Here is a 72,089-nt window from a genome sequence, read left to right as displayed (position 1 = left end):
TGACAAGATTGTTTCTAAGGTAGAAACATCCACCCAAAGTGTTTTTTCGATCATCCAAACTTCTTGCCCAATCTGTATCACTATATCCAACCAAGCAATTGTTAGAATCAAATGAGTACCACAGACCAAAATCACATGTACTTGAAACATATTTCATGATTCTTTTCACTACATTCAAGTGCAACTCAGAAGGGGTAGCTTGAAACTTAGCACAAATACCAACACTAAAACAAATATCAGGTCGGCTTGCAGTCAAGTAAAGAAGGCTTCCTATCATGTTTTGGTACATCTTATTGTCAATCTTTTTACCATGTTCATCTTTAGACAGTTTAAGGGTAGCACTCATAGGGGTTCTAGCATGCTTTGCATTCTCTAGGCCAAATCTTTTCAACATGTTTCTAGCATACTTTGATTAGGAAACAAACATGCAATTTTCCATTTCCTTAATTTGAAGACCAAGAAACATATTCAACTCCCCTACCATACTCATCTCAAACTCATTTTTCATCAAACTAATGAATTCAAGTGCATGTAGGGGTGTTCAAAAAAATGCAAAAACCCAACCAAAAAACCGGTTAACCAAAAAAACAGTTCGGTTACGGTTCGAAAAATTCAAAAAACCAAATTTCTGGTTCAGGAAAAAATAAAAAGCGGTTAACCAAAACCGGTTTTTTGAACCAGTTTTACAAATATATATATTATATATTAAATAAAATAAAAATAATATATTATATATTAAATAAAATAATAATTATATTATATATTAAATAAAATAATAATAATATTTTTAATGTATTGTTAGTAGTGGTCAATGGATATGTATTATTTATAGTAACAATTTAATTTAGGAAAAAATAAAAAATAAGTTTTATAAAAAAAAAAAAAAAAGGAAAAACCGGTTAATTGCTTTTTTTAAAGCGGTTAACTGGTTCGGTCCAAAAAAGCGGTTAACCGCTTTTGAACACCCCTAAGTGCATGTGAGTGAGATGTAGAACCAAACACAAAATCATCAACATAAATTTGTGTACACAAGATTTCGTTGTTAGCATGCTTAATAAAGAGGGTTTTGTTGGCATTACCTCGTTCATAGCCATGCTTAAGAAGGAAAGTTATCAACCTTTCAGACCAGGCCTATGGGGCTTGTTTCAATTTGTAAAGTGCTTTCTTCAATCTAAACACATGATCAGGTTTGTGGGGGTCTTGAAAACTAATCAATTGTTCAACATACACTTTTTCGGTGAGCATCCCATTCAAGAAGGTGCTTTTGACATCCATTTGGAATAATTTTATCTTGAAGCAGTAGGCAACAACAAGCGAATTGACTCAAGTTGAGCAACAGGGGCGAAAGTTTCATCAAAGTTGATTCCCTCCACTTGACTATACCCTTAGGCAACAAGCCTTGCTTTATTCCTGACAACATTATCAAATTCATCATTTTTATTTTTAAAAATCCATTTGGTCCCTATTATGTTGATTCCTTCAAAGTCTCGGCACAAGTGTCCACACATCATTTCTTTCAAATTGTTCTAATTCTTCATGCATGGCCTCAATCCAATTTTCATCTTTCAAAGCTTGCTTGGTATTCTTTGATTTTGCAAGAGATACATAACAAAGATGGTTAATTTCATTTTGTCTTCTTCTTCTTGTAATCATTACCTCCTTTGGATCTCCAATCATGGTTGAAGGAGGATAAGATTTTTGTATCCACGTTGGTGGATCTTTTCTTCTTTGATTTCTCTTTTGAATACTCTCTTCAAAGAGATCAACAACCAGCTCAATCCCTTCATTTTGCAATGATGAATCTTTGCATGGAGTAGATCCAGTTGCTATAGCACTGGAAGTGGGTGAAAACACACTTGAAGAAGGCTTAGGTTTAGGAGATACAGTTGTGTTCACATCGTCTTGTGTGGGCACACGAGGAGCAGACATGTCTTTAATTTCACATTCTTATGAATATTCTGAAAAATCTTATGCATTACTAAACACAACATTAATGGATTCTAAAACTTTTTCAGAATGCATATTATAGATCCTGAATGTATGGCTATTGGAAGAATATCCAATAAAAACTCCATCACTCCTGGACTCTATCATTCAAACTATAGCATTTGCATCCAAATACATGAAAGTAAGAGAGCTCAGGTTTCTTACCTTTTCACAGCTCATAGGGAGTTTGAAGGGTACCTTTTCTAAGATAAGCTCTGTTGGAAATATGGCAAGCCGTGTTAATAACTTCAGCCCAAAGTCTTGTTGGAAACTTTTTGGTACTAAGCATCACCCTAGCCATTTCTTGCAACACTCGGTTTTTCCTCTCCACTACACTATTTTGTTGAGGTGTTTTTGGTGTTGAAAATTCATGGAATATTCCCTACAATTCACAAAATTAGCAAAATCAACATTCTCAAATTTCTTACCATGGTCACTCCTAATTCTCACAATCTTTGTAGCCTTGGAACTCTTTTCAACAAGCAACCTTCTAGCTAATTTTTGAAATGCATTGAAAGAATCAGATTTCTCATGCAAGAAGTCAACCCAAGCATACCTTGAAAAATCATCAATACAAACAAACGCATATCTCTTATGTCCCAAACTCTTGGTTTGCATAGGACCATTAGATCCATATGGAGCAATTCCAAAACACATGAGGTATTGAAATTAGATAAAGCTTTATGAGATATCCTAGCTTGCTTACCTTGTTGACATAGACCACACACATTACCTTTTAGAGATTCAAGTTTCGGCAGCCCTTTAACCAATTCCTTTTTTGAGAGTCTTATCAAGTCTTTGAAATTCATGTGACCAAGTTTCTCATGCCACAAGTTTGTGGAATTTTTTTTTGAACTGAAACATGACACATGGTTAGAAAGCAAGTAACAATTGTCATTTGACATTTTTCTCTCAAGTAAAGAAACACCTTTACCATTCAAAATTTGACACTTGTCCTTTGAGAATTGAACCACAAAGTTTTTGTCACAAATTTGACTAATACTAATCAAATTAGCTTTCAAACCATCAACAAGTAAGACATCTTTTCAAAATAGGAAAATCAGGAAGCACAATTGTTTTTTTACCAAGAATTTTACCTTTCTTTCCATCTGTGTAAGTGACATGCCCACTATCAACTGATTCAAGTTCATTCAATAGAGATTTATTACCTGTCATATGCCTTGAACAACCACTGTCTAGATACCAAATCTCATTTTGAAATGCAAGCAAAGAGGTATGAGACACAAAACAATTCACATTAGCCTTAGATTTCCAAATTCTTTTGGAAGAAAAACCATAGTTAGCATTATGGTTTACATTAGCAACAAAATTATGATTTTTAAGAACTTTCTTCAAATAAGCAATAAACCGGAAGCATTTAGGTTTGATGTGACCTTTCCTATTACAAAAATGGCAAATAAGAATGAATTTTGATACCTTCATAGCTTATCTCATAGCGGTATCTTTAGCAAGAGTTTCGGTGGCCTTCACAAACGTGCTTGCACTAACTTTTGATGTGCTAGCACCAGGACTGAAGCCCAAACCATACCGATCTTCGAAGGATTATCCTTGACCAAGGACTTCATCAAGCTTAAGAGAACCTGCATTCAACTTATCAATGATGGCCTTAGCCTTAGTTAGTTTAGAAGTAAGAACAACAATCTTTTCAGACAAGGCTTTCTTTTGCTTCAACAAAGAAATCTGTTCATACGCCTTTACCATTCTCAATACCAAGAGATTGCCACTTTTTCACACCCTTTAGCCATTGGTCATACATTTTATCATATGCCTCTTGTTGCTCAGCATAAATATCAACAATGTCATCTGAACATTCACTCTTACCATCTTCTTGGTTCACAGTGAAGGCTAGAACATTTTCATCATCACCCGAATCATCATCATCACTCTCATCATGCTTCTCTCAGTCAAAGTGGCAACCATGACCCTACCTTTCTTCTTTTTTAGTATGTTAGCACACTCAGATTGTATATGCCTAGAGCCCTCACATTCAAAACACTTGATACCTTTATTTTTCTTGTCTTTATCTTTCGAAAATCGTTTTGTAAAGTTACTAGGGGTTTGATTATCATAAGACTTTTTCACAAAAGGTTTTCGGCCATAATCACTATCATGAGGCTTTTTCATGTTTTTCTTAAGAAACTTAGCAAAATTCTTTGTAAGTAAAACACAATTTTCATCATCCAATGAACTGAAATCATAATCATCAAAAGGATTAGAATCAACCTCATGTTTGAGAACCACTCCTTTGCTCAGATTCTGTTTATCCCAACGTTTCAGATTCAGTTCATAGGTTTGGAGAGAGCCAATGAGTTCATCAATGTCTATGGCATCCACATCTCAATATTCTTCAATGGTGGTGACCTTTGACATAAACCTTCGGGGTAAAAGGCAAAGCACTTTCCCGACAAGTTCAACATTAGAATATGTCCTACCCAAAGCAAAACATTCATTAGAGATATCACAAACTCTACCATAAAAGTCAGTTATAGTCTCATCATCATCCATGTTCAGATTTTCAAAATTAGTGGTAAGTCTTCTAAGCCTATTTCTTTTAACGTCACTAGTTCCTTCATTCTTGACTTAAAGCTTATCCCACGCATCCTTGGCAAGCTCATAATTAGCTATGACTTTCATTTGGTTCACATTAACAGCATTGAAAAGAGCATGAATGGCTTTAGAGTTATAATTTGCAAGAGTTAACTCATCAGCAGTCCCATTAGTCACCGGTTTTGGTCTAGACACTTCATTTTCAACAATAATCAATGATGTCTAACCATTCACAATCGTGGACTAAACGTTTTCATCAATAGACTTAAGAAAAGCACGCATCCTAGGTCTCCATGTGTAATAGTTAGGTCCTTCTAACAGGGTGGTTACAGACCCTTCTTCAGTAAAGAAACTCATGACAAAAAATAATCAGACAGATGCTAACATAGCAAATGGCAGTGCACAGACAGACACACAGTAGATCTAAAAAAAGGCAACACAGAACAGATTTCGTCCAAACACAAGACCAAACAGATGCACACAAAAACAAGCAAAATGGGTAAGGATCAACCGAAGCAACTTATCAGAACAAGCTCTGATACCACTTATTGGGAGTCTGTTAACTCACTTTTGGTGTATGGTTATCCATTTTAAGTGCAGCGGAAGTATTACCAAGTTGATTAAGAGATTTCCAATTTAACCACATCAAACACAAGTGCGGAAAGTAAAGAACGCAACCATATGCATGGTTCTGCTAAAATCCACTTTTAGCCTACATCCATGGGACCTTATCCAGATTGAGGCAATCCACTAAGTTAAAAACATATTACAAGATATAGTTCAAAGTTGATCTAAGATACAGTAAAAAGAACTCCCTGTTCAACTTTACACTTAACACCACACTTTGAATCCTTAACGTGTAGCAACTCCTTGGACCTTCTTCACGCCGGGAACACACCCGAAAACGGTTTGTGTACCACCAAGCTTCAAGCACTGATGCCACGCACCAACATCATCAAAGGAACCATGTTCCAAGAGCCATCAAGTCAATGAATGATATGGTGAGATTTTGGCATACAATGGAAATGAACCTATGAACCTTAAGAGAAAGAATACTCTAAGAAACTTCAGAGTACAACGAAATAAAAGATCAAAAGGTTAGATTCAAAATACGCAAGAAAGGATGTTATATAGTGTAGGGTTTCTTGCTCAACACATATTTTCCACGTTAGCTAACAAGGGGCTGACCCATGTTTGTCCAACTAAGAAAAGTATCCCTTCTTTTGGTTTAGATCACAAAACAAATTGGGAAAAAACAACTTTACTCCCTAGGACTACTTAAGGATAATATGACACATGTAAAAGGTCCTAAAAAGGTAGCCAACAAGAAAAAAACAAATCACGTGGCTACTTTATCAGACATGTAACTTGTGCTAGGTTAGAAATACTTGAAGCAAGAGTGTAAGTGCAAACTGTTGTGACACACATCGAGATGAGACAGGCCAAGACATAAGTCTGGCAACTAGTATGCACACAGAACTGTTGTGCACACACAAGATAAAACAAACAAGCCAAATCATAAGATTGACAACTAGTGTGCACACATAACTGTTGTGCACATGCAACTCATAAGTTTGACAAATATGAGTATTCCACAAAATCAAATCATATAGCTATTTTTGAATCTTCCTACAAATATAAAATTTGTCCATTTTGCATTAGTTGGCTCAATCCATCGTTTGAGTATATGAAATAGACTACTTAATGTAATATCTCACCATGCATTAATCATTTTTATCATGTCAATTCAGAGAACCATAAAAGCCTCCAATGTCAATTAATTTTGATGTTACTTCTTTAACAATTATACATAGTTGGTAGTACATCAATAATCAGTGTATAATACATAGCTTTAACAGTAGAGTAATATTTGTCATATTCCATGTCAGTAATGAACGAAGAGCCTCGATTAATTTAACTTGATAGACACACTTTCAGTGAATTATGATTGTGTGAAGCTCAAAAGCAAATTCGTACAAATTAGACCCCAGCTAAATGGATAATATTTATTTTTGTAACACCTAGATTGATACTTGAGATATTTCAAATGAAGAGATATTCAAAGATCAACCTCTTTTCACATCGAGAATTCTTTACAGATTAAGAGAAGAGATGTTAAAGGGTTTTTATTAGTCTTTGTGTTTTCACATTGAGAACTCTTGATGAAGAGATGTTAAAGGGGTATTTTGGTCTTTATTTTCACACCGATAATTCTTTTATAGGTGAAGAGATGTTAAAGGGGGGTTTTTTAGTCTCTTTGTTTCCACACAGAATTCTTTTTGCAAATTTTTCATATTGGAATGAGATCGTAATCCACTGGTACATTGTTCATAGTGTGAAGTTTTATAGAATATTATTCTCATTAAGCTTAAGCCTAACTAAAATAATAAATCAAGTGTTCGTACAAATTTCTCCTTTCACATAAGTTGAGTAAAAGGGCACAAGATAAGGAATTTGAGTCACCAATTTGAATTTTTCTCCCATTTATCTATCATAGAATAGAGGCGATATTTTTCATAATGTGTGGAGTTTGTCCCACCCATCCCACACGCCAAACAAATGTGAAATAAAATTTATCGATTAATTAGCAAAATTTATAATTTTAGCTCATATCCATTTGTGGAGCTTAGAATTTTAAGTAAGGATTGTGGATTAATTAGAAAAATTAATAATTTAAGCTAAAGTGGTCCATATATGACATATATACAATAGGTTAAAATTTTAAATGGATTTATGCTTGGGTGGTCCATGAATACATGTGATAAAACGTTTTCATATTACAAAGCCAAGTCCTTCAACCAAATTACAAATTTCTTAAATTTCGATTTTGTGAAATTGAAAATTTGAAGTATGGCGTTTTTGTCGGTATTTGGGAAAAAGATTTTAAGAAAACGTTTTCAAAAAAACATTTTGTTTTCAATTTGATTGTTCAAACAATATACAAAATAATTCATATTGTTTTTGGAATTATTTTTCAAACTTAGATAACATTTTGAATTTTTTTTATTAATTTGTAAAACTAAGGCTGATAAATTTAAAAATCGATAAATAAAATGAGACTCATCCATGGGTAGTTCAGATTGTTAGGACGAATTGAGAACAGTGTGGATAGGCACACAATTTCAGTTTTGAATTCCCATCTGAGCATCCGTGATAGAAGTGTGGGGAGTCGTTACTTTGGATTGTTACGCTAGTCTCTTTAAATATTAATTTATGTACGTATAAGCTGGTCCGGACACTTTGGTTATAAAATAAAATAAAATAAGAGCTGCCCATACTATAAACATTTCTGTCCAATAATTGTGTTGAACTAACTGATATCATTATTTTAATTATTTATAAATTATGTAAAAGGTTATTAATTAATAATTGGAGTCAAAACGTACCTTAAGCTTAAGGGACAATATTAATACCAAAAAATTCTAAAATTTGGGCGATATTAAGACATTATTTATCTATACATTGGAAAATAGGTTATTTACATAATATTAATAAAGATTAACGATTTTAACATGCATTCAGGACCACAAATCCACCATTTTGACATATTTAGGAATTATTTAACCTTTTGACTTAACACTCTCCAAATTCTTTTAAAATTGTCTTCAGATATTGACTTTTCCACTATCCTTAATTATGTCTTTTAGTCCTTTAAATTATTTATTTTATTCATTCATCATAGCTTAATTTAAAGTGTATATATATATTACAAAATATTAAAATGTATAATAAAGACTAATTATAATATAATTAAGATTAATCCATAACGATGTTAATATGTAACCCCCACCCATTTTTCATAACTTGGTTTAATTAATCTAATTAAGATATCTAACGGGTTTACACGAAAAATCCAAAATTATTTTGTTTTTTAAAGTACAACCAGCCAATACTTGTTGTGGGTCTGTAATAACTTCTTTCTACTAGTATTCTTTATAACATATACAATAAAACATACATACTTAGTATATAAAAAGAGTAATATTAGCCTTACAAAGATGTATATAAAGAGACAAATTCAGCCCTTGAAAGAAGGGAAAAAGAGAGAGAGAAAGAGGCAATCATGAATTTCAAGAGCTGGATTTGACTCTTTGTATGACTCTTTGTATGCCTCTTTGTAAGGCTAGTATTACTCATATGAAAATAGTTGGGCCTAAATTTTTCTTTACTTACAAAACATAATTCTTTACATATATCAAAATAACCAGTACAAAAACTTAGCAACGGTGGACAGTAATGCCAATCCTCTCCATTTGTCGACGTCCCTCCGACCGCTGCTCACCTATGTCCTGCAAAAACATAGAAAAACAACGGGGTGAGCGTAAAAATGCTCTGTAAGTAAATCCCTTAACTCTTCTCCTTCTTTGGTTCTTTCCTTACTTAATTCTTTCTCTTTTCTTTCACTGTTTCTTCCTCTGTTTCTTACTCTCACTGTTCTTTTCTTTCTTTCTATTTCTCTCTGTTCTTTCTTTCTTATTCTTTCTATTCTTCCTAACCATGATGAAATTCATAGCAATATGCATGAATAAAGTGCATATGCAATAATGCATAAAATGCTTTTTCTTTCTTATTTCCATTTTCTTGTTCTATTTCTTTCTATTCTTTTCTTTTCTTTTCTTCTCTTGTTTCTCTTTTCTTTTCTTTTCTTGGCTTGTTCAAGCCTTCTCATTCTTTCTTATTCTTATTCTTTCTCATTCTTTCTTTTCTCATTCTTATTCTTTCTTATTCTTATTCTCTCTTATTCTTTCTTTTTCTCTCTTATTCTTTCTTTTCTTATTCTTTGCCGATCGGTCGGTTGATGTATGGATTTGGAGCCTTGGCCGTGTGAGTGAGTACAGTCCTCATATCTACATGCACTCTTGCGGACCATACAAATTCTTCTTTCTTCTTAGGCCACTCAGTTAAAGTGGCGTGCATGTAGGAAATTCTTCTTGGTACAACCCTCATCCACATACACTCTTACGAGTCGTATAGTTCTTCTTCTTTTTATGCCACTCAATTAAGGTGACGGGTATGTGGAATTTCTTCTTAGTACTCACGGTTCCCCATCACAACAACCTATTCTTTTCTCTTCTTTACCACTCCTTAATTCTTTAATGCTTATTCTTCCCTTCTCTTTATTCTTAGATTGTTTTATTCTTTCTTGCTTTATTCTTTATTCTTTATGTCTTTATTCTTTATTCTTTCTCAAATTTCTACACATACATAATTATATGCATATGGATGGCTCATGCTTGAAATTCTTACTTGGATGCACTCATGAAATGCAAATATGCAATGTTGCATAAAATTAAGGTTTCTACTAAAACTTATACTTCTCTTAGGCATTTCATCAAACATTACTTGTGCATAAACAAACCCTAATTTAATTATCATTCAATTTGTTTCTCATTCATCTAAAAATTAGAGAAAATCTCTCTTGTAGCATCACCATACCTACACGGCAAACACACTCCTAAAACTTCCTCCAAATCTTCCAATTTCAACCCATCATCAAACCATCACATACACTTCTCATATTTAAATATATCCAACAACAAGCATAATTCATCATCAATCTCATCTCAATTTCTCAATAACCATAACATATGCATACTTAAAAGAAATCTCTACTCACTTGAATTCTTAAACTTTAACTTGAGTTGGATTTTGAGTGGAATTTACTTACCTTATGCTTGAGTCTTCTCTACTAAGCTCTCTACTCTTGTTGGATTCAAAACTTCTTCTAACCCTAAGCATAAACTTCATAAGAACTCAACTTTTACACAAATAAATTATAGATAAAGAGCATGAATTCTTACCTTTTGAAGTCTTGAATCAAAACCCTATTAAAAATCACTCAAAAGCCCTCAAAATCCTTGGAGGATTGAATGAAAATTTGAGAGAAAATGGGGGAGTAGTGTGGTGGGGGAATGAAGGAAATAAGGGTTACAAACCCTTATCATCTTATTTTATAAACTCACTTTCCCATTTTGCCCTTACACTTTTGTGAAAATTCCATCCTTGTCCCTTAGTCAATTACCATAATTCCCTTATTTTTATTGTATTCTTTATGAAATTCTACCTCTTTTCACTCTCCACTTTTTCAACTGATATTGAGTGAAAAGACCATTTTACCCTTAATGCAAGTTTAATACATTTTCTTCATATTCTCTTAAAATAACTTTAATAAAAATTAACTAAGGGCTATAAAACATAATTTAAATCATGTACCTCCATGTTGGGCATTACAGGTCAATATAATTAATTACTATATTGAAAAAAGGAAGACCAAATGTTTGGGATTGTATTATTTTACTACAATAATAGATAAGCTTTAAATTTAGTACAAAATTAAATACATTAATTTATAGCGTTCTAGATCTCTTGTAATGAGAGATGGATGAGAATAATTTTGCATTTGTAGGGCAACATTCATTCATCCTGAAGAATTATTGTGTCGGATCAACGAGTTGAGCATATTCAAAGAAAAAATTCTATAGATTTGATCATATTCTTCTGAATATATGTGGTTGAGATTGTTCCCTATTTATCAATTTATCTATCTAGATATTGGTTTAATAAAATGTCATAATTAATGAACAATTTTATTAAATAAAATGTTTTTTTTTACAAATTTTTTGGGTAAAATAATAATAATATGATATATTCAATTTTTCAGTTTAAACTATAAATAAAACTGTCCCACATAAATATTTATTGTTCGCAACAACTTTTATGGTTGGGATAATAATTCTCGTGTTAATTAATTTCCTTGAAGGTTTTGAACACTGTTATTCATGCTGAGAAACAGCTGTTATGAGTTGGATTTAGAGAGATAAGTTTTCCTTTTTGCAAAAACATTTAATGAAAATGTTGGGTTGTTTCATGTTAGGTTTAGAGCAAAAACAGAGAAGAAAAAACGATAAAGAAAAGTACAGAAGAGTAAACTGAACATACTTTGTATTTAGTATAAGTTTCTCTAAAGAATACATTTTACAGTGTAGCTTTTATATGCTACAGCCAGCTTAGTAAAACAGCTGAAATATAACTGTATTTACCGGTAGTAACAACCTTTTAACAACCTAAACAGGGCAGTTTAATAACTACTGTAAACAAACTTAACAACTGCTATAAACAAACTTAACAACTTACTAACAACTTAACAGATTCTTAACTTCCTAACTGATATCTTCCCTTAAACTAAACTGAGTAAGATTCTTCCAATTGCTAATACTAATATCTTCCCTCAAATTAGACTGGGAGGTTTTGACATTCTTCTTATGACAGACACTCTTCTTGTAATTCTTCATAATCTTCATAAGAGTAGAGGACTGCTTGCTCAGAACACACATCATCATTGCCTCAAAGGAAAACCAACGAAGAAGGACTCACAAGAGCATCTTCAAAGGAGCAACAACCAAACTTCCTCACAAGGGCATCTTCACAAGATCAAACAACCAACTTCTGTATCAAAACATTACTAAACTAACTTCACTAGTCACAAGAAAATTCTTCACAAGCACAACAACCACACTTCTCTTAAGGACAAACAAACAACTTCTGTACTAGAGCAAATAACACCAGAATATTGCTGAACAAGTTTCACCGGTCTCAATCATACTCACAGGTCTGTTAGAACAGATTGCAGTACCATAGCCAGAAATCAACATTTTCACTAGTCATCAGAGACAACCAATATAAGTTAGCTAGAGATTTTCACTAGTCATCAGAAAACAACCAATATAAGAGCAGAAGTTAAAAACACAACCATAACCTTTTAATTGCCAATTTCAGTAGTTGAAAGAGAAGATTCTGATGCACCAGTGTTCTCAAGACAAGCTCCAGCTGTAAGTTTGGTTCTGAAATGTTCAAATTTAGTAGTGGACAAAGACTTGGTAAACACATCAGCTTTTTAGTAATCAGTGGGAACATAGAGTACTTTAAGATGTTGAGCAGCAACCTGTTCCTTGACATAGTGGACATCCAGTTCAATGTGCTTTGTTCTAGCATGAAAACCTGGATTGGAAGCTAGGGACCCTACACTTTGATTATCACACCAAATAATAGGTATCTCATTGAGTGTTAGACCAATTTCAGAAAACAAACTGCGAAACCAAGCTATTTCAGTCACCTCTTGGGCAAGTGCTTTGTATTTAACTTCTGTAGAAGATAGAGACACTACCTTTTGCTTCCTAGAGCTCCATTGTAATAGATTAGGACCAAGAAACAAACAGCAACCACTTGTGGACCTTCTATCTTGAATAGAGTCTGCCCAATCAGCATCAATGAAGCATTCCAAACGAAACCTGTTGACTTTAGTAAACTGAAGACTAAAATTTGTAGTGCCTTTAAGATCTTAGAAGTCTTTTGCATGCTTGCCAATGAAGTTGAGTGGGAGCTTTGAGAAATTGGCTTAACTTGTTGACTGAATAAGCAATATCAGATCTGGAAAATATTAAATACTGTAAGGCCCCAATTGTGCTTCTATATAGAGCTGGGTTGTCAAATGTATCAATGTCTGTGCAGGTTAATTTGTTGCCTACAACCATGGGAGTAGAGCAAGGTTTTGAATCTAACATACCAGTCCTAGAAAGCAGGTCTCTAGCATATTTTTCTTGGCTCATGTAGATGTGTGAATCTGTTTTGTGGACTTCAAAACCTAAGAAATACTTAAGAGAACCTAAAGTCTTAAGAGCAAACTTAGTGTTTAACTTCTGAACAATATTCTGTACTCACTCAGCATCATTTTCAGTTAACAAAATGTCATCCACACAGACAATTACATATAAGACCTGAGCATTCTGCCTAAAAATAAATAAGCTAGAATCTGCTATAGAAGAGACAAAACCCCATTTGAGAAAGCTAGTCTTAAGTTTTTCAAACCAGGCTCTTGGGGCCTGTTTTAGGCCATACAATGCTTTAGTTAGTTGACAAACATGAAGTGGATTCTGAGTATCAACAAAACCAGTGGATTGAGTCATGTAAACTGTCTCACTGAATTCTCTATTCAAAAATGCATTATTAATGTCCACTTGTTGAATATCCCATCCATAGTTAATAGCTAGACTTAACACTACTCTAATTGTGGAAGATTTGATAACCGGACTAAAAGTTTCAAGGTAATCAACACCAGGGGTCTACTGAAACCCTTTAGCTACTAATCTAGCTTCGTATCTTTGAATAGAACCATCAGGATTATGCTTAAGTCGAAAGACCCACTTACACCCAATAACATTCATGTTTGACTTAACAGGAACAAGTTTCCAGGTATTATTAGAGAGCAAAGCATTGAACTCACTCTACATGGCAACTTTCCAGGAGGGATGAGAGAGTGCTTCAGCAATATTGGTTGGTTCAGTTGTGTCAAGAGTGGAAGAGTGATTTGTGGAGGAAACAGTTAAAGAACTATGCTGTTTGGCTTTGCTTCTAGTAACCATGGGATGAGTAGGTAAGGGCTTAGGCTCAAAAGGCAACTCAACTGTAAGGTGAATGCAATCAGGTAGGTTGGTTGAAGTAGAAGGTTGTGGAAGAGAAGGTAGATCATCAATAAGTGAAGAAAAAATAGGTATGCGTGCAAGGGACTATGAGGTTTGTGTGGGAGATGTAGGTGATGCAAACTGGACAGGAGGCTGTGTAGAAGAATTTGTAGATGAATTTGAGGTGCTTTCAGGAGAGTTTGGTGAGGCAGACTCAGTAGACTGAACAGACAGTGTGCGCGAAGGGGTGGGAGTAGATGCACTAGGGTTTTGAGCAGGTAAAGTATTACTAGGAGACTCTAATGTTGGTGAGTTTTGCTGATCAGTGATAGATAAGTCTGAAGAACCAGGAGATTGATAATCATATTTTACACTATGATTTTGCATTGAATTTTGATAGGATTTATGATACTTTTCATACAATTTGGGCCATAATTGCTACCTAATTCTATTAATTTGTCTTTGCAGGCCTAAACGATGATTTTGAGCATAAATGACAGTTTTGAGCGTAAATTGTGTAACTTGAGCTTGGAAACTCGGAATGACCTGAATTAAGAAGCTTTGGAAAGCTAAGAAGAAGAGCTACAACTTTCATGTTTTGGGTTTTTCCTAATTCTGGCTGGACAATGGTGAAAACTTGGCTTGAAGTCGTGAAAAGTATGCTGGGAACTGAAGAAAAAGTCTTTGGACATGCTTCCGTATTTTTACCATAACTTGAGATGTAGACCTCGGATTGTGCTGATTCCTGAACTACCATAAAGATAATTTAAAGGGATACAATTCATATGTTTAAAACTTTTCCAGATTCAGAATATATCATGCTCATATTTAGCCTGAAAGTCTTCACCACGGCAAAACCTGCGTCAGATTTAAAAATAAAACGACGCGTTTTGGCTTGCTAGGGCTTGATCCTTAAGTGAGAGAGGTATAAATTAGAGCGAAAAGGAAGAGAAAGGAGTCTTGGTTCGTCATTTGGGAGGCAGCTTATGGAAGGAGAAGATTATTGAAGATTTGGGCTTCAAATTAGAGAAGATTTCTCCATCTTTTGTTTGCTTTTCAATGATGCATCTTGATTCAGTTTGTTTTTGTTGTTTTATTTCGTTTTTGAGTATGAACTGAGTTGTTTAGCTAGGGTTTGATGTAATCTTGATACAATGATTCAAATTTATATGGATTGATTTACTTTGAGTTTTAATTTCATGATTGAGTGTTTATCTCTTTGCTTAATGTCTTTTGGATGTTTGATCACCATTCAAATGTGTGTTGTTCACAATGAGACTGAGAAGTGATTTGTGAGTGTGCCTCTTGGGATAAATACCTTAGATTAGCAAACGCTAGAGATAGGTTTAGCGATCTATGAAATCTAGATAGAATTCCATAAAGTTTAAAATTCTTTGAACTATTAATCTTCATTTTGTTGGGTGTGGAAGCTTTATAGGGATAAGTAGTTAAATTTAGCTTGAGAATGTATGTTTTACAACTTTTTGAATTCGATTTTCAATCAAGGAATTAGAACTTGGGTAATAGATTCTATGATTTGAGTTAGCGTATCTAGGTGAAATCAACACCCTAGCATTTTTTAGCATTGTTTAATTAGTTAAGTTGTTGGGTTTTGCATTTGTTTTTAGTTTGTTAATTTTCCATCAATCCAATTTATTAGTGCTTTAATTAAGACTTAAACTAGGAAAATCGGTACTTAGTAACACTATCCTCGTGGGAACGATACTCACTCATCACTTTATTACTTTTTGCGACTAGTGCACTTTCTATATTGCATGTTGTAGTAAACACGCATCAGAGAGACACCAGAAGATGAACAAGACAAGTTGGGAAGGCAAAAAGATGGAATAATATGAGTGTGATCATAAGAGAAGGAAGGAATAGAGGTACTGTCCCCCGAAACAGATTAGGTTGAAGCAAAGGGAAAATGAGACTCATCAAATTTGACACTTTGACAAACATAAATCTTTCCATTTGAATCCATACATTTGTATCCTTTATGATGCATACTGTAACCAACAAAAGTGCATTGTTTGGTGTGAAAATCAAACTTATGAGAGTTATATGGTCTGATAAAAGGGTACATAGCACAGCCAAAAACTTTAAAAATAGAGTAGTCACGACTTTTCTTAAACAGAACTTGAAATGGGAAAGAATTAGATAGAACTGGTGTAGGTAATCTGTTGGTGAGAAAAATAGCAGTTTGAAAAGCATGCCACCAATATTTTAAGGGCATGTTAGCTTGGGCTAACAAGGTTAAGCCTTGTTCAACTATTTGCCGATGTTTCCTCTCTACTCTTCCATTTTGTTGGTGAGTGTGGGGACATGGATGCCTAAAGACAATACCTTGGTTAGCAAAGTAAGGAACTAGACTCCTATATTTACCTCCCCAATTGGTTTGGACACATTTCAAGGGTTTGTTAAATTGTCTTTCAGCTAATATGTGGAACTGTTGGAAGACTAATTATGTTTCAGACTTAGCTTTCAATGGAAAAATCCAGGTGAACCTACTATAGTCATCTAGAAACTGTATGTAATATTTAAATCCTTCAGGAGATGGAATAGGGGATGGTCCCCACAAATCTGAATAGACTAATTCTAATGGATCTGAAGCTCTAGACTTAGACTGAGGAAAAACTGATTGGTGAAGCTTACCAAACTGACATGCTGGACAGAATTCAATTGTGTTTTTGACAGAACAGTTAGATTGTAAAACATGCAGAATTTTAGTAAGAACAATTGCATTGGGGTGTCCTAACCTCTTGTGCCACAGGATGCTATTAGTTTTTTCTACTGGAAAAGATTGAATTATGCTTTTTTATTAGCATTAGTAGCATTATTACAATTGGATACAAATGTAGGAAACTTGGAAATATCAAAACTAGACATATTATTTTCAACAACAGAATCAGAGAAAGCATTAGAGCTATCAAGTGCTTTATGGGTATACAATGTACTAACATCAGGACTAGACATATTATTGACAACAGTAGAATCAGACAAGGCAGTAGTAATATCAAGTGCTTTAGGAGCATACAATGCACTGGTATTATTAGGACATGATTTAGAAGACTATGAAGCTTTAGATTGAGTGAATTGTAGTGAGTTAGAGAACTGAGCAGATGAATGATCAACATGCAGATTGGACTGTGGAGAAGTGACATCAGGTGTTTGAAGTTGATAAAGGCTAGCTTTAAGCTTTCCTTGAAGAAGAATAGCTTTGGAGTGTTTGTCCTTAACCACACAATGATTAGCAAAGAACGCAACAATAGTGATCTAGAATGACATGGAAATGAAGTAAAACCAATGTGAGAAATGGGAAGCAACTCACCATTGCCAACCTGAAGCTACTCATTGCCATTGTAGCTAGAGTTCATTGTTAGCTAAGACAGATCTGAAGTGACATGATTTGTGGCTCCATTGTCCATGTACTAGGATGCATCCTGAATAGTTGATGGTGAGGCAGTACAATGAGCTGAAGAATTATAACCATTTTGGAATTGTGTTTGTGATAAGAATGCTTGATTGTGAGAATTGGAGGCAGACGATTGAGAACCAGGGTACACTTGAGGTGGTCCTGAATTTGAGTGTGGTGCAGTTGAGAAACTGGTAGAAGTGGATTGTTGTTGGTGTATGAAGATGGTGGAAAACCAGGTTGTGCATTTTGTTCACTCATATTGGGACTGAAGTTGGAATTATGAGGAGACTGAGGTGAGTAGTAACCATAGAATTGTGACTGTTGAAAGGGTTGCCTGGGATAATTCTGAACAAAACTCCTTCTGCCTAAGACATTGTTTCGTCCAGTGAAATTGGTGTCAAACTTGTGATAGCAATTTAGTGCAAGATGTCCAGTCTTGCCACATACTTGACATATCAATCTATTCCTTCCAGCTCTTCTGCCTTTTCCTCTGCCACCACTAAATTGAGAGGCATAATACTGACTATTTGAAGCTACAAAGTAATTAGGATCAGGGATAGGTTGTTGAGAGATGTGATTGTGAGGTACGAAATTAGGACCTTGGTACTGAGTTTGTCCAAGGTTAGGCTGTACATTGCTGATTTGGGACTGAGGTTCATTGTGATACTTTCTTTCAATTGTAGCAAGATAAGCTGAGCCTCCATGAAACTCAGTGCTGACTACTGAATTCATAGCAAAATTTGCTTTTTCTAACCTAAGTTCATACTTTTGCAGGATAATTTGTGCCTCTTGGACAGTGAGGGGATCTATTCTAGATTCTAATCTAGTAGTAATGTTCACCACAGCAGCATCATATTCAGTATTCAGACCATCTAGTATGTAATTCAGTAACTCTTCATCAGTAACCACTATTCCACTATTTGACAGAATCTCTGCAAATCCTTTCATTTTGACAAAGTATTCATGAATGGTAAGATTATCTTTCTTTGTATTTTGCAACAAATTTTTTACATTCAACGTTTTGGTTCTTGACTCAGTAAGAAATTATTTTTCTAATGTAACCCACATATTAGCAGAGAACTGACACTTTGAGACAACTATGAACATGGATTCAGAGATAGAGCTAAGAAGCCAGTTTACTAGGAGTTTGTCAGTCTTCTTCCACTGACTATATTCTGGGTTTGGCTTCTTCTCAGTAACACCATCAAAGCTATCTGCTGGAATCTTGACGAACTGAGCTGGACACGATACTAGCCCGGTGAGATGTTCCTTTAGATCAAGAGATCCGACAGCAAATAAGATCTGTGACTTCCAAAAGTTGTAATTATTCCTAGTCAACTTAGGGGAAATGATAGGAAGAGTTGATGAAGACATTGAGGTGGAGCTTGACAAATTGACTGGATCAGTGTTTGATTTGTGAGCTGAACTTGTTGGATTAGAAGAGAATTGAGTGAGATCGACCATTCTTGACGCGAGTCAGCAGCTCTGATACCATGTTAGGTTTAGAACAAAAACAGAGAAGAAAAAACGATAAAGAAAAGTAAAGGAGAGTAAACTGAATATACTTTGTATTTAGTATAAGTTTCTCTAAAGAATACATTTTACAGTGTAGCTTTTATATGCTACAATCAGCTTAGTAAAACAGCTGAAATATAACTGTATTTACCGGCAGTAACAACCTCTTAACAACCTAAACAGGGCAGTTTAATAACTGCTGTAAACAAACTTAACAACTTACTAACAACTTAACAAATTCTTGACTTCCTAACTGATAAGACTCGAAAGAGGGGACGTAATTCTCCCTCAAATTAACTCTAAAATCCTAAACTTTTAATAAAGTAAAATATATCTAGTACCATAAGGGGCAGGGTTATCTCTCGTTATTAGGATAATATCATCTTATATTACTTATATTACTACGTTTGGTTGTCAAATAATATAATATTTCAGTAATTTTCTAAAATCAATAGTAATTACTGTTAATTATATATGTAGTAATCTGATTACCTCTATTTTCTTAGATATTTTAATATTACTTGGTAATGTTATTTTTGTTACAACTTTACCTCTTATTAAAAAAAATTTGGACAATAATACCCTTATTTTGAAATTAATTTACATGAACCAGTCATTACAATTTTACCCCTAATTAATTAAGTTTTTGGGTTCTAATGTCCTTATATTTAAAACAAATTGCAGGCCACCTAAAACCACCATCGCCCACCAGCAACCACCGTCAGTCACCAGCTAACGTGGCCGATTCGGTCAGTTGTGTGCTGGACGACCAAAGATCTGGTTGTTTTTGGTCAAATCCACAATGGATTTGACCGGAAACAACCATATCGGTGCACGACCGACCAAATCCAACCGGTTTTTGCGTCGTTCCAACAATTGTCGGCTACCGTCTGATGGTGGTGGCCGGCTGTCCTTTTGGATGGTTGGGGTGCTTTAGTTAATTTTTAAACTTTTATTATCGGGGTGTTTCACTAAATTAACAAATATAGCGGGTTAAAAGAAATGATTCAAAAAATAATATCATATTCTATTAAAAAATGAGGGTAATTTGGTAATCTATATAAAATACCCACCAATTTATTTCAACCTAACGAAACACATTTCCCTAAACATTCTCAATAATCTTCAAAATAATATATTTTCCCATTAATATAACATTTACAGCAATACAACATTCCATAAATCAAACGCACCTTAAATATATTATTGATTTACAAATTTTAAGAAAAAAATATACGAGATATTCTTATTGACTCGCTTGCTAATATGGTGAGACCGTTTAGTAAAATAATTTTCTTTTTCATCAAACTTTGATCATAATTCATCGATAATCCTCTACCATTCATCAAACAGACCAGAAGAAGGATGATCATAAGTGGTTTTCTGAACTAAAGTCACAATACATGTCATTTGTTTTATGAAATAGTCTAGAACATACAACAATATCACGTCATACATACCACAACCTGAATTATTTATGTCAACTCTAATTTTTTTTTCCTCTCCTCTCTTTGTACAACTAATGTGCTTGATGATTACTAAATTGAAAAGTTATGTGTCGTATATCTATTGGCTTGTAATTGTTGGTTACTAAATTGAAAGTTTAGAATCATAAACTTTCCTTATTTTAATTAAACAGTCTTATCACATCAGTAGAACGAGATAGTGAAGTCTTGTACCCACTAAATATTTCATAAATAGGGTTCTCTTTGATCTAATTAATTTAATATTTCTCATAAATAGAGCTTTTTTCTAAACTAATTAATTCAGTATCTATTCTTGAACTGTACATTAACATCAGCCATCCCTGCACAGTTCTATTCATGCACAAAATTTTCAATTTAAAATTTTTCATATGACAAAATTACAGTACCAAACAAAACAGTACATTTGTTCTTTTCAAATAATCTAGCACTTCCCATTTTCCATGTGCCACAGTTCACATAATTTCACCCAAAAAAAAATAAAAAATAAATAAATAAATAAAAACTCTATCTACTGCCATAATAATTTAGAATTTTTAAATTTTAATTATAATAAAACCCAATTATGAAGTTTTGTGATTAAAAATAAAGAAGAAATACAGTAATAAGATTGAAATTGTGAAGAAGCAGCAGCAGAATGTGGGTAGCCAATGAAATTACAGAAATTGACTTAAATAATAGAGTGGGTCACGGACTCACGTGAAGCCTTTCAAATATGCATTCATCAATTACAATCACATTGATTCATTAAAGTATTTTCACAATAAATAAATAAATAAAAATGATGGGGTGATTTAAGTGAATACTACAATAATGTCAAATATTATATCACTTTAATACAAAGTTTAAATTTACCTTGTAAATTTATCATTATTCTTGTTCACTTGACAAGATGCATGTACATTTCATGACCTATCTATTTAGTCCTCATTCATTTAATATCACATAATTTCACTACTGCCGTATGAAACTCATGCTCTTTCCCTCTCTCTCAATCCAATTTCTATATAAACACTCCATGCCTCAACAAAATTTCCCACAAACCAAAATCAAACTCTCTCCATTTCTCTCAAATATCTCTCTTAATTAATCCCTAGGCCAAATGTTGAAGCCTCAACTTCACCAATCTCAATCTTCCAAATCCCTCTTCCCACTGGCCAACAAGCCATTTCTCCATGGAAATGGCGCCTCCGCCAATGCTTTTCTTCCACTTCATTCACGACTCTCCCTCAAGAAATCTCCCAAAATCCGAGTTGGGTTCGTCCCCTCCAACATCAAAGCCTCAGTAGCTGATTTAACCGAACGAAAAACCACCGCTGTTAAGGCTGTTGTCACTGTGATTCCAACCGTCAGTAGTTTGCTTTCTAGCATTTCTATTGACAGCAGTTTGGATACTTTACAAGATGCCCTCGGCAAATCTCTCCTCTTGGAGCTCGTCAGCGCCGAGCTCGACCCCAGTAAGTTTCAAACACAGTCGTATGGATACTGTGTTTCAAGTTTTTGACAGTTTCTGAACTGTTCATCTTTTCTAATTAAATGGTTTGAGACGCGTGTTAGCCTAAAAGTAACTAAAAACTAAGTCAAATACCTTAACCCTTTAAATCGATGAACAGATATTATTTTGTTTTTACTATTTCTTCATTCTTAGCCAATACTTCCACTAATTTGCTCCAAGAATCAATATATATGATTAATTTGCTCCAAGGCCTGTCCTTGAGGTAGGATGGTTAGTTTTTTTATGACCTTTCTGTATTTTCTATTTATAGTACTTGCTTAAAAAGAAAAAAAAGAATCAATACTACAAACTAGTTTTCAACACGTCAAGATACTGTAATTTAAATTTTTGACACAGTTTTTGAACTGCTCATCTTTTTTAATAATTTAATGGCGTTGAGAGTTGTGACTTAACATAAAAAGTAACTAAAAGTTAAGATCTCAACCTTTAAAGTCGATGAATAGATACTTTAACCGTTTGAAGATGAGTTTTTCTTAATATAACAAAACTGTAGCTCTTCGAGCACACATTAAGACGTTTAACTGGTGGATTCAGAGACTGGATTGGAGAAGCCAACCATTAAGGCGTTTGCACACAAAGGGAAGGAGGTGAAAGGAGAGGCAACATACGAGGCTGAGTTCAAGATTCCGACGGATTTCCGAGAAGTTGGAGCGGTGTTTGTGGAGAATGAGCACCACAAGGAGATGTTCTTAAAGGATATTGTTCTTGATGGATTCGATACCGGTAAGGTGAAGATAATATGTGGCTCATGGGTTCAGCCTAAGACCGATAAGACGCAGAAGAAGAGAGTCTTCTTTACAGCTAAGGTCAGTGTCACGTTTTTTTGTTTATTTCTGATTCCTATGTCCTATGATTAAGTTTACTATCTGCTAAGGTTTTAAAACCCGACCCGGAGATGACCCGTTTAGGCGACCGGGTCATGGGTTAACCGGTTAAATCGGTGGTTCAAATCAATGGTTTGATTGGTTTAGAATTTAGCAAACATACTCATGATAAATACCATCATGCCCTATAGGTTTGAAATCTAGTAAATACAACTCTTGGCCAAATGCAAATCAATGATTGACTAGAAGAGCGGCGGCGACACACCAGGGAGGGTAGATCGGGTATTGGTGAGGACGACTTGACAGCTGGCAAGTTGAGATATCACCGAAAAATGGCATGACTGGATCTTCGTGAACGACGACAAGGGAGCTTGTGATAAGGTAGATCGGTGGCTGAGGAGGCCTATCGATGTCGGAGAAAGCCAATCGACGCCAGGAAATCGAAGAAAAATTGTTGGATGACGAAACATCGCGCGACGGTGGGAGATGAAGCGTCACAACCCCGGAGAAAGTCAGAAGGTGGTTTCCGACAGCAAGGGAAGGTGGAAAGTTGTCAGAAAAGGGGAGATCATCACCGATTTGCATTTGGCTAGACGGTGTGTTTGCTGGATTTGAAACCTTTAAGGACTGTTGTGTATTAATTAGGGGTGTGTTTGCTAGATTTTAAACTTAAAACAGTTGAAAGTAACCCGACCCGGAGAAGGCCTCGGGTCTTGGTCCAACCGATTAAACTGGCCGGGCCAGTCCGGGTTTTAAAATCATGCTATCTACTTATACCTATGTTTTTTTCTTTATTATTATTATTTGTTATTTTCTTTATATTTTATTTGCATATAACATCAGAAAGCTCGCAGGGCATATGGTCCGTCAGCTGAAGTAAAAAATAAAGGGAGAAATATCTCATTGCTCAATGATTTTGCTTTAAAGTTGAGATGATCATAATTAACGAATTAAACCAACAATGTTTTTTTTTTCTTTCATAAATTTCTTGGAAAAAAAAATTAAAGGATAATTTTACAAACAAGTATTAAGGTTTACCTTAAATTAAGAAGGATAAAAGTTTTTTTTTCTTTTTTCTTTCATAAATTTCTTGGAAAAAAAATTAAAGTATGATTTTTCCACATGAATCCTTTCCGTTATCTGCCTAACTTTATCTTCCAATATTTAGAAAATACATTACAAATAATTAAGTACTAGCATATGATGAGCTGTTCTTGTAATATTAACCATTTGATAAAATCTAATAAATATATATAACTAGAATATTTATATTGTACTTATATAATAAATCATGATGATATTTACATGTATAGGAGAAAGAATTTCCAACAGATAATAATAACATGAAATACTTTTATTCAATCCTACAACAACAATTACAAGAGAGACAGAATCCATCAAGAAAAATATCCTTTAACTTTATTTTATTTATTTATTTTTTTGGCAAATTTTTAATTTTCTAAATCAAATTATACCCTCAACAGTGGTCCTTGACCGGCCATTTATGAAAATTCGTCATACATATTACAATAGTGGTCCTTGATTACTGAACATAATATATTTGGTCTCCATGAAGATAATCTTTTCACTCGAATTTAATTAATTCGATTTCATCATTGACTTATTGAGCTCTTGGTTTTGTGAGATCAGTCATACTTGCCATCAAACACACCGAATGGACTGATGAAGCTGAGAGCCGAAGAGCTTGTCAATCTACGAGGCAACGGACAAGGAGAGCGCAAGAACACCGAGAGAATTTACGACTATGATGTGTACAATGATCTTGGAAACCTTGATAAGAGCGAAGATTTGGCTCGACCGGTGCTCAGTGGGAAGCAACACCCTTACCCTCGCCGCTGCAGAACAGGACGGCGTCGGTGTGACAAAGGTAAGGAGCTAGCATTGGCATCATGAAGTCATTTTTCTTTTAAGGTAAAATTAGGGTTGTGATGATAGATAGTCACTTTTTAGGGATAGTGAAAACTTAAAATCAAAATATTGGAGCATTAATTAATCCTTACGTTAATTTTTTCATTTTTAAAATCAGGACCAGTTTCTTAATGTAGGAAGTTACGGAAAGCCCAAGTTAAAGAGAAATTTCTTGTGTGAAGACTCTAAAATGTTTTGTATTCCAGTGGATTTTAATGATTTAATTCAGATTTAAAAAAAAAAAAAAAGGACATGGAGAGATTGATTTCCCAAAATAAAAAAAATAATAATTATTTTTTATGACTTTGCAGATCCATATTCTGAGAAATTAGCCACCAGCACAATCTACGTACCCAGAGATGAAGCCTTCTCAGACATAAAAGAGCTAACATTTTCAGCCAAAACTCTCTACTGCGCCCTGCATGCTTTAATCCCGACGATCCAAACTTCGATCGTCGACTCCGATCTAGGGTTTCCATACTTCACAGCCATAGACTCCCTCTTCAACGTAGGAATCAACTTGCCCCCACTCACTAAACAAGGGTTCTGGAAAACACTCATCCCCAGATTGGTGAAGGCCATTGAGGATAGCAGTGAAGATGTGCTGCGTTTCGAGACCCCTGAAGCCATGACCAGTGAGAAATTTGCTCATTCTCTTTTTCTTATAAGGCATTCAAAAATCTCAAGTTCTCATGCATAATTTTTGTGTTTTTTGTTTCCCATTCGCAGGAGATAGGTTTTTTTGGTTTAGGGATGAGGAGTCTGCTCGGCAAACTCTGGCTGGTCTCAACCCATTATGCATAAAATTGGTCACGGTATGTTATATATCTGTATACAAAATTACGTCTAAACTTCTATTTATTTACCCAAGTAAATAGTAAAAGTAGAATTTTGTTGTTTTTGATATGAAAAATTTGATTGAATTTTTGGTTTTTAGTGTTCACTAATATTAGTAAACTATTCACTACTGATTCTATTTAATGAAGTTGGTATTAACTATCATTGAGTAACCGATTGATCAACTAGGACTCTTGGATGTATTATTCAAGAGATCCTAAGTTTGATTCACCTCCATCCCTGAGTTATTGGAACCCTTTTTCTAGTTTGTAGTTTTAAGATTTCGGAGGATTAGTTGAGGTGTACGCTATCTGGTTCAACACCCTGATCATAAAAAAAAAAAAAAAAAAAAAATTATTATTAACTATCAATTAAATCTTTATAAAGCATGTTTAAAATCATGCTAACAGAGAATTAAGCTTAAAAAATCGCCTTAAAAATTGTGCAGGAGTGGCCATTGAAAAGCACACTCGAACCTGCAGTTTATGGTCCACCACAATCAAAAATCACCACAGAGATCCTCGAGAAGGAAATCAAAGGCTTCATGACTGTCGATGAGGTACAACAAACAAACAAAACTCAGTAAATTTCCATTTCTTCTACATGAAAAATTGCACAAGATTAATTAACCCTATCAATTAAAACTAATTGTTGTTAATTAATTTTTCCACAGGCCATCAAACAAAAGAAGCTGTTCATTCTAGATTACCATGACTTGATGCTACCATATGTTCAGAAAGTGAGAACGTTAAAGAACACAACGCTTTATGGATCTCGCACGGTGTTTTTCCTAACCCCAGATGGCACGTTGAGGCCTCTGGCCATCGAGCTCGTTCGACCTCCGATGGACGGCAAACCCCAGTGGAAAGAAGTGTACACTCCCAGTTGGAACTCCACAGATTGCTGGCTATGGAGGTTGGCTAAAGCTCAAGTCCTCGCCATTGATGCTGGCTATCACCAACTTATTAGCCATTGGTACGTGCCATCTCTCTCGATTTTCCTCTTGAAAGTTTGTTAAAAAGATAAAATTATCAAACGCCACCTAATTATTGTAAGTAAATTGTGCTTAATTCAATCAATCATTTGATAACCAGAGTCGTTTTGTAACGACATTAACTTCTGTATGCAGGTTAAGAACTCATTGTTGTACAGAACCTTACATAATTGCCACCAACCGGCAACTCAGTGTGATGCACCCAATCTATAGACTATTGCACCCACATTTCCGGTACACAATGGAGATCAATGCCCTAGCTCGAGAAAAGCTAATCAATGCTGGTGGGATCATCGAAAGCACTTTCTCACCTGGCAAGTTCTCCATGGAGCTCAGCTCTGCTGTATACGACGTGGTGTGGCGTTTTGACCACGAGGCACTGCCCCAAGACCTAATCAACAGGTAAACTTTTTGCATCGAGAACTGTAAAATTTTGTTGTTTAATGTTCTTTTGTCCGCGTCGAATATTTCCCTAATTTTTTTCTCCTCTTGTGGCTAACCAGGGGGATGGCTGCTGAAGATCCAAATTCTTCTCATGGCCTAAAGCTCACAATTGAAGATTACCCCTACGCCAATGATGGACTTGTTCTCTGGGACGCATTGAAACAATGGGTGACTGATTATGTGAACCACTATTACCCTGATCCAAAACTTGTCGCCTCCGATCAAGAGCTCCGAGCATGGTGGAAAGAGATAAAAACCGTCGGACATGGAGATAAAAAGGATGCGCCATGGTGGCCTGAGCTCAAAACCCCGAAAGATTTAATCGAAATCGTCACAACCATCGCATGGGTGGCCTCCGGTCACCACGCAGCCGTAAACTTCGGGCAGTATCCATACGCAGGTTATTTCCCAAACAGGCCAACCATTGCAAGAATCAACATGCCCACAGAGGACAACTCCGAAGAGGGCTGGAAATTCTTATTGGAGAAGCCGGAAGTTGTGCTTTTGAGATGCTTTCCGTCACAGGTTCAAGCGGCGACGGTGATGACGGTGCTGGATGTGCTCTCGAATCACTCTCCGGACGAGGAGTATTTGGGGCAGCTGGCGGAGCCGGCTTGGGAGGAGGATCCGCTCGTGAAAAGTGCTTTTGAGAAGTTTAATGGGAAGTTGACGGAGTTTGAGGGAGTTGTGGATGCGAGGAATGCGAATAAGGAGTTGAAGAACAGAAATGGAGCTGGGATTACGCCGTATGAGTTGTTGAAGCCGTTTTCCGATTCTGGTGTCACCGGAAAAGGAGTTCCTTATAGCATTTCCATCTAGGGTTGAGATCTAGTAACAATGAGAAACTAAGAGGAGTAATAAATGTGTGCATGAGAAAGCATGAAAATGTTTCACCGAGAAAATTCTCTTTCCTTTCATTGACTAGATTTAGTTTAGTGATGGTTTATTTGAGGGTTAAGTACCCTGACCCCCTTAAACTCAAGAAACTGACAGTTTACTCCCGCTAACTTAAAAAATAACCACTTACACATTTTGTCATCTGTTTAAAATCGATGGAGTAAAGGATATGATAAACATTTTAAATTAGACTTACCATTAATTAAACAACTAATGCTATGTAATAAACAACTATGTTTTATAATATTATATTGGTATAAAGTGGACACACTCAGGACTTGGAGTTATTCTCTTATATCGGTCTTTGTTTATTGTTAAATCTAACAAATGTAAATTACAAGGACGTAAGTGCCAAGTGAATACATTAGAAATAGGCACATTTGCTCTGGTCTTCTAGACCTCTTCTGGGGATATGTTTCTACTTTTCTGTATAATTTTTTTTATTAAATTTACCTATAAAAAAAAGAAAAAAAGAAAAAAAAAAGGTACCAGTTTCAAAAACTTATGGGTCTAATATATTCACTGAAGCAAAGGGTGTCAATAAAAAATCCTCTTCTTAAATAGATCAAAAGTTCCTAGACTTTGACGAATAATCAGTGTTAGATATCTAAAGTAGATAAAGAGGAAAGGGATATAAAAAACAATGCACAAAAACAAGATCAAACTTATTAACTATATATAAATAAGATGATAAGATGGAAATTAAGATCATTGGGCAGGTACTAAATTAGCATAATATATTGCAGCACAGTTTTAATTATTGTGTATTTTCCCTTACAAATGTACAAATTAATGTTAAATAACACTCAATAATTTAGTCTATCCGTAGAAAGTATAACATATATTTTATTAATTTGAGGAACTCTTGGGACAGTCCAATATCAATTCGGTATAAATATCATGCATAAAAAGTAATATTACACTTATAAATAAATTTTACAAAAATCTCCATACAAAGTAATGTGATAAAAAATGAATGAAAGAGTGAATGTAATGAGTTTAACATTTTGTTTCACTTTTCCATTCATATTTTGCCACCTTACTTTGTATGAAAATCTTTGTAAGATTTCTTTGTAAATATAGTATTATTGCATATATAAAAAACATATAATATATCAAATTATATCCTCTCTATTTTTTGAGGAAATTCTTGAACGAACGAGCTGAGAGTTTGGGTATCTAGTAATCCTTTTTTATAATCCACGTAATTGATGCCAAAAGGAACCGTATAACCTGAAAACCACTCAAAATTGTCCAACAATGACCAAGCAAAATATCCCTTCACGTTCACTCCATCCCTGCCACAATAAATAAAAAACAATTAAAGAAGAAAAAGAAGTCACTAAATTATTTAATTATTCACTAATATTGTGATTAGAGAGTCACTTACTTAATGGCTCTCTGAAGAAAAGAGAGATGCTGATAATAGTAATCAATTCTCATGTTGTCAACAAGGGCTTCCTCTAGTGATAATGTGGCATTGTTTGCTTCATCAATTCCTGCAATTAATTAAGCAAATAAGAGCAATAATAGTTAGAATTAAATGGCTGTTTAAATTCAATTTTTATTTTTTATTACGTTAACGTGAAGAAGAATTATTATCATGATAAGTGAATTTACCATTTTCTGTTAGATGAATGAGGGGATTATTGTATATTTTTCTTGGTATAAAGTAAGAGATCCCGAATCCCCCGTGGATAGATATAAAGCCAATCGGATGCAGCCTGCATTGATCAAATCCAATAACGTCAAAGATTAAGGATATGTGAATATATATTTTTATCCTCAACAGAGAGAAATACATATAGTTAAAATCTAATGCAACCCTCTATATTTTTTAAAAACCCGACAATTATGTTTAATAGCTTTGGCTAACAGTTTACTATCATTAGTAATACTAAAAAACAAAATTTTTAATCGAAAACTGTAAAAAAATTGTCACTGAATACCTAATGACACCCAAAAAAAAAAAAAAAAAAGATCCAATTGGTCGTGCACCATTCTGACGATTATCAGCCACTGTCCGATGGTGGTGGTTGGCTGCCAGCAATTAGTTGGGTGGATGAGGATGTTTTTGCTAATTTATAAACTTTTATTGTAAAGGTGTTTAGCTAAATTAACAAATGTAAAGGGTTAAAAGTAAACTAAATATTTTCAGAAAATGTTTTTTAATAATATACCAAACACATTATCAGAATCATATCTTATCCTATTTAGAATAAGATTTTAGAAATCCTATTAGAAAAAGTGTACCAAACGGGCCCAAATTCATTTATATATATAAAGAAAATAAAATTTATTTGAAGAGAAAACATTCAGTAGCATTGAATATCTATTAAAAAAAAAAAAAAGAAACTAGTAAGTTCTCTCAAAGAAAAGTGTGAATTAATGTTGATTAACTTGAAGAAAAGGAAGTGTACCTTTGGCCCGATTGGGATTCCGTTACGTGAAGCTACAAAAAGCAATCAATCCAAGTATCGTTAATTAGAAATTAAGGAGTTAATTAATTAGGGAAATTAAATTAATTAAGATGTAAAAAGTTGAATCTAATTGTGCTAATTACTTGATTGATTAACACGAGGATCAGTCGAGTAGCTTTTGTTTCCAGAGTTAAGCAGAGGAGCATAGGCTGCATAGAGAGCAGTATAATAGTTTAAACCGAGAAAATCAAATGATCCTTTAAGCAATTTGGATTCCTCTTCAGAGAATTTTGGCAATCTGTTTCCAACAAGAGAATGCATGCTGTGCGGATAATCTCCATTTATTATTGGGTCCATAAACCTGGAAAAAAATAAAAAAAAAGTTTGGGATTGTAGGTTAGTTCAAGTTAACTTTGCAAATTCGAGAGAACTTGTTGAAAGAAAAATAGAAATCTAAAGAGTAAGCTTTCCAATTTTTCTGATTGAATGAATGAAATTACAAAGTGTTTGAAACCCTTAAAAGAGAAAGAAACAGAGCTGCTACAAAAGATACAAATTCTTACACATTTAAGTGATAATTAAAACGACGTCACTTTGGTAGAATGTCAACCAAACCCTTGGTTCTTTGTTATCTGACATTTTGATTCACAGTTCATGTACCGTCAACTAAAACAGGAAATAAACAAACACAACAAAAAATTATAAGGCGAGGATATTCAAAATTTTAAACCTAAGTTCTCGTTTAGTAATGGTGGTAAATACTAAAAAGACGAAATTTTACTGTTTTCAATATAAAAATTTGATTGAATATTTGTCTTTCAATGTTTACCAAATATTTAACGAGGTTGATATATAAAATAAATCGATTTATAAATAAAGATCCAATTCTCGTGATAAAGGTCACATTACAAAACAATTCTATAGACACCTCTCTTAATTAAAATAAACAAAATTTTAGACTTTAAGTCAATTTCGAAATTAATAAGGTAAGTGCTTACTTTCTATATTTAAAAAGCTTATCTAATGTAGGCCATTAAAAAAGATAAAATTCTTCTCCTTTTAAATTTCTTTTTTTCCTTTTTCTAGTAACACATATTTCTGGAACTGGATTGCGATTGCCATATAAAAAGAAGAAATTCTATTATTACTTTAAGATATATTATTTGTCAAGATCTTGAATATATATATTAGATTTGAATTATAAAATATCATTTCAATTGTAGGAAATAAATCCAACAGTGTCAGAAATTAATATTAGTATGTCTTTGTGGATTAAAGTGTCAGAATTCAAAAGTTAAGGGCATAGCAAATATTTAACTAAGCAAAAACAAAAACGCTGTCGTTTTGTGTTTCTCTCTTAAAGAGAATGAATGTCTGTATTTTTCACTTTCCTTTTCTCTTCACACTCTCTTAGCTACTGACACACTTAAGTAGCAAACCCTTACTATATTATTAATTCATTCAATCAAATACACCAATTGAAGCTTTAATTTCTTTTAGTTTTTCTCTTAATTTACGATTTTCACTTGGTATCAGAGTTAGGTTCAGTTGAGCTGAGCGCTTGACCAGCAGATGAGGAGTTAGAGTCAGCAACTACCTCCAATAACAGGCATGACCCAACATATGGGCTTGACCGTGAGGAAGAGTGTTGGAGTCCTACATCGACTATATAGGCACGCTCAAGCTTATTGGGTTATAAGAGGGGGTAATCCTCCCATTCAATAAGGCCTTATTGGGTGAGGAGTCAAACCCATCTCAAATTCTAACATGGTATCAGTTATTGATCCGTCACAGTCTAATGTTGCCCCTCCATTAGTCAGTCACAATATCCATCCAACGACAACAAGAACCAAATCCCAGAGTCTTCCTCCACCAAAAATTGGCTTAATATCTTCCTTTACCTTTGCTGTTGTTCCTGAACCATGCTCTGTTAAAGAGGCATTACAAAGTCTTGAATGGCAAGAAGCAATGAACAATAAATTTACAGCCTTACTTAAGAACAAAACCTGGTCTTTAGTGCCTTCTACTAGTGATATGAACATTGTAGGCAATAAATGGGTGTTTAGAGTTAAGTATAATCAAGATAGATCTCTACAAAAGCACAAGGCTAGGTTGGTTGCTAAAGGGTTTCAGCAAACTCTAGGGCTTGATTATTTTGAAACATTCAGCCTCGTTATTAAACCTTCCACCATTAGGATAGTTGTTACACTGGCTATCACAAATCGGTGGGATATTCAGCAAATAGACATCAATAATGGTTTTTTGAATGGAACTCTAAATGAAACTGTATTCATGCAACAACCTAAATGTTTTGAGCATCCTGAGTATCCTAGTTTTGTCTATAAGTTAGAAAAGGTCTTGTGTGGTCTTAAACAAGCACCTAGGGTTTGGTTTGACAAGTTAAAGCAAGCTTTACTTAGTAAAGGTTTTCGGAATTCAATGGCAGATTCCAACTTGTTTACTTTTCAAGAAGGTGATCAAAAGACATATCTTCTTATATATGTCGATGATATCTTGATAACTGGAGGGAACACAACTTTTATCCACACTTTGATCAAAGATCTTAATGCTCAATTCTCACTTAAAACACTTGGATCAGTTTACTATTTTCTTGGTATAGAAGCTGTTAGAACTGATCACGGTATGCATCTTAAACAAACTAAATATATTCTTGACTTGTTGCTGAAAACAAGAATGGCAGATGCACACCCTTGTTCTACACGACTAGCAGTAGGTACCAAGCTATTTACAGGGGACAGTGAATGCTTTAAGGATCCAACTTTGTATAGAAGTACAGTGGGAGCATTGCAATATCTCACACTCACCAGACCTGATATCATCTTCATAGTTAATAAATTAAGTCAATACTTGCAAGCTCCTACTGAAATACAATGGCAAACATGCAAAAAGGTTCTTCGATATCTCAAAGGAACTTAGAATCATGGCCTTCAATTTAGACCAGTAGCTTCTTTGAACATTGAGTGTTATGCTGATGCAGATTGGGGCAGCAATCTTGATGATAGAAGGTCTACTAGTGGATATTGTATCTTCATAGGTCCCAATTTGATTCAATGGAGCTCTAAGAAATAAAAGGTAGTTGCTTTGTCCTCTACCAAGGCTGAATATATGGCACTAGCTCACTCAGCAACTGAAGTTGCATGGTTTAAGAATATTTTTTCAGAATTAGGCCTAATTTTTCCTCAGGCACCAGTCATATGGTGTGACAACCTTAGTGCAGGGGCCTTGGCTGGCAATCTTGTATTTCATGCCAGAACCAAGCATATTGAGATTGATGCGCACTATATAAGAGATCAAGTCTTGGCTAAGCATTTGTTGGTTCAATACGTTCTTACAAAGTTACAAATTGCTGATATATTAACAAAGACACTCTCTACAGTTTAGTTTCAAGAATTGAAGGAAAAACTTATTGTGATTCAGTTACCCTGTTCCAGCTAAATGCCTTATTGTATTATCTTCTATTGCAGTGTCTGTTGAAATCAGTGGCCTGCTAGAATGTTTCTAAATGCAAGCTGGAATTTCTAGAATTTTTATTTTTATTTTTTTTTATTAAATCTATAGTGATTGCTGAAGTCTTGTGTGGTTTATGAATTAGTTTTGGATGGTTTTGAGGAATCTGATCTACTGCAATGATTGTTGCAGTTTGTGTGAATTTTGTAAAATCTGCAGATGTGTCACAATGGATGATGAAGTCTGCAGTGATTGTTGAAGTTTTGTGTGGTTTATGAATCAGTTTGTATGGTTTTATGGAATTTGATCTGCTGCAATGATTCTTGCAGTTTATGTGTTTTTTTGTGAAATCTGCAGATGTGCTACAATGGATGATGAAATTTGCAATGAATTCTGAAATTTGTATGTGTTTTTCTACTGATTGCTGAAGATTGTGGTTTTACTGGTGTTCTTTAGTTATAGTGGCCATTGGATGATTGAATTTTGAATTTTGTATGTGTTTTTCTGCTAATTGCTGAAGATTGTGGTTTTACTGGTGTTCTTCAGTTGTAGTGACTACTGGATGATGAATTCTGGTGTAGTCGTTATGTGACTTTTACTAGTGTTCTTTTGTAATGTTCTAGTGCAGTTTGTGTGGTTCAGTTGTAGTGAATACTAGATGATGAATTTTGGTGTAGCCTTTCATGTGACTTTTACTGGTGTTCTGCTATAATGTTCCGATGCAGTTTGTGTGGTTCAGTTGTAGTAAATACTAGATGATGAATCATGGTGCAATCTTTCATGTGACTTTTATTGGTGTTCTACTGAATGCAGTTTGGTGAAGAATGAAGTATTGGGTTCAGTTGTAGTGGACATTGGATGTTGAATTTTATTGAGTACTGCTTAATGTAGTTTGGTGAAGAATGAAGTCTTGGCTTCAGTTGCAGTGGACATTGGAGTGACTTTTACTAGTGTTCTACTAAATGCAGTTTGGTGAAGAATGAAGTCTTGGGTTCAGTTGCAATGGACATAGGATGTTGAATTTTATTGGTGTTTTGCTGAATGCAGTTTGGTGAAGAATGAAGTCTTGGGTTCAATTGCAGTGGACATTGGATGTTGAATTTTATTGATTAGTGTTGAATGTAGTTTGGTGAAGAATGAAGTTTTAGGTTCAGTTGCAGTGGACATTGGATGTTGAATTTCATTGATTACTGTTGAATGTAGTTTGGTGAAGACTTGCTAAAGTTTTGTTTTTGGAGGCAATTTGTTTTGAGTGGGCATGTGGATTAAAATGCTAGGATTTGGAAACCTGGACTAGGGAGTTAGATTTGAGTGGGCATGTGGATTAAAGTGTCAGAATTCAAAAGTTAAGGGCTTAGCAAATATTTAACTAAGCAAAAACAAAAACGTTGTCGTTTTGTGTTTCTCTCTTAAAGAGAACGAATGTCTGTATTTTTTACTTTCCTTTTCTCTTCACACTCTCTTAGCTACTGACTCACTTAAGTAGCAAACCCTTACTGTATTATTCATTCATTCAATCAAATACAAAAATTGAAGCTTTAATTTCTTTTAGTTTTTCTCTCAATTTACGATTTTCATTGTCTTGAGCACAAAATTATATGATATAATTTTCTAATCAGGATGTCTTAATAATAATTTGTCAGGACCTTCAATATATACCATTGAATTTGAATTATAAAATATCATTTCAATCCTATGAAATAAAATCAACGGTGTATAAATATAGTCCTGACGAAATTCATATCATGACACATTGACTAAAGAATTACTCTATACACATATAAATAATCCAATGTAAACCTTTTTAAAATTGCTAGCACAGAAAATGAAAAAGACATTAAAACAATTATATATTGATGTTTTAGAACATCATTTTCTAAAAAATGAAGTTTATTTTTCCTTTTATTGGATTAATGAGTTAGCAAACCATCAAAAATTTCTTCAATTTAATTTGACAAAACCCTCTTATGAGATTTCTTAGAAATCAATCAATACCCTTTTGTATAACAAAATTCTTCTTCTAATTTTCAAATTAGAACGATCAAACGAAAAGTAAATCAATGAAATTTACTTATATAATTATTTGTAAACCATCGATTGTGTGTTCAATTAGATGTTTAATTAATTAATTGCAATAGATATAATTGATTCACCTAATTGGGGTGCATCAATTTGATGTGTGATACCAGTTTCATTTATAAAATTAAAGGCATAGTCAACTAAGAATATAAACCACAGAAATCAATTAGGGGCTTAAACTCCTAACTTTGTGTAGTGGGGTTGTTGAGTTGCATTATTAATTAGTTTAAACCACTAATTATTTATTAATTAGAGTGAATATAGAATAATGATTAATGATATTTCTTACCATCCAAACATGAAATCAAGAGCTCTTTCTATAGCATTTTGATGGTGGGAGGAGTAAGGCACCATCCAATGTGACAGTAGAGTGATTCATATCTTCCCCTTTTGAGTTTTCTGCACAATTTTTCTACCAATAATTAGTTTAATATTAAAATTTTGTTATTTCATAATTTCCTCGAATCAGAAAATCTTGAATCAGATATATATATTGTTGACAGAAAAGGTTTTCAAGCAGAGTATGATTTTCATGATTCTGGGAATGCAACTTAAAGAATCAACTTGCAGTCAATTAAATCAACTTGTTAACCAACTTGCATTCTATTAATGCAAGTTGTTGAGCAACTTGCATGCAGTTAATGCAACTTGTTAATCAACTTGCATGCAGCAAAGAGAGCGTGTTCTTCCTGTTATGATCGAATGGTGAATAATGATTAACTTTGTTTTTGAATGAACAGTGTAGATTTAAGTTGACACGAATTTGTACTCTACCTTTGGGTATATATAAGTCATAAGTGTGCCACTGTAGATTCATTCAAGATGATGAAATAAACAACAACTATTTCCAGATTATTTGCTATGCTTTTCTTCTTCTTCTTCTTCTTTGTTTCTTCTCATGGTATCAGAGCTATTGACATACGTCAATGGCAGATCCTAAAACACCTCTCACCTCAGCACTTAACACAAAAGGAAAGCAATGAATTCGGCTTTAGTCTCAACACTAAACAACACTCTACCTACCATCACTATGAAGTTAGGAGAACGAAACTATGCTTACTGGAAATCTCAAGTTCTTTTTGCACTGAAAGCTTATGAGCTAGAAGGCTTTGTTACAGGTGATAAACCTTGTCCTCCTACCTTTACTATCTCTAAAACAAATGAATCAAAATAGGCTGTTAATCAAGAACAGTTAGTATGGAAAAGAATTGATCAATTGTTATTTAGCTAGTTGAAATCTACCATTCCGGGAACTATGTTCAAGCATGTTGCTAATTGTGAAATAGCATATGATATATGGCACACACTAGAGATGCATTTTCTAATAGATTTTAAGGCTCGGATCTTACACTTGAGGAATCAATTACAAACGACTAGGAAAGATACCTCTAGTGTAAATGATTATGTGCTTAGAATGAAAGAAATTGCTGATTCTTTGACCACCAATGGTGTGGTTGTAATTGATGAAGAGTTGCTTTTATACATTCTGGATGGACTTGGAGCTAAATGTGATGCAATGGTAGCCACTTTAATTGCTAGGAGTAGTGAAGTATCATTACAGGAAGCACAATTCATGTTACATAAACACGAAATGAGACTGGAGAAACAACACTCTGCCTATATAGGCTTTCATGAAGCCATTGCCTTCTTGGCAAACAAATAGCCTTCCAACTCTCAACTGACCACGTCAATGTTAAACACTTCAGGATAACAAACAAATCAACCTATACACCCTCACTCCTAAAGTCAACATGAACCTAAACACTCCTACCTACCTACTCAAAGTTTTCAACCTTATAATCCAATTTTTGGCAAAGGTAGAGGAAGAGGTCGAAACTTTTACAAACCTAGACTATTTTGTCAATTGTGTGGGAAGAATGGACACATGGCTTTACAATGCTATCATAGCTTTGACACTTCCTTTCAAGGAAATCAGAATCACCGACCATAATTTGGAATAAAGCATAATATGTCACAACAACATACTCAATCCACAACTCCTGCACAAGTGTTCTTTGCAAACACTTAGCCTAGTTACTTGAATTACTGTCCAAATCAGTCTTACCAGACTTCTTCACCAATGGCACATCATCAGCAACTTTTTTAAAACAACACTCCAGTAAACTCTCCTTTTTCTGGACCAAATCTGTCACAATAGCACTATGGACACTCAGGAGAAAGTGAGTTGAAAAAGCAGACTGCAACAGCTCAGCCAAATCAGATAGCAACTCCTCTAACAGTTTCAGATCTGAATTGGTTTATTGACTCAGGTGCCACTTATCATATAGCACCTGATCTTCAAAATCTCTCAATCAAAAATCAATACACTAGAACTGAATCTCTACAAGTTGGGAATGGACAGTGCCTTGACATCTCTCATACAGGTTTGACTATCTTACCTTCCTCTTGTATGAACAAATCTATTTAGCTTAAAAAAATACTATGTGTTCCATATGTGACTAAGAACCTGTTGAGCATTTCTAAAATTGCAAGAGATAATAATGTATTGGTTGAGTTCTCTACTGATGGTTGTGTTATAAAGGACAAGACTTCTTAGGTTGTGCTTCTTAAAGGATCCTTACACAACGGGTTGTATCAACTTGACATCCTAAGTGGAAATGGGGCCTGCCTGTAAGGAAACGACCCGTTAATGCAGCGGAAAACAAAACAATAATTTCTAGGATCGTTCCCATTGAGCCAAGATCAAAGGTATAAATTTTACAGTTTATAAAATACAAGAATCTGCAGAAAATAAATCTGGATTTAGAAACCATACCCACATTGGAGGCTCCTCCAATTTTGTCTCTGATCATGTTTTGCTACCGATCCAAGTGTAGGATCGAACCCACGAAGTCCACACGAAGACAATCACAAAGAACTAAGGAGGGATTTGCCAGATCCTCCTTAGCCTTAAGAATCAAGAAGAAGAAATCAAAGGAATTTTGATTTTGGCAAAAACCAAATCTGGCATAAGAGAGTGTTTAAGGGGCTGTTGTGTTTGTTCTTTTTCAAAGAAAAATAACTAATGAAATCTCTTTTTCTTTCATAAATAATCATTTTCTTTTTATAGTAAAACTTTAATGCCCTATTCCCATATGGAATAGCCTTAGGCTCCAACCAAAACACCCCATGTCACCAAACACTCCCAAATTAGATATTTTATTTATTTCATCATTATCTCAATTAAACTCAATTAATATATATTTAATCTATATATATTAACATTTAACAATAATGATGATTTAATTAAATATATGTGAACATATATTTAAACGTAATTTCACTTATTTAATTTTTCTAATAAATTAAATAAAGGCTACGACCTCAGCAAATTTAATTGCACTGCGAAATTACCAAAATACCTTTTTGCCTTAAAAAGACGAAAACGCCCTTCCTTCTTCTTGGATCTTAAATTATCTTCTATGTGTGTGACCTATAGGCTCCTCATCATACCGGCAGTGTATAGTATCGCGATTAACACCGATTAATCATCTCACTAATACACATACCAAGATTGGCCTCTAGCAAGGCATCATGGCCACCCAATAGATTCGGATTCAGCAAAGTAGCTATCTGTCAAGGATATGGTTACTGTACAATTCGATCATTTCATCATCCGTTATCTTGACGAGACGAAGGCATAGAAATAGTGTAAACCTTTGGTTACTCTCGATATTATGTATTCAGTTTCTGGACCAATGACCCGTATTATAAACTGGATAGAGCAACAACTCAATTCCACTGTGGCCACAGTTTTAATGTCATTGTCATATACTGAATTGCGTCGTGTGATAACTTCTCCCGTACTCGGGAGTGATGAATCCTCTATCAATCCACCATAGTCTTGATACACTCCTTGATGCAGCCAATCACCACCATATTGACAGCTCTGAAAAGAACTGCATTAGGCTAGTGTCAAACTACACCAATCGGTGCACAAGGCGCTCCGGTGATCTCAAGTCTAAGGATCACATGCACCACCATTCGTTAGAGGATTTGTTTCATAGACACTAGGATTACCATCCATATGGAATCCTCTGGTGGGTCAGTCCAGTGAACTTGTTGCGGTGTATTCGCCTATAGCAAGCACCCATGTATTGCACTAGGTTATCATCAAACAACCTTGACAAGTGAGATCAGTCACTGCCTTTCGACAGGGTCGTTCAACACTATGATAGCTTTACTATATTATCTATGCCGTTACTTCAGAATAATACTAGGGCTACGGACGTTTCTAAAATGGCTACCTTATGTGTTCATAGGGTTCTCACTATCAAGATTTGAAACACTTGATACCCTCGTCACGGTTCTACCATTCTAAGGACATATATCAATACATATTGCAATAATAATGATTTACGTGATATAGAATAAAATGCCTTTTATTGATTAATGAACATTATTACAAAGAGTCAATTTCACAATAATTGATTGGCTCTAGGGCACCTACTCCAACACTGCTAACAACAAAGCTCTACCTCATTACAATCTTCTCATTTACAATAATCACAATCAAAAACCTCTTTTTCTGGACTTTCCTACTTACATAATTACACTGGACATCAAGACTCCAATGATGTACCCGCCATAGAAGAAAATAAAGGCCAAGCTCCAGCATCTGTTAGTGAAGGAGATTTATGGCATAGGAGATTAGGCCATCCTCATTTTTTCATCCTTAACTCTCTTATACAAACGTTGAATGTAAAGGACAACATTAATAAAGATCAGTTTTGTGAAGCTTGTCAATATGTCAAGCTTCACCAAAACTCATTTCCTTCATCAAATTCTCAGGCAAGTAAACCTTTTGAGTTGGTATATGCGGATGTTTGGGGACCTGCCCCTATAATTTCAGCTACTAGATTCAGATATTACTTACTTCTTGTTAATGATCATACTAGATACTCCTGGATTTATCCCCTCAAACTGAAATCAAAAGTAACCTCAATCGTTAAACAGTTCATACAGGTAGTAGATCAACAATTTGACAACAAAATAAAAACATTTCAGTTAGACTAGGGAGGAGAGTTCAGACCTCTTGCTTTTTTCTTTGCTCATTAGGGGATCCATTTTCGGCATTCCTGTCCTCATACGCATCAGTAAAATGGTAGGATTGACTGCAAACATCGTCATGTTATTGAAATGGGACTCACATTACTAGCACAAGCCTCCATGCCACTGCAATTTTTGTGGTTTGCATTCCACACTGTCGTTTACCTGATTAACAGATTACCATCCTTAGTTTTGCAACATCAAACTCCTTTCTACCTTTTGTTTCACAAATTACTAGACTACAAGGCTTTCCACATCTTCAGTTGTTAATGCTTCCCCTTTATCAGACCATATCAAAAACACAAATTTGCCTTTCATTTTGAGCAATGTGTTCTCCTTGGTTATAGCTCTAATCACAACGGTTACTTGTGTCTCAACACTCATGGGAGATTTTACATCGTGCAAAGTGTTCAATTCAATGAACAAATCTTTCCTTTTGCTAAAGATTTTTCTATCCACCATACTTCAAAAACCAAGGCATCCTCAATGTCACCTTGATCTCAACCTTGGAAGCTTCCTATCAACATTCCTAATCAGAATATTTCTCCCACGGCACCTTCAGTGTAAAATTTGTCGGCCAGGTCCATCTCTCAATCCTTGGCTCCACCTTTAACACTTGAAGTTGACCTCAGTTCTTACACCTCTCAAGTACCCTCTTCCTAAGATCAGCCTACCACCACAACTATCCAGAACACACACCCTATGATTACCTAAAGAAAAGCAGCAACTCTTGTTAGTACCCTCACTCTTGAATCCCATATAGAACCTACTAGTATAGCATCAACTTTAACTAATCCTCTTTGGGTTCAAGCTATGACTGTCGAGTATGAAGCTTTCCAACATAACCAAACTTGGTCTCTGGTCCCATATATCGAGGATATGACCCTTATTAGCAATAAGTGGGTCTTTAAGGTGAAACTAAACTCTGATGGTAGCGTTCAACGTTACAAGGCAAGACTTGTTACCAAAAGGTTCCATCAAACTCCAGGAGTGGATTATTTCTAAACTTTTTCTCCAGTAATCAAAGCCTCCACAATTCGAGTCATTCTATCACTTGCGGTCAGCCATGGTTGGGAGGTTCAACAAGTTGATGTTAATAACGCATTTCTCAATGGCGATCTTACTAAATCAGTTTACATGCCTCAACCAGAAGGCTTTGTTGATCCTTACAAACCTCAACATGTATGTAAATTGCACAAGGCACTATATGGTTTAACATAGGCACCGCGTACTTGGTATGACAAACTAAAGGCTGCCTTATTACAACAGAATTTCATGAATTCTATCTCTGATTCCAGCCTCTTCTATTACCATAATGGTAACAAAGTTGTTTGCATTCTTGTTTACGTCGATGATATCTTACTCACGGGAAATGACAATTCAGTAATTCAATAAGTAATCACCAAGTTGGACAACACGTTTGGCCTCAAAATTCTTGGCCCTATTAACTATTTTCTTGGTATTTCAGTAGTTCATACTATTCATAGATTGCTTCTTAATCAGAGCAAGTACGCGCAAGAAATTATACTTAAATATGGCATGATCGACTGCAATCCTTGCTCTACTCCGATGATTCTTGGGTCCAAACTTAGCCTTGATGATAGTCCTCTGTTTGAACACACATCTGTCTACAAGTCTTATTGGGGCCTTACAGTACCTCACCATGACTAGACCTGATCTCTCATTTACGGTAAACAAACTAAGTCAATTCCTCAAGGCTCTAACTCTTAACCACTAGCAGACCTGCAAACATGTTCTTCACTATGTTAAAGGGACTTTACACCATGGTCTAACATTCAGTAAAGACTCCATTCTACAGCTTGAAGGGTATGCTGATGCTGACTGGGCGAGTAGCCCATATGATCTTAAATCTACCAGTGGCTATTGTATCTTCCTTGGCTCCAACCTAATTCAATGGTGTTAAAAAAAAACAGCAGGTGGTTACCTTATCCTCCACTGAGGCAGAATACCGTGCCTTAGCGCATGCTTCTACTGAGATTACTTGGCTTTAGAATCTATTTCAGGAGCTTCATGTCTCCATTTCAAGCCTTTCTGTTCTCTGGTGTGACAACACAAGCATTGGAGCTCTTGCTACCAATCCCCTTTTCCATGCTCGCACCAAGCACATTGAAATTGATGTGCACTTTGTGCGAGAAATGGTCCAAGCTAAATGCTTAGTTGTCCAGTATGTTGTTCCACCTCCCAAGTTGCTGATATCCTTACCAAACCTTTCTCCAGCTCTCATTTTTGCACTCTTCGCGATCAACTTCGTCTCTCTATCTCTCCCAAATTTGAGCTTGAGGGACGAAGTGACTATCTTGAACAAGCTTTAAATTCAAAGTCAGTGTTAAAGTTAAAATCAGCTAAGAGAAAAACAAACAGAATAGAAAGAGGCTGACAAAATAAGCTAAACTAAGCTAAGGTTATGCTTGAGGGACGATGTTGAAAGAAATTTTTTTTTTTTTTTGAGTTTAGCTTGAGGGATGATGTTGACAGAAAAGGTTTTCACGTTTCAACTCAAGCAGAGTATGATTTTCATGATTCTAGGAATGCAACTTGAAGAATCAACTTGCCGAGCAACTTGCAGTCAGTTAAATCAACTTGTTAACCAACTTGCATTCTGTTAATGCAAGTTGCTGATTCTAGGAATGCAACTTGAAGAATCAACTTGCCAAGCAACTTGCAGTCAGTTAAATGCTGAGCAACTTGCATGCAGTTAATGCAACTTGTTAATCTTGCATGCAGCAAAGAGAGTATGTTCTTCTTGTTATGATCGAATGGTGAAGAGTGATTAACTTTGTTTTTGAATGAACGGTGTAGATTTAAGTTGACAAGAATTTTTACTCTACCTTCGGGTATATATAAGTCATAAGTGTGCCACTAAGCTTCATTCAAGATGATGAAATAAACAACAACTATTTCCAAATTCTTTGCTCTGTTTTTTTTTTTTTTTTTTTTTTTTTCCTTCTTTGTTTCTTCTCATATAATATTTATATAAGATGTCCATAGAAAAGAATGACTGCATGTATATGATAATATAAACCATCACAAACACATGGGGGATCATAAAATGAAGAACTATTGAACCTGATATTTATTTCTGTAGAGATTGACACGGATGCATGACCAAGAAGCTGATTAGGTTCCACCAATACAGCTCAGTTGCGGAATCTCCATCGGTGCAGTTCATCCCTTGCCACTCCGAACACCGTGCGGGTGTCAACAAGCCGAAGGTGTAGCCACCAAAACTATAACTCCATGGCTCATTCAATATTATCCAATGCTTCACTCGGTCACCAATTCCTTGAAGCAAACCTCTGCATAGTCTCGAAAATCATTCCTAAAAAATATTTTTTCTTCAATGTCCACAGATCAAATGAAGTTATTTTAAAATTGTAAAATGGAAAGCAATTCCTGAAAGAACTTACACAATGCAGAGCTTAAAAAGCCACCATATTCATCTTCCAAAGCTTGGGAGTTCCCAGTGAAAAAAGGTATAATGGTTGTATGCCTGCACTTTATATCAGAAACACGTATAATTTTGTATAAATGTAACTATTTATATAGTTTTTTTTATATAAACTAATATAATATTACGATTAATTTGGTTGGCTCCTGACCGTTGAAAGAAGCTTACTGATTAGATTGTTTTGTATAACTGAAACTATACTGATCTATACACCAACACAAAACAATCACACCAAAAGCAAGAACACCACAAGATCAAACACACAGACAAGCCACGTTTATCGTGGTTCACTCATCCTTTTATGGATAAGCTACATCCACATGGAGCTCAAGGACGTATGAGCTTGCTGCACTTTGATTATCAGAAACAGTCAGATTACACAGATTTTACACTCACCAGATCTACCCATTACAACAACAACCAGCCTTACAAGATACTCTCTAAATATCCCTAACCCAAGAGAACAACACTCTCACCTGAATGATTAAACCCCCTAATCACTCGACTGATTTAACTCACAATCTGGAAGAAATAATCTCAACCCTAGCACAGAGAATTGCAAACCCGAAAACCCTAACTTATGTCTCTCTCTCACCAAATCTGAATGAAAGTGTTTTTATATATGGTTTGACTTCGTGGTTGATCCTGGCTGTTAGATCTAGAGTGCATCCTGTGGTCTGAATTTGTCCCAGTTATATACCTAAAACGACGTCTATTATTGTTACTCAAACGCCGCTGTTTCAGGCTTCCATATTTAATAATCTCCACCTTGGAAGCACTGGAAACGACTTTTTGTGCAGCTTGGCTGGTCCCATTCTATCATAGCTCTTTTCACTCAAGACTACTTGATATACACAAGTTCAAGCAGTGCTTGAACTTACTGAGTGATATTTGGTGCCCTATCTGCTGGATTCTCTTCTGTGGGTACCTTCTTAAGTTCAATGATTCCATTTCAACTTGGTCCCTCACGAAGTGATAGCGGACATCCACGTTTTAGTTCTTTCGTGATACACTGATTTTGCTTAGGTGGATCAGACTCTGACTGTCTGAATACACTGTCACCTTTCCACAATTAGTTTTACTCTGTTAGAATTCCTTTCAGCCATAAGGCTTCTTTAACTGCATCAGTTGCTACAATGTACTCTGATTCTATTGAAGACAGTGCTACATAGGCTGCAACTGTGATTTCCAGCTATACAATTTCCACCCAATGTGAAGTAATATGCAGTTGTTGATTTTCTGAATCCTTATCACCTGCAAATCAGCATCTACAAAACCAACCAGATCAGTGCAGTATTTCTTTTATAGTATTCAAGCCCAACACAAACAGTACTATTTATATATTTTAGCATCCATTTTAGAGTATTCCAATGTTCCATACCAGGATTGGACATTACCTGCTTAACATGGAAATGGCAAAGGCTAGGTCTGGCCTAGTACTAATCATGGCATACATCAGTGACCCCACAACATTTGCATAAGGACATACTTCATTTTCAACAGCTCTGACTCATTTTTGGGGCATTGAGACTACTAAGAATAAACTGACTGGTTAGGGGCATTGAGACCAGTTTGGCACCAGCCATGCCAAACTTTGTGACTAGTTTGAGTAAGTAAGATTGTTGCTGCAGTCTAAGTTCACACCTCTTTCTATCTCTGTTTATTTCTATGCCTAAAATTTTCTAGCATTCCCTAGTTTTTTTCATGCTGAATTCAGTGTTTAGTCTTTTCTTCAATCACTGATCAGGGTTTTTGACTTACTGATCAACAGCATGTCATGCACATATAAAAGCAAGTAATAGGCAGATTATTATCCATTTAAAATAGAAACAACTATCATATTGGCTTCTAGTGAACTTATACCTATTTAAAGGTGTCAAACCTTTGTACCTTGCCTAGGGGAATGTTTTAACCCATATAGGGATCTTTTTAGAAGGCAAGCATGTTCAGGGAATTATGGTCAGTAAACCCCATAGGTTGACTCATATAGATTTTTTCTTCTAGTGTTCTATGAAGAAATGCAGTGGTGACTTCCAACTGCTCTAGTTTTAAGTCTTGATAAGCAACTACAGATAGCATAACCTAATTGTTTTGTATTTTACCACAGGGGAGAAGACTTCATTAAGTTTATCCCCTCCCTTTGGGTAAAACCCTAGCCACAAGTCTGGCTTTGTACCTAGGTGGGTCAGCTATGGAAATGCCCCTCTTAAGTTTAAAAACCACTACATTAGGTCACTTCTGATCACTTGGTTTTGGAACCAGTGTGCATGTTTCATTTACCTTTAAAGTTGCATTTCCTCCTCCATAGCTGTTTTCCATTTGTCCCTATCCTTGGATTCCATGGCCTCTTGATATGTATCCAGTTCAGACCTAAGCACTTCATTCCCTACAAGTAGTAGTGTAAATCAGTTCTGCATATGAGTACCTTAAGGGTGGTTTTACCTCTCTTCTGGTTCTGTCTCTGGCCAGTTGGTAGTTTGTTAGTTCATTTTGCTGTGGTTCTGGGAACTCTTTTGCTTCCTCATCTTCAGCTTGGTCAGGTTCCTCAGGTGCAATTTTAGTTTTAGGCTGCTGGGTATTTTGAGCTTGTGCTTGAGGTGGGTTTAATTGATGGGTTGTGTGCTCCACCTCAATCTGAGGGGTATTGGTCTGTTTAGTAACTTCTTCTGTGCTTTTGGTTGTTCCTTCATCAGGGTTAGTGCCTTTGCATGGGAATCTCCCTCATTAAACCACACATCCCTACTCACTAAAATCCTGACCCCTTATGACTTTCTGTCCCATAGCCTGTATCCCTTTGTGCCCTAAGGATATCCAAGGAACACACACCTGGTTGATCTTAGCTCCATTTTTCCCCCCTGTGTGTGAACATATGCAGCACAGCCAAACACACTCTAGATGCCCTAGTTCTGGTCTTCTCCTAGACCATCTTTCTTCTGGACTGATAAGACTTAGTGCTGTGGAAGGACTCCTATTCACTAAATAGGCAGCTGTGGAGAGTGCTTTTCCCCAGAAAGTTTGTTAGGTTTGAACTGATCAAGAGGCATCTTACTTTGTCTAGAAGTGTTCTGTTCATCCTCTCAGCCACCCCATTTTGCTGAGGGGTATTTCTCACTGTCCTATGCCTCAGGATCCCCTGTTCACTGTAAATTATCAAACTCCAGATTACAGAACTCAAGTCCATTTTGCTGAGGGGTATTTCTCACCATGAGATTTAACCTTTTCTGGCCCCCATAAATCAGAATGTAGGTAATCCAAACAGTTGTTTGTTAGGTGAACTCCCTTGGGAAAACTATTTCTGTCTGTTTACCAAGTACACATTTTCACAGAATTCTAGACTTGTAACAGTATCTTTCCCAAATTGTCCTAGCCTGTTCAATACATCCATTCCTTCTGACTCATATGACCTAATCTTAGTGCCACCTTTCTGTTACTGATAAATTTGGAGACCCAAGTGTTGTGCTTTTGCAGTCAGAATAAAAACTACCACAAAGTACATATAGACCATTTTTCTTTTCTCCTATCAACACAAGATTCTCATTTTTATAGACATTCAACCACCCACTGTTAGCCTTATAGCAGCAGCCTGCTTCATCTAGGGTGCCTAATGATTGAGTTTTCTCTTAAGTCAGGTATATATCTACTTTGGTCCCCTTATTAGTTTTCCCCCACTTAACCTAAGGTAATCAGCCAATCCCCTTAACCCTACATGTCTGTTGTTTCCCATGTACACAGTCTCATGATCAGACTCCTTAAAGTCTTGAACCAACTCCTATTAGGGCTCATATTGAAAGTACAACCAAATCTAACACCCATTCTTTTGCAGTGTCAGATATTGACACTATTAGGACTTCTGGTTCATCTCTTTGGTTACTAGTGGTGGCTAGGTGCTCTCTGTGTTCCTAGTTTGTTTTTTCTTTCAATCAAAACAGTTTTTCTTTAGGTGGCCTGTCTTATTACAGTAGTAATATTTCCTGGTTTCTTTTTGGCTTTGTTGTTCCCCTTCCATTTCTTCTTGTTCTTACCCCCCTGATTTGACTAAAATCCTTTACTAACTGAGCAGATTCTATTCTACCCTTCCAAACAGAGTGCTATTGTTCCTCTTAAGAGTTTTAGCTCTAATTCTCTAGCCTTAAGACCCGCAACTATCAAATCAACACTGGGTACAGTACCGGAGTACTGAAGGGCATTCTTGACTACTGGTAGTCTTCAGTTAGGAATTTAATAATATCATGGCAACTAGTCTGTCCTAGTTCTTGGTCTGTGCCCTTTAAGATTAGATTCATCTTAAGGAATTCATCTAAGTTTTCCTCATGGACTTCGAATTTCCATCTTATAAGGAATAAGGCTCCCTTTAAGAAAGCCAAATTCGGTGCAGACTGTAAACATATAGAGATTCTAATTTACCCCATAAACCAAGAGGAGTTTCGAATCCATCTACCTTCCGAAGGACACTGTCTGAAAGATTCATCACGATCAGTTTATAAGCTTCTTCGTCAATCTCTTCCTTCTTCTCCAGTTTCTCCTCTAACCATTTCTTGGGATCCTTTTCCAGTGCAATTGCAACCTTGTTGTGTGAGAGAAGAGCCTTCACTCTCTTTTTTCAGCTTCCAAGTCGATCTTCCCATCGTATGGGAGCCATTCGGGTGGTGCTCATTTTTCTTGTAATGGCAGGGAAGGAAGTCTAAGGTGTACATGACGTTATTACACCAGAAGTTGTCAATTACTGCTAGGCAGTTTTTAAGGCGGTCATGGTTTTCCAGCCATTATACCCTTACACTTTATCAGAGTTGACTCTCTAGAACTAATTCAGACTCAAAGAAATAATCAATTCAAAAAAAAAAAAACCCCCAATTCCCGAAACCCTAATTTTGTGAAACCCTAATTTTGTTTTCTTTAACAAATTCCCAAATTCACAAAACCGCTACTTTTTCGTAAAATAACTTCTTATACCGAAACAATGACAGAGAAGGTAAGTCTAAGGCGTATGAGGCGTTGTTACACCAGAAGTTGCCAATTACTGCTAGGCAGTTTTTAAGGCGGTCACTGTTCTTCCAGCCAATATACCCTTACACTCGATCAAGATTTGACTTTCTAGAACTTAATTTGGAGACTCACAGGAATTGATTTGAAAAACCCCCAATTTCTCAGAAGAACCCTAATTTTTACGAAACCCTAATTTTGTAAAAAACGAACTTCACTTTCAAGAAATGGCTCTGATACCACTGTTATAACCGAAACTTAATACTGATCTATATACCAACACAAAACAATTACACCAAGAAACAAGAAAACACCACAAGATCAAACACACAGACAAGCCACGATTTACCGTGGTTCACTTATCCTTTTATGGATAAGTTACATCCACATTGAGCTCAAGCACGGTATGAGCTCGCTGCACTTCGATTATCAGAAATAGTCAAGATTACACAGATTCAACACTCACCAGATCTACCCGATTACAACAGCAACCAGCCTTACAAGATACTCTCTCAATATCCCTAACCCGAGAGAACAACACTCTCACCTGAATGATTAAACCCCCTAATCACTCGACTGATTTAACTCACAATCTGGAAGAAATAATCTCAACCCTAACACAGAGAAGTGCAAACCCAGAAAACCCTAACGTATGTCTCTCTCTCACCAAATCTGAATGAAAGTGTGTTTATATATGGTTTGACTTCGTGGTTGATCCTGGCCGTTAGATCTGGAGTGCATCCTGTGGTCTGAATTTGTCCTAGTTAATATGCCTAAAACGACGCCGTATTATTGTTACTCAAAACGACGCTGTTTCAGGCTTCCATATTTAACAGTTACAGTATTTGATTCCTTCCTTGTTCACTCCTCCATTTAGCTTCCCATCTAATTAGGAATTGAAATAAAAATAAATAAATAAAGAGAAGAGGAAATTATTATTAGTAAAGAAATTAATTAACTTGAAAAAAAAAATTCTCTAAATTGTAGCTGACCAATTGCGAGCTACCACGTTGAGTTTGTGAGAAAAAGTTATAGATGTAACATTACTCTATGTATAAATATACGAGGCTCACTAATCAAATTAAGGGTATTAAAATTTGCATCAGATATAGGATTAATGCAGTTTTAGTAAAAATGTTGTGATGAATGAGCTGCTTCAGGAGCATTGAATTAGTAGCAGTCTGTTATTGTGATGAATGAGCTGCTTCCGGAGTATTGTGATTAATGCAGTTTTACTGAACATGTTGTGATGAATGAGCTTCTTCAAGAGCATTGTGATTAATGCAGGTGTACTGGACATGTTGTGTTGGTTTTTTTTTTTTTTTTTTTTTTTTTTTTGTGATACTCACCTCGCTCTGCTGATGTTGACTGTATTGAACTATACTCCTTGACTTTGCTTAATGTTGAAGCTACAAAGAGATGGTTCATTTTTTTTTTTTTTTTTTTTATAGCAAAAGAAACTGCTAAGCTACTAAAAGTTGTCAATTCTCCTAGTTCCAGCTTCAGAGAAGATGTTAGTAAAGGAGTGAAAGTGCCTATATCTTTTCCGAGGTTCAGCTTGAAGGAAGATGTTAGCAAAGGAGTGAGAGTGCCTATATCTCCTCCCAGGTTTAACTTGAGGGTAGATGTTAGTAAAGGAGGGAAATGTTTAACTCTCCTCCGTTAATCAGTTGTTATTTTCTGTTGATATTCAATTAGCATTAATGGTTAGTTAGACTCATGTAAAGACTATAAAAGTGTACAGTGTAACTAAACAAAAATCAAGAAATGTAATACACCAAATTTCCAGAAATTTCTCTTTTTCGTATTCTCTCTCAACTTTTCTTCTGTTTTTCTTCTTGCTTTATCAAAGTCTCACAAGAAACGGCTGTTGTGAGTTGGATTTAGAGAGAAAAGTTTGCATTGTTGGCAACAACATTTAATGACAACCTGAAAGAGTGGACATAATTCTCACTCAATTACTCAAATTGGCTCTAAACCCTAAACTTTTAATAAAGTAAAAAATAGAGTGGGTCACGTGAAACCTTTCAAATATGCATTCCTCAATTACAATCACATTGATTCATTAAAGTATTTAAAAAAAATTAAAAAATGTCAAATATTATATCACTTTAATACAAAGTTTAAATTTACTTTGTAAATTTATTATTATTCTTGTTCACTTGCAAGATGCATGTACATTTCATGACCTATCTATTTAGTCCTCATTCATTTAATATCACATAATTTCACTACTGCCGCACGAAACTCATGCTCTCTCCCTCTCTCTCAATCCCAATTTCTATATAAACACCCCATGCCTCAACAAAATTTCCCACAAACCAAAATCAAACCCTCTCCATTTCTCTCGAATATCTCTCTTAATTAATCCCTAGGCCAAATGTTGAAGCCTCAACTTCACCAATCTCAATCTTCCAAACCCCTCTTCTCATTGGCCAACAAGCCATTTCTCCATGGAAATGGCGCCTCCGCCAATGCTTTTCTTCTACTTCATTCTCGACCTTCCCTCAAGAAATCTCCGAAAATCCGTGTTGGGTTCGTTCCCTCCAACATCAAAACCTCAGTAGTCGATTTAACGGAACGAAAAATCACCGCTGTTAAGGCTGTTGTCACTGTGATTCCAACCGTCAGTAGTTTGCTTTCTAGCATTTCTATTGACAGCAGTTTGGATACTTTACAAGATGCCCTCGGAAAATCTCTCCTCTTGGAGCTCGTTAGCGCCAAGCTCGACCCCAGTAAGTTTCAAACACAGTCGTATGGATACTGTGTTTCAAGTTTTTGACAGTTTCTGAACTGTTCATCTTTTCTAATTAAATGGTTTGAGACGCGTGTTAGCCTAAAAGTAACTAAAAACTAAGTCAAATACCTTAACCCTTTAAATCGATGAACAGATATTATTTTGTTTTTACTATTTCTTCATTCTTAGCCAATACTTCCACTAATTTGCTCCAAGAATCAATATATATGATTAATTTGCTCCAAGGCCTGTCCTTGAGGTAGGATGGTTAGTTTTTTTATGACCTTTCTGTATTTTCTATTTATAGTACTTGCTTAAAAAGAAAAAAAAGAATCAATACTACAAACTAGTTTTCAACACGTCAAGATACTGTAATTTAAATTTTTGACACAGTTTTTGAACTGCTCATCTTTTTTAATAATTTAATGGCGTTGAGAGTTGTGACTTAACATAAACAGTGACTAAAAGTTAAGATCTCAACCTTTAAAGTCGATGAATAGATACTTTAACCGTTTGAAGATGACTTTTTTCTTAATATAACAAAACTGTAGCTCTTCGAGCACACGTTAAGACGTTTAACTGGTGGATTCAGAGACTGGATTGGAGAAACCAACCATTAAGGCGTTTGCACACAAAGGGAAGGAGGTGAAAGGAGAGGCAACATACGAGGCTGAGTTCAAGATTCCGACGGATTTCCGAGAAGTTGGAGCGGTGTTTGTGGCGAATGAGCACCACAAGGAGATGTTCTTAAAGGATATTGTTCTTGATGGATTCGATACCGGTAAGGTGAAGATAATATGTGGCTCATGGGTTCAGCCTAAGACCGATAAGACGCAGAAGAAGAGAGTCTTCTTTACAGCTAAGGTCAGTGTCACTTTTTTTTGTTTATTTCTGATTCCCATGTCCTATGATTAAGTTTGCTAATCCAACAGCTTAACCGGTTGGATCAGGACCCGGGGCCTTCTCCGGGTCAAGTTACCCTTTCAACTGTTTTAAATTTGAAATCTAGCAAACATACTCGAGATTAATACGCAACAATCCTTGAAGGTTTCAAATCCAGCAAACACACCCTCTAGCCAAATGCAAATCGACGATGACATCCCCTTTTATGGCGACCTTCCACCTTCCCTTGTTGTTGGACCACCTTCTGACTTTCTCTGGGGCCATGACGCTTCATCTCCCACCATCGCGCTATGTTTCGTTGTCCAGTAATTTTTCTTCCATTTCCCAGCGTTGACCGACCTTCTCTGTCATCAATAGTCATCTCTGACCACCGATCTACCTTCTCCCAAGCTCCCTTGCAGTTCACAAAAATCCATAGTCATCTCGCCAAAAAAATCCACTGCAACCGTTTGACTTCCACCACTGATCTGCCATTTCCCCGCGATACCTCAACTTGCAAACTATCGATTCGTCCTACCCATCACCCAATCTGCCCTCCCTGGTGTGTCACCGCTGCTCTCCCAGTCGATCACTGATTTGCATTTGGTCAGGGGTTGTGTTTGCTAGATTTCAAACCTATGGGGCCTGATGGTATTTATTAGGAGCATGTTTGCCAGATTTTAAACTTCAAACCATTGGTTAAACCGGTTAACTTGTGACCTGGTCGCCTGAACAGTCACCCCGGGTCAGGTTTTAAAACCTTGGTTTATACCTATGTTTTTTTCTTTATTATTATTATTTGTTATTTTGTTTATATTTTATTTGCATATAACATCAGAAAGCTTGCAGGGCGTATGGTCAGTCAGCTGAAGTAAAAAATAAATGGAGAAAGATTTCATTGCTCCATGATTTTGCTTTAAAGTTGAGATGATCATAATTAACGAATTAAACCACCAATGGTTTTTTTTTTTTTCTTTTTTCTTTCATAAAATTCTTGGAAAAAAAAAAAATTAAAGGATAATTTTAAGGTTTACCTTAAATTAAGAAGGATAAAAGTTTTTTTTTTTTTCATAAATTTCTTGGAAAAAAAACTAAAGTATAATTTTTCCACATGAATCCTTTCCATTATCATCCTAACTTTATCTTCCAAAATTTAGAAAATACATTACAAATAATTAAGTACTAGCATGTGATGAGTTGTTCTTGTAATATTAACCATTTGATAAAAATCTAATCAATATGTATAACTAGAATATTTATATTGTACTTATATAATAAATCATGATGATATTTACATGTATAGAAGAAAGAATTTCCAACAGATAATAACATGAAATACTTTTATTCAATCCTACAACAATCACATTACAAGAGAGACAGATATTTACCTAGATAGTCATAATATTATTATTAATAATTTATTCTCTTTTCTTTTTTTGGAAAATTTTTAACTTTCTGAATCAAATTATATCCTCAACAGTGGTCCATGATCGGCCATTTATGAAAATTAGTCATACATATTACAGTAGTGGTCCTTGATTACTGAACAAAATATATTTGGTCTCCATGAATATAAGCTTTTCAGTACCCGAATTTAATTAATTCGATTTCATCATCGACTTATTGAGCTCTTGGTTTTGTGAGATCAGTCATACTTGCCATCAAACACACCGAATGGACTAACAAGGCTGAGAGCCGAAGAGCTTGTCAATCTGCAAGGCACCGGACAAGGAGAGCGCAAGAACACCGAGAGAATTTACGACTATGATGTGTACAATGATCTTGGAAACGCCGACAAGAGCAATGATTTGGCTCGGCCGGTGCTCGGCGGGAAACAACACCCTTACCCTCGACGTTGCAGAACAGGGAGGCCTCAGTGTGACAAAGGTAAGGAGCTAGCATTGGCATCTTGAAGTCATTTCTTCTTTTAACGTAAAATTAGGGTTTTAATGATAGATAGTCATTTTTGAGGGGATAGTGAAAGCTTAAAATCAAAATATTGGAGCATTAATTAATCCTTACGTTAATATTCTTATTTTTAAAATCAAGACCAGTTTCTTAATTTAGGAAGTTCACTGAAAGACCAAGTTAAAGAGGAATTTCTTGTGTGAAGACTCTAAGATTTTTTGTATTCCAGTGGATTTTAATTCACATTAAAAAAAAAAAACGATATATATATATATATATATATCGAGTAGTGAGATAGATTGATTTCCCAAAAGACAAAATAATGCCTATCCATCACTGACTGGTAGCAAACATGGAGAGTCTCTTGACATGTGAAGAGCATAAATAATTGTACACACAATTATTGAATCAATTAGGGTTCCAAAAATAGATGAACTTATTTGCATTCACTAGCAACAGTAATTTTTAAATAAACGTCTTAATTTTTTTTAGTTTTTATGTATGAAGTGATGTGACATTTGTTTAGTAGTATATGACATGGATCACATAATCACCTAAATAATTCATTTATGCTTTCAAATTAATTAGGTATAAAATGTGAGATATAGATTTTTTTTTTTTTTTTTTAATCATCGGAGGTGTCCGGACTAGTTTGCGCGTACCTAAGCTAATCGTCCAAGGCCTTCGAACTGTTGCAGGTAAAAGCCCGAGTGGCTATTCCTATTAGTGTCTAAGGAGATTGGAACTCAAAAACTCATAAAACTCTTTTACTCTTTTACCACCTGATGTTAGATTTGTGTTACATCTTAGCATATATACCTTGTAAAACATTAAAATAAAGAGAAAATTGTTTGATGGGTCAAATAAAATCAATATAAAGTACTTTTAATATGGGAATGCATGCATTTCAGATAAAACATTCAAGAAATAAAAAAAAAAAAAAATTCAATAAAATGTACATTTACTTGCGTTCTTACTAAAAAGCTATTTAGAGCACAACGAACTTGCTAAGGGGCGAGTGGGGGCTGGTGACCCCACTAAAAAAATTCATTAATTTTTCCTAGCTTTTGTTTTGACCAGCTATATATGTATTAATGTTTTTAGTTTGATGTTATTCACTTTTGTTTTGGCTTTTTTCAAGTGTATATTAAGTTGGTTACAATCCCACTTAGTTTGCCTAGAATTATATTTAACAGTATTGCTTCCTGACATTAATTTTGGATATTTCTCTCTTAGAGCACAGATAAGACTGTTCTCTTTCTTATATCTATTATGCAATTAATGACTAATTATAATTATTTTTTATGACTTTGCAGATCCATATTCTGAGAAATTAGCCACCAGCACAATCTACGTACCCAGAGATGAAGACTTCTCAGACATAAAAGAGCTAACATTTTCAGCCAAAACTCTCTACTGCGCCCTGCATGCTTTAATCCCGACGATCCAAACTTCGATCGTCGACTCTGATCTATCGTTTCCATACTTCAAAACCATAGACTCCCTCTTCAACGAAGGAATCAACTTGCCCCCATCACTAAACAAGGGTTCTGGAAAACACTCATCCCCGATTGGTGAAGGCCATCGAGGATAGCAGTGAAGATGTGCTGCGTTTCGAGACCCCTGAAGCCATGGCCAGTGAGAAATTTGCTCATTCTCTTTTTCTTAAAAGGCATTAAAAAATCTCAAGTTCTCATGCATAATTTTTTTGTTTTTTGTTTTGATTGGCAGGAGATAGGTTTTTTTGGTTTAGGGATGAGGAGTTTGCTCGGCAAACTCGGCTGGTCTCAACCCATTATGCATAAAATTGGTCACGGTTGTTATATATCTGTATAAAAAATTACGTCTAAACTTCTATTTATTTACCCAAGTAAATATTGAAGTAAAATTTAATTGTTTTTAATATGAAAAATTTGATTGAATTTTTTTTTGCAGTGTTCACTAATATTAGTAAACTGTTCATTACCTATACTATTTAATGAATTTAGTATTAACTATCATTGAATGATCAAATTGTCAATTAGAACTATTGGATATATTACTTAAGAGGTCTTAAGTTCAATTCACATCTATCTCTATTAGAGGTGACCACTAGAACTCTATCTGTTTATGTTATAGGGTCTCGAAGATTAGGTGAGGGTATGCTAGCTAGTCCGACACCCTGATCATAAATATATATATAAATATTAACTACAATTAAATCTTTATATTTATTTGATGAAAAACTTAGATCATAGGAAAATGTGAAAGAATAAAATTAAGGTAATAATAAGATGTTTAAAATCATGCTAACAGAACAGAGAATTAAGCTTCAAATTTGCTTTAAAAATTGTGCAGGAATGGCCATTGAAAAGCACACTCGACCCTGCAGTTTATGGTCCACCAGAATCAAAAATCACCACAGAGATCCTCGAGAACGAAATCAAAGGCTTCATGACTGTCGATGAGGTACAACAAACAAACAGAACTCCATAAATTTCCATTTCTTCTAAATGAAAAATTGCACAAGATTAATTAACCCCATTAATTAAAACTAATTGTTGTTGATTAATTTTCCACAGGCCATCAAAACAAAAGTCTGTTCATTCTAGATTACCATGACTTGATGCTACCATAGTTCAGAAAGTGAGAACGTTAAAGAACACAAGGCTTTATGGATCTCGCACGGTGTTTTCCTAACCCCAGATGGCACGTTGAGGCCTCTGGCCATCGGCTCGTTCGACCTCGATGGACGGCAAACCCCAGTGGAAAGAAGTGTACACTCCCAGTTGGAACTCCACAGATTGCTGGCTATGGAGATTGGCTAAAGCTCAAGTCCTCGCCATTGATGCTGGCTATCACCAGCTTATTAGCCATTGGTACGTGCCATCTCCCTCGATTTTCCTCTTGAAAGTTTGTTAAAAAGATCAAATTTACTGAAATCAAGGTATGACGAAACGGGTTCGATAAGTAGTCTGTGAATAAGTGATTTTCTGCAGAGTCGTTTGATAAGTAGTCGGTAAGTAAATTGTGCTCTATTCAATCAATCATTTGATAACCAGAGTGGTTTTGTAACGACATTAATTTCTGTTGCAGGTTAAGAACTCATTGTTGCACAGAACCTTAATAATTGCCACCAACCGGCAACTCAGTGTGATGCACCCAATCTATAGACTATTGCACCCACATTTCGGTACACAATGGAGATCAATGCCCTAGCTCGAGGAAAGCTAATCAATGCTGATGGATATCGAAGACTTTCTCACCTGGCAAGTCTCCATGAGACTCAGCTCGCTGTATACGACGCGCTGTGGCGTTTTGACCAGGAGGCACTGCCCCAAGACTAATCAACAGGTAAACTTTTTTGCATCGAAAACTGTAAGATTTGTTGTTAATGTTCATTAATCTGCGGTCGAATATTTCCCTAATTTTTATCCTCTTGTGGCTAACCAGGGGGATGGCTGTTGAAGACCAAATTCTCCTCATGGCCTAAAGCTCACAATTGAAGATTACCCCTACGCCAATGAGCACTTGTTCTCGGGACGCATTGAAACAATGGGTGACCGATTATGTAAACCACTATTACCCTGATCCAAAACTTGTCACCTCCGATCAAGAGCTCCAGCATGTGTGAAAGGATCAAAAACGTCGGACATGGAGATAAAAAGGATGCGCCATGGTGGCCTGAGCTCAAAACCCCGAAAGATTTAATCGAAATAGTCACAACCATCGCATGGGTGGCCTCCGGTCACCACGCAGCCGGAAACTTCGGGCAGTATCCATACGGAGGCTATTTCCCAAACAGGCCAACCATTGCAAGAATCAACATGCCCACAGAGGACAACTCCGAAGAGGGCTGGAAATCTTATTGGAGAGACGAGTTGTGCTTTTGAGATGCTTTCCGTCACAGGTTCAAGCGGCGACGGTTGATGACGGTGCTGGATGTGCTCTCGAATCACTCTCCAGACGAGGAGTATTTGGGGCAGCTGGCGGAGCCGGCGTGGGAGGAGGATCCGCTCGTGAAAAGTGCTTTTGAGAGGTTTAATGGGAAGTTGAAGGAGTTTGAAGGAGTTGTGGATGCAAGGAATGCGAATAAGGAGTTGAAGAACAGAAATGGAGCTGGGATTACGCCGTATGAGTTGTTGAAGCCGTTTTCCGATTCTGGTGTCACCGGAAAAGGAGTTCCTTATAGCATTTCCATCTAGGGTTGCGATCTAATAACAATGAGAAACGAAGAGGAATAGTAAATGTGTGCATGAGAATGCATGAAAATGTTTCGCCGAGAAAATTCTCTTTCCTTTCATTGTAATAAATTATGATGCCATTCTAGATCTTCTAGAAACATTAAAATAATAATAATAAAGTAAATAATTAGAAATTAGAAAAAATGTAAAAAATTAAGAAGAACTCTATAAATAGTTTGTTTTTCTCTTACTCTGGTATCAACTAAGTTAACAATAATATTAAAAAAGCTTCCATCATAAAATCCCATCAAGTTCTCTACTATAGTTGTAACCTATAGTAGAGAACTTTTTCTACTTCCCAAAAAATCTTCACGTCACTTCACTCTCTCTTCATAAAAAATCAACTCTACTATTTTAAACTCCTTAAACACTCAAAACAAGCCATATCCCAATATCTTTTGTATTTTCTATACAAATAATTATCAGTATTAGAGTTGTGTTCGGTCATTTATGGGACATAGAAAAATTGTGGATAAAACAAGCTGTTTTACTGTTTTGCTTCCGTTATTTATCGGAGAAAATTATGATTTTTGGTCCATCAAAATAAGGACCTATTTTCGCTCCCCAAATTTGTGGAAAGTAGTTGAAGAATGACTAACTGTCCAAGACACTTCTACTCTCACAGGTGTTGAAAAGAAAATTGGTGGGTGTCGAATCCAACGAATAATAAACTTCTCACTCTCCAAAAATACAAATTATAATAATGATGAGCAAGGTCGTACCCACAAAGATTTGATAGATTTATTTTTATGAAAATTAAAGCAAAGAAAATGGGGGTTTTGAAATTTCGAAGTGAAATAAAAGAAAGCAATTATAATCAACTAAAAATTAAGGAGAAATCAATATCAAGCAAATATCCAACCAAAGGTATAATTTCATAATTGATTCAAAGAATTGATCACAAATACAAGGATAAAATCTTTTATTCTTCACTAAATTGGTTATGGTTATTAACAAGCTCTAACAACCTATCTCTCCTTACTTTCTCGATAACCAAAACAAGCACTTTGATTACTTCCCTTGTTAATAAACAATCCTAAACAAACTCTTAGGATTTAATCTATCGACAACATTAATAATTAGAGAGACTACCAATTCTAGCTAACAAATACACAAGCTCGATTCATTTAGACTAGATTATATATCTTCATAACATAAATCGAAAATCCCTTTACAATCAACTATGTTATTTTACCACTAATATTAGAACATTTAAACAATTACGGATTTAAAGTTCTAAATGGCAATCTATTGACCTGATAATTGAACAACGGGCCCTTTACATCAATCAATCAAGACAATAATTGTTAATAAACATAGAAGATATATAAATAGTGAAAAAATAAAAGAACACTGAAAATTATTTAGATCTCACAAATCTTGAAGAACCAAAACTTCAATTATCCTTCAGTTTGAAGAAAAGTATTTAGCTACTCATAATTAAAAGAATGCCTAAAGAAAATAGAAGAGAGAGAGAGAGAGATATAGATGTCCCCCTTTTTCTTGTGAATAATCTCCCTATTTATAACTCAATCTAATAATAGTTACCCTATCTAGATCAGGAAACTAATTAAAAGCAAATCCCACCTTAATAGGGAGTCTTGGCAAATCCTAGAGATTAAGAATGGGTAAATAAATCTTTCCAGTTGTCATGCATATCTTTTTCTCCAACAAATTCGTAACCCTAGGTCAAAAACCTTGGATCTAGTAAGGCGTGCCCACGCTTTATCTGCTGACTGCTTTTGTGAACATTCTAGGAAAACAGGATGTGCCCACACTTTAAGTAAAATCCGCTTCTGGAATATATCTCTTTTTTAGCTCTGATTTTTTTCTCTTCAAATCTCTTGATTTTGAATTCAATTTGATTTAACTCCTCAATCTACTCCACAAAATACGAAACATAATCAAAATCCAAGATTTAAGCATTTATAACCATTAAAACATGAGGAAATATAACAAATATATAGATATTATGAATTCTTATCAAATTCCCCCACACTTAAACAATGCTTGTCCTCAAACATACAATAGCTCAAATTCGTCATCTTTTCTCATCATCGTTCCTTCTTCTACCTTTACTCATCCTCTATAATCCAAATTATCATGCCTTAAAGATTTAAATCTAAAGACAAATAAGAAACGAGCAATTTCATAGAGTAGATTCTTATAAACCACACCCATGTACAATCACCTCAATGATCTTCTCGAAATCAAAATGCAATAGGATCTAACACCCTTTCATTGGATTCACTCAATACGCTCAAAGTGTTCAGGGGATCAAAGAACTCTCAAGTCAAAACATAGAAGATCTTTACCATAAGCTTGCTAATATATCACATCTTTATCATCAATGTATTGAATTGAATGCAAAAAATCTAAGGGTCTTAAATGGGTTGTAATGGGGCTTAGGTAAGGTGTGGTGAGAAGGAATTTTTAGGTACTTTTATCAAATGAATTATACCACTTTTTCACATAAAGCACAACTCAATAACGTCAAATGTTTTCTTCAATCAATTCACTTCCAAACAATTGAAATTGCACAATTATTTTTTTTTCCTTCCTGGCCCCTAATTAATTTTTTTTTTTTTTTTTTTTTTGAAATACCAAGGCACTTGTAACTTGAATCACTTTATTCCCAGCATCTTTCAATCCTTTCAAAGATAATTTGAAGCTTCATGTGAATAAGCTGGTGCGATCCTTCAATTCAAGGTTCAAAAGAGAGAAATCGACAAAAGAATAGGTTGACATTGCTTATATCATGGTTAACTTCCAACAAAAGGGCTAAGGTTCAAAAGTGGCTTTCTAAGGTAAAAATCAAGGTAGGCTTTTAAGAAAGTTAAATGGCTTCACCTAAATGCCCTTATTAATTCAATGCATCCAATTCAACAATGTAGTCTCCTGACATGCATAACAAAGCAAGATCTAGAAAAATCAACTATGTATGACAATCACTCAATTAGGAAAATGGAGCATAATATAATATGAATGGTCATTGGCTCAAAAGCGCACAAAAAGGGTCATGTGCATTAGATCCCACACATTTTTCATTCAATCAATCATCAAGAGCAATTAATCACTGTGTAGTAAATAAGAATTCAACTAATCATGCTAATCCCTTATTACGCCTCAATTTATCTCAATAATTCACAATAATCTAGATCGTTTAAGACAAGCATCGACAGAATCTAGAATTTAGAAGAGAAGGATCACAAACAAGAACTAAAGTATCACTTAGATTTTAAAATTTTCTTGAAAAATGATGCAAAAATTGATCAAAATGGAGCTAAAAGTGAAGTTCAAAGTAATATCAAATTCATATGTCAAAGACCCTCCCCCACACTTAATCCATACATTGTCCTCAATGTATCAAAAATAGATGCTCAAAAACTATAAAAGAACAAGAGTAAGTAGAAAACTCCCCTAAAAATGTTGAGCATCAACCAAGATATCAGTCACATGCGTGGGGGTGAAGGTGGTGTGAATCCCATGTAGGCAAAGAAAGTTGTCATGTTTCTGTCCAATCTGGCAACTTGGTTCACAAGTCTCGCAAGCTGATCGCCAAATTGTCCTTGGGAAGATACAGCGGACGTGGAAGGCAAGTCAGCAGATTCTTCGAACTCGTCATCATCGTTGGCGTCAAGGAGCTTGCATTGTGATCGTGTCAGAACGGGTCTTGGTGGATAAAAATAGAAGATACCCTCTTTTCTTCCAATTAAACCCATCCCCTCCAAACAATGTAAGTCCAAGGGCAACATCTTACAAGCAACATGAAGATCATTATTCTCAAGATCAATCAATTTTTCATGAACAGCTAAGTGGGTGATTAATGAACCTAAATCAAAGGACGCTTGTTTTTTAGGACACCAACAAATTGTGAAGCTAACCAACACCCAAGATTCACTTTGATTTTGTTTTGCATGCACCATAAAAAATAAAATTCAGCTTTTGACAACACAGCAGCAGAATCTTTCCTACTCGAAAAAGTAAAGGCAAGAAACTTATGAATGTATTTCAAGACAGGATCACAAAGGTAGGTATCTTTGGATTTACTTGGGTCATAGTGATCTGCAGTGGACAGAGTGTTATACAATGTAACTGGTTCAAAGGCATCACTAAAATCGCAAGAACTGTTCAAGTATTCATCAGACTTAGCATATTCTTCAGAGATAAATCCAAAGGCAATGTTGAATTTAGTGATTGAGAGCTTAAATGCTTTTCCCATTAATCTAAACTTGACTACTCATGGGCTGTGAAGTGTGAAATTATCAGGCATGTTGAACTCAAAAGTAGTGTAAAATTCTCTGACTAGTTCAATAAATGTCGGGCAAGTAATGCAAAAGTAAGTTTGCTACCCTATATTGTCAATGAGCTCAAACACAGCAGTGTGGATATTCAAAGCTTCCATTGTAGGGTGATGAATATACTTACAGGGGATTATTGACTGCCTACAGATGTCCTGATACCTTGCCTTATCTTTCTTTTTAGTGAATGTCAAATGCCCTTTCAAATCCGATTCTGAAGGTGGAATAATGTGCTTCCCTTTCCCAATTCTAGCTCTTTTACGCACTGGAGGAGTTCCTTGCTGTGTGTTGTATTGGCTTTGAGCAGTCTTTCTCTTCCCCATGGTGTGAGGAATAGAGATAGAGGTGGATCGATGGAGTGCTGTGTGGTGGGCTTCCAAGGGACCGTTCAGCGCGTGCGGGTTGGGCGAGGTGCAAGCGTTGGACTGGGGCTATGCTCGGCGGTCACGCTAATCTGACGCGGGGCTGGTGATAGGCTCGTGTGGTGGTGCAAGGTGGTGCTATGCTAGGTGAAGGAGGTGGCTGGATAAAAAGAAGAGTTAGGACAATTGAGAAGGAAATAGGAAATAAAAAATAATGACTTTTTTTTTTTTTAACCGAGAGAACAATTGGAATAAGGCGTGGGCATGTTGTATTCAAAGATCTCGTCTGGTTTGTTGCCCAATTCCATGATTCAAGATTTTCCATAAGGCGTGCCCACAGGTTACGAAAATCATCTTCTGCAAAAAAAAAAAAAAATGGAAAGAAAATCAAATGCACTCCGAAAAATGATAAAAAAAACTAAAAATAATCTAAAGAAAATAAAGAAAACAAGGAAAGTCAAACAAAAAGTTGGGTTGCCTCCCAAAAGCGCCATTCTTTAACGTCTTTAGCTAGATGTTGCCACCTCTTAATCGCCATAAGTCGGACATTCCAAAATAATTTGATCAACATTATACACTTGAAAACCTTCATAAAAAGGTTTCAAATGATGACCATTGACCTTAAAAGTTTTACCTGTATCCGAACTTTGTATTTCAACTGCATCGTGAGGAAATACATTAGTAACAATAAAAGGACCTACCCATCTAGAACGTAATTTACCATGAAATAACTTCAGTCCAGAGTGATCAAGTAAAACTTTTTCACCAATAGAAATTTTTTTCGTAGAAATTAGTTGATCATGAAAGGCTTTGGTCTTTTCTTTGTATATTCTCGAGCTTTCATAGGCATCATTGCGGATTTCCTCTAACTCTTGCAATTGTAATTTCCTTTGTAATTGTTCCTGCACCCACGGGTCAGTAACATCCATAACAAAAACAGAAGACACATCATTAGGGAACCTTATGGAGTCATAAATATTGAATTTAATAATTTCACCATCAAATTCCATTGTGAGTATACCATCATGCACATCAATTTTTGTCCTAGATGTTTTTAGAAATGGCCTTCCTAATAACATTAGTGTTGAATTAGAAGAGTCATCTTCTTCCATGTCAAGAACATAAAAATCGGCAGGAAAGACCAACCCATTAACTTGTACTAAGACATCCTCCACGACTCCTTCAGGATATACATTAGATCTATCAGCAAGTTGAATAATCACACCTGTTTCTTTTAATGGACCAATATTCAAAGATGAATAAATAGAGAGAGGCATGACATTTATTGAAGCTCCTAGATCTAGCATTACTTTCTCAATCCTAACATCACCTAGTTTGCAAGGGATAGTAAACATACCTGGGTCCTTGCATTTTGGAGGTAATTTTTTCTGGAGGATGGCTGAAACATTTTCCCCCATACTTATCTTTTCATTACCTTTCAACTTCCTCTTGTTGGTGCACAACTCCTTGAGAAATTTAGCATATCGAGGCACTTGTTTAATTGCATCAAGTAAGGGAATATTTACCTCAACCTTGCGAAAAGTTTCAAGAATTTCCTTCTCTTCCTCTTCTTTCTTGGATTTAGTCAATCTAGTAGAAAAGGGAGGATTTTTCACTAATGCCTTTGGTTGTTCACTATCGAGTCCTCTAGGCTGGTCAGTTTGAGGTTGAGGAGCAACTACTTCTTTTTCAATTTCTTCTCCACATGCTGCCTTACTGGGTTCCTTCAACTCCTTCCCGCTTCTCATCAAGGTAACTGCATTAACATTTTGTTTTGGGTTAACAATAGTTTGTGAGGGCAATTTACCTTGAGATTCCAATCTGCTTATAGAAGATGTCAGTTGACTCATTTGATTCTCCAATTGATGAATGCTTGTTCTTGTCTCCTGTTGAAACTACTGCGTGCTTGTTCTTGTCTCTTGTTGAAATTGCTGCATGTTAGTTGCAAGTGATTTAACAATTTCTTCTAGAGACATACCTGAACTTGTGGAGGTTTGTTGTGGTGGTGGAGCAGGTGGTCTAGGCTGAAAGTGTTGGAATGGTGGTCTTGCTCCATAGCTGAAATTGGGATGATCCCTCCATCCTGGATTATAGGTATTTGAATAAGGATCGTATTTCCTTTGTGGTAGGCTTGGAAATCCTCCAGCTACATTGGCATGCTCATAGGAATCATCTCGAAGTGTAAGGCACATGTTAGTTAGATGACCGATGCTAGCACAAATTCCACAAGCTTTCACTTGTTGCATATTTCCTACAGCTAACTGTTGAACAATAGAAGTTAGATTGAAAATTTGATTTTCAAGGGAAGATATACTTACCTCATTCACCCTTATTGGAGATGTATCCTGCCTAAATCCAAATTGTTGTGAGTTAGCGACCATGATGGAGATCAAATCTCTAGCGTCACAAGGAGTTTTGTTCATTATGGCACCTCCACTCACTGCATCCATCATCTTCCTTTCCATGGGTAGGAGCCCTTCATAGAAATATTGAATGAGGAGTTGTTCAAAAATTCCATGTTGTGGACAGCTTGCATAGAGTTGCTTAAATCTTTCCCAATACTCATGAAGGATCTCTGTATCTTTATGTTTTATTCAACATATCTCCCTTCTAATGCAAGCAGCTCGTGATGCAGGGAAAAATTTATCAAGAAACAATCTCACCATCTCCATCCATGTGGTTATAGAGCCAAGGGGCAAATAAAATAACCAATCCTTTGCTTTTTCAGTCAACCAGAATGGAAAAGCACGTAATTTGATTTGTTCTTCGGTCACTCCTTCCGGTTTCATGCTTGAACACACCACGTGGAATTCCTTCAGATGTTTATGAGGATCTTCATTCTCAAGACCACAAAAAGTTGGGAGCAAATGGATCAATCCAAATTTTAACTCAAAACCTACTTCCAAAGCTGGATATGTAATGCAGAGTGGATACTTCCAAAGCTTGCATTTTAAGGGAAATTCCTACACTATATATGACAAAAAGCATAAATCCCTCATAATTGCAAGAGTCAAAATGCAAGAGAATAGGTGTTTCCCTATCCAATGGAGATATGCAATTGATACAGCTATGAAGGCACAAGTGGACGAATCATGGTTATGGCATAGAAAGTTCAGGCACTTCAACTTCCACGGGCTGAAGATCCTTCAACAAAAGAAAATGATACCAACAATAAAGAAGATGGATGATACATGCAAAGGATGCATGCTTGGTAAACAACACCAACAACCCTTCCCATCTAGAAAAGCCTGGAGAGCCAAGAAGTTGTTGGAGCTAGTCCATATAGACATTTGCGGTCCAATGCGCACTCCATCAAATGATCAAAACAGATACTTTAACATTTGGTCAAGAGATCTTGAACTTTATAGGGGATGATCTTTTGGAAAGAAGGCTTTTGGTGCACACCAAGGGACGATCTTTTCAAAAGTTGTCATTTTGATCTGGTTTTTTGCATGGTGGTGGAGAAAATGCAAGGAACCTAACCAAAAAAAAAGGAAGCAATTGGCACGACCTGTTTTCTTTTAATAATTTTTTAAAATTAAAACTTTGAAAAATCGTAAAAAATCACATACTGTGCATTTTGGGTCAGGGTTTGTTTTGTTATGCTTCTAAAATCCCTATTTGAATTATGGTGTATACATTTGGTTGGGAGATCTTGAACTCTGTGGGGGGCGATCTTTTGGAAAGAAGGTTTTTGGTGCACACCAAATGACGATCTATTCGAAAGTTGTCCTTTTGATCTGGTTTTTTGCATGGTAGTGGAGAAAAATGGAGGGAACCTAACCCAAAAAAAAAAAAAAAAATTTTGGCACAAGCTTTTTTTTTTTAATGATTTTTTTAAGATTAAAACTTTGAAAAATCGTAAAAAATCACATACTATGCATTTTGGCTCAGGGTTTGTTTTGTTGTGCTCCTAAAATCCCCGTTTGAATTATGGTGTATACATTTGGTCGGGAGATCTTGAACTTTGTGGGGGACGATCTTTTCGAAAGTTATCATTTTGATCTAGTTTTTTGCATGGTGGTGAACAAAAATGCAAGGAACCTAACCTGAAGAAAATGAAGCAATTGGCATGAGCCCTTTTTTTTAATGATTTTTTGAAGATTAAAACTTTGGAAAATCCTAAAAAATCACATACTATGCATTTTGGTCGGGATTTATTTTGTTGTGCTCCTAAAATCCTTATTTGAATTATGGTATATACATTTGGTTGGGAGATCTTGAACTCTGTGGGGGACGATCATTTGGAAAGAAGGCTTTTGGTGCACACCAAGAGACGATATTTTCGAAAGTTGTCCCTCTGATCTAGTTTGTTGCATGGTAGTGGAGAAAAATGCAAGAAACCTAACCCAAAAAAAAAATATGGATGCAATTGGCATGAGCCTTTTTTTTTTAATGAGTTTTTGAAGATTAACATTTGAAAAATCGTAAAAAATCACATTCTATGCATTTTGGGTCGAGGTTTGTTCCCCATTTGAACTGTGGTATATACAATTGGTCAGGAGATCTTGAACTTTGTGGGGGACGATCTTTTGGAAAAAAGGTTTTTGGTGCACACCAAGGGACGATTTTTTCGAAAGTTGTCCTTTTAATTTAGTTTTTTGCATGATGGTGGAGAAAAATGCAAGGAACCTAACCCAATAGAAAGGAAGCAATTTCCACGAGCCTTTTTTTTTTTTTAATGATTTTTTGAAGATTAAAACTTTGGAAAATCGTACAAAATCACATACTATGCATTTTGGGTGGTCAGGGTTTGTTTTGCTATTCTCCTAAAATCCTCATTTGAATTGTGGTGTATACATTTGGTTGAGAGATCTTGAACCTTGTGGGGGACGATCTTTTGGAATGAAGGTGTTTGGTGCATACCAAGGGATGATCTTTTCAAAAGTTGTCATTTTTATCTGGTTTTTTGCATGGTGGTAGAGAAAAATGAACGGAACTTAACCCAAAAAAAAAAAAAGGAAGCAACTGGCACGAGCCTTTTTTTTCAATGATTTTTTTGTGATTAAAACTTTGAAAAATCGTAAAAAATCACATACTATGCATTTTGGGTTGGGGTTTGTTTTGTGGTGCTCCTAAAATCGCTATTTGAATTATGGTGTATAAATTTTGGTCAGGAGATCTTGAACTTTGTGGGGGACAATATTTTCGAAAGAAGGTTTTTGATGCGCACCAAGGGATGATTTTTTCAAAAGTTGTCATTTTGATCTGGTTTTTTACATGGTGGTAGAGAAAAATGCAAGGAACCTAACCCAATAGAAAGGAAGCAATTGGCATGAGCCTTTTTTTTTTTTTAATGATTTCTTGAAGATTAAAACTTTGGAAAATCATAAACAAATCACATACTATGCATTTTGGGTCAGGGTTTATTTTGTAGTGCTCCTAAAATACCCATTTGAATTGTAGTGCATACATTTGGTCAGAAGATCTTGAACTTTGTGGTGGACGATCTTTTGGAAAGAAGGTTTTTAGTGCACACCAAGGCATGACATGAAAGACGATCTTTTCGAAAGTTCTCCTTTGATCTGGCTTTTTTCATGGTGGTGGAGAAAAATGCAAGGAACCTAACCCAAGAAAAAGGAAGCAATTGGCACAAGTTTTTTTTTAATGATTTTTTGAAGATTAAAACTTTGGAAAATCATAAAAAATCACGTACTATGCATTTTGGGTCGGGGTTTGTTCTGTTGTGCTCCTAAAATCTCCATTTGAATTATGGTGTATACATTTTGGTTAGGAGATCTTGAACTTTGTGGGGGACGATGTTTGGGAACAAATGGTTTTTTATGCACACCAAGGGCGTGCACACTAAGGGACGATCTTTTCGAAAGTTGTCCTTTTGATCTGGTTTTTCGCATGGTGGTGGAGAAAAATGCAAGAAACGTAACCCCAAAAAAAGAAGCAATTGGCACGAGCCATTTTTTTTAATGATTTTTTTAAGATTAAAACTTTGGAAAATCGTAAAAAATCACATACTATACATTTTGGGTCGAGGTTTATTTTGTTGTGCTCCTAAAATCCTCATTTGAATTCTGGTGTATACATTTGGTTGGGGGATCTTGAACTTTGTGGGGGACAATCTTTTGGAAAGAAGGTTTTTTGTGCACACCAACGGCGTGCACACTGAGGGATGATCTTTTCGAAAGTTATAATTTTAATCTGGTTTTTGGCATGGTGATGAAAAAAAATGCAAGGAACCTAACCTGAAAAAAAGGAAGCAATTGGCACAAGCCCTTTTTTTTTTTTAATGATTTTTTGAAGATTAAAACTTTAAAAAATCCTAAACAGTCACATGCTATGTATTTTGGATCGTGGTTTTTTTTTTTTTTTTCTTTTTGTGCTCCTAAAATCCTCATTTGAATTGTGGTGTATACATTGGGTCGGGAGATCTTGAGCTTTGTGGGGAACGATCTTTTGGAAAGACGGTTTTTGGTGCACACCAAGGGACGATCTTTTCTGAAGTTGTGCTTTTGATCTGGTTTTTTGCATGGTGATGGAGTAAAATGCAAGGAACCTAACCCAAGAAAAAAGAAGCAATTGGCACGACCTTTTTTTTAATGATTTTTTGAAGATTAAAACTTTGGAAAATCATAAAAAAATCACATACTATGCATTTTAGGTTGGGGTTTCTTTTGTTGTGCTCCTAAAATCCCCATTTGAATTGTGGTGTATATATTGGATCAGAAGATCTTGAAATTTGTGGGGGATAATCTTTTGGAAAGAAGGTTTTTGGTGCACAACAAGGGCATGTACACCAAGGGACGATCTTTTCTAAAGTTGTCTTTTTTATCTGGTTTTTTGCTTGGTGGTGGAGAAAAATTTGACATTTCATCAAACAATTTATGTGCACACACAAGCTCTAAATTGGTACACTTCTACTTCTCTTCTAAACCACCAAAATTTGGAACAAAATTCTCAAAGATGAATGCCAAACCTCTCCAGGATTTACACTCCATAAATTTTACTCCAGTTCTTCCATAATTCATCCAAACTCTCATCAAACATCAAGTACACAAACACTACTACTCATGGATAAATTCTAACCATCATTCAACATCCATTCCATCAAGAATTCTTCATTTATAAGCACATACATGCATAAAAGAAATTCACTGCACAATATTACTCCAATCATAACTAGGGTTGGATGGATTTACTTAGCTTAGATGTGAGCAATCCAACACTTCAGTAGCCTTCCTTGACACAACTCCCGTTCTCTTAAATCTTATGAACACAAATCATAAGAATTCAACACTTTAAAAATTAAATCTCATATCTTAGTGCAAGGATCTTACCTAAGGATGCTTGGGATTGAAATTCCACTAAAAATATACTAAGATCTATGAATTTTCATCGAAAAATGATTGAAGAAATTTGAGAGAACTTGGGTGGAAGGTGGCGTGAATGAAGGAGAAGAAATGGCTAGGGTTTCATTCTTTAACTCTTAATATAACAAAATACCCAACCCAAAAAAAAAGAGAAGCAATATGCAAGAGCCATTTTTTTTTTTTTTTTAGTGATTTTTTTAATATTAAAATTTTGAAAAATCGTAAAAAAATCGCATACTATGCATTTTGGCTCAGGGTTTGTTTGGTTGTGCTCCTAAAACCCCCATTTGAATTGTGGTGTATACATTTGGTCGGAAGATCTTGAACTTTGTGGGGAACGGTCTTTTGGAAAGAAGGTGATCCATTTCCGACCAATACAACACAACACATACCACAACTCCAAGCAAAATTCGGCCAACACATATATTAGAGTTCAAATCACTTACTTGCAATTTTCGAACCAAGACAAGTAATAGCACTTCAAGCCTAAAGGATTGCTCCACCAACTTGAATTAATTCACCCCCAAATCCCTTGCCAAGACTTGGATAAAGAATTCACACTCAAGAACACAAATGTTCTTTCAAATGGATAAACCAATTTTCGTATATTTCAAAAGCTAATTGTTACAATGAAATCGTTGCCCTTGTATAGACAAATGCAAGGATAAACAAGTAATTAACAAATACCTTAAAATAAAATAAACTTAACTAATATTACAAGCTATTCATTCAAAAAGAAAGGTCATACCAATTTAATGCAAAAGAGACATGATTCCCTAATTCTAGAATCTATGTCTTTAACCACCTCATTAGTTGAAATAAGATTATTTCATTAGATTAAAACTTGATCAATAATCCTAATTAAGTCTACTAATAAAGGTGTAAGAATTTGGGCCTTGAGAATCATGCAAATGGATCCAATAAGGGTTCATGTGGATCTTCCCCTTTGGAATAAGACTTGGGCCGGATTGGACCTTTTCAACACTTGGACTTCTTTCTTGGTAGGCTTGAGCTTC

The 72,089-nt window shown here is 35.5% G+C and overlaps 2 protein-coding genes and 2 pseudogenes across 2 annotated transcripts; 2 read left to right on the top strand and 2 right to left on the bottom strand.

The window, feature by feature from the left end:
• The first annotated feature begins 21,462 nt into the window (after positions 1 to 21,462).
• Positions 21,463 to 27,872, top strand: LOC116141166 (linoleate 13S-lipoxygenase 2-1, chloroplastic-like). The gene is made up of 9 exons (XM_031426696.1): positions 21,463 to 21,886; positions 22,480 to 22,751; positions 24,420 to 24,657; positions 25,010 to 25,333; positions 25,428 to 25,513; positions 25,984 to 26,094; positions 26,209 to 26,510; positions 26,665 to 26,931; positions 27,033 to 27,872. The coding sequence occupies exons 1-9, from the start codon at positions 21,532 to 21,534 to the stop codon at positions 27,790 to 27,792; spliced, it is 2,715 nt and encodes a 904-aa protein (XP_031282556.1). The 5' UTR covers positions 21,463 to 21,531; the 3' UTR covers positions 27,793 to 27,872.
• A 1,129-nt stretch (positions 27,873 to 29,001) lies between these two features.
• LOC116141124 lies at positions 29,002 to 50,763 on the bottom strand (annotated as a pseudogene).
• Positions 50,764 to 51,616: 853 nt separating this feature from the next.
• On the top strand, positions 51,617 to 59,046 carry LOC116141152 (annotated as a pseudogene).
• A 5,229-nt stretch (positions 59,047 to 64,275) lies between these two features.
• On the bottom strand, positions 64,276 to 66,213 carry LOC116141123. The gene is made up of 3 exons (XM_031426660.1): positions 66,067 to 66,213; positions 65,727 to 66,009; positions 64,276 to 65,504 (listed from the first exon to the last, which is right to left on the bottom strand). The coding sequence occupies exons 1-3, from the start codon at positions 66,211 to 66,213 to the stop codon at positions 64,276 to 64,278; spliced, it is 1,659 nt and encodes a 552-aa protein (XP_031282520.1).
• Between the last annotated feature and the right edge of the window lie 5,876 nt (positions 66,214 to 72,089).

This window comes from Pistacia vera, unplaced genomic scaffold (genome assembly GCF_008641045.1).
Source record: "Pistacia vera cultivar Batoury unplaced genomic scaffold, PisVer_v2 Contig393, whole genome shotgun sequence".
NCBI classification, from domain to species: Eukaryota; Viridiplantae; Streptophyta; class Magnoliopsida; order Sapindales; family Anacardiaceae; genus Pistacia; species Pistacia vera.
Note: the sequence above shows the minus strand (reverse complement) of the source record. Positions and strands in the feature narration are given on the sequence as shown.

What these genes read in the sequence shown, in the direction of transcription:
- LOC116141123 (XM_031426660.1), bottom strand. Translation starts at nt 66,213, where the DNA reads ATGGAAAGGAAGATGATGGATGCAGTGAGTGGAGGTGCCATAATGAAC. An exon ending in CTCCAATAAGGGTGAATGAG is followed by an intron (nt 66,010 to 66,066) that starts GTAAGTATATCT and finishes ATTGTTCAACAG; the next exon opens with TTAGCTGTAGGAAATATGCA. An exon ending in ACAAACCTCCACAAGTTCAG is followed by an intron (nt 65,505 to 65,726) that starts GTATGTCTCTAG and finishes ATGTTAATGCAG; the next exon opens with TTACCTTGATGAGAAGCGGG.
- LOC116141166 (XM_031426696.1), top strand. Translation starts at nt 21,532, where the DNA reads ATGTTGAAGCCTCAACTTCACCAATCTCAATCTTCCAAATCCCTCTTC. An exon ending in GAGTCTTCTTTACAGCTAAG is followed by an intron (nt 22,752 to 24,419) that starts GTCAGTGTCACG and finishes TTGTGAGATCAG; the next exon opens with TCATACTTGCCATCAAACAC. An exon ending in GCTTCATGACTGTCGATGAG is followed by an intron (nt 26,095 to 26,208) that starts GTACAACAAACA and finishes ATTTTTCCACAG; the next exon opens with GCCATCAAACAAAAGAAGCT.